Source organism: Hermetia illucens, chromosome 1 (genome assembly GCF_905115235.1).
Source record: "Hermetia illucens chromosome 1, iHerIll2.2.curated.20191125, whole genome shotgun sequence".
Taxonomy (NCBI): domain Eukaryota; kingdom Metazoa; phylum Arthropoda; class Insecta; order Diptera; family Stratiomyidae; genus Hermetia; species Hermetia illucens.
In genome coordinates, this window is record NC_051849.1 from 46,301,505 (window position 1) to 46,352,233 (window position 50,729).

At 43.6% G+C, this 50,729-nt stretch overlaps 1 protein-coding gene across 1 annotated transcript; it reads left to right on the forward strand.

Moving 5' to 3' along the window:
- The first annotated feature begins 8,942 nt into the window (after positions 1–8,942).
- LOC119646868 (polyhomeotic-proximal chromatin protein-like) lies at positions 8,943–36,899 on the forward strand. Its single transcript, XM_038047492.1, has 7 exons — positions 8,943–9,361; positions 10,885–12,530; positions 19,116–19,461; positions 19,525–19,621; positions 19,716–20,922; positions 35,699–35,938; positions 36,055–36,899. The coding sequence occupies exons 1-7, from the start codon at positions 9,327–9,329 to the stop codon at positions 36,594–36,596; spliced, it is 4,113 nt and encodes a 1,370-aa protein (XP_037903420.1). The 5' UTR covers positions 8,943–9,326; the 3' UTR covers positions 36,597–36,899.
- The last annotated feature ends 13,830 nt before the right edge of the window (positions 36,900–50,729 follow it).

Sequence of the window (50,729 nt, forward strand, 5' to 3'; positions counted from 1 at the left end):
CTCCTGGCTGAAGTGGTGGCCGGTTAGAATCCCAAGTAACTGAGTTTCCTAAAAATATCTTGAATACAGTACGACAGGTAACGAACATTCACTTTTCAAGATTGATTTGAACATCGAAGTCAAGGGTAAGCGACCAAAAGGCCGGCCGAAACAACGGTGGCTTAATACGTTGGATGGTGATTTGAAACCCTCGTGACTATATTAGATTAGGCCTTTGATAAAATGAAATGGCGCAACCGATCACGACGAGCCGACTCCGCTTGTGAACGGGACAAAGACTAAAGAAAAAGAAAAAAAGAAGTACGATAGCTATCCTCTGGTGAACCTGGTCCACTTGAATGGTCAATTAAAACGTTACAAGCTAGTACATCGCCAAATCTTAGATCACGAGCGTGAGTGTTACGAATGACAAGTGGAATATGCTGTAGATGTTTTTTTCCTTTCTTCATTTTCAAACTGGCTTGGAACCATAATAATCGTTGGCGCAACAATCCAATTGGATCAGGGCCTTGAAGTGTGCTAGAGCACTTCATTCAAGACCGTAACGGTACACTACAAGGTTACAGTATCCTATAGGAGGCAATGTGGTTAAGCATTGCGCTCGCCCGAGATTACTACCCTGATTTGAATTAACATGATATCTGATGGCAACCCCAACATCGCTATCGTAGCTGGTATGTGATGCCTTCGTATATTTAGGTAGGCCACTTTGGTGAGGTTTTTCGGAATTGTATATAGGGACCCTGGCCCTTTAGATACCACGGCTAAACCGATCCGTACGAAATTTGGTGGACATATGAGAACTATGAAATCCGACGGATATAGTGAGCGAATGACATAAATTTGCGTGCAGTTTAAAGGGGAGCCCCCTTCTCCTTCCACTCTCCCTGCGGGACTCCCATTTGCGGCTCGATTAGTATTTATTCTGCGCTCATGTTAATATTCGTGTTTCTCTCGCGTTCATTCTTTCGGATGCCTTCTTCTTGCCTAAGTTTTTTTCCGATGGCTGCAATCACCTTTTCGACTTCGCTCTATATCCACTTTGCTTTCACCATAAGTTCCATTATATTTTCGGGTGTAAAGTGCTCCCTCGTTGTAGCTTCTAATGTAGCCCTTGGGGCTTCGAAACTGAGGCAATGAAAAAAGACGCGCTCTGCGTCCTCTGCAATATTTGGGGACTTTGGGCAATATGGCGAAACGTCACCCCCAAATCGATGCAGATATGCTCGATAGCCTCCGTGTCGCTACTTCGCCATGGAGTCGCTCGGTCCATTTCCGGATATCCCATATGATTTTGTAAGTCCAGCGGCCTTTTTCTGACTCGTCTTACTTCTCTTGCCATTACGCGACAGTTTCGGTTCGTGCGAACTGTCGCCAACGGGCAGGAGATTCTCCGGTGACATACGTTCGATCGTAAAATCGTTGTATTTCTTTCGCCAGAATCTCAAACGGGACCATTTCTGCTATTACGCAAGCTGCTTCATTGGATATTGTTCAGTAAGCGCAACATGTTCGGAGTACACTTATGCCATACGCAGCTCCAATCTTTCTCTTATTTGCTATATTTTTCAGTGCATCTGCCCATACTTGGCTGCATACAGTAGGATCGAACTGACAACTTTCGAAATAAGGAGTCGATGGCTCGGCCTTGGGCCACCTATATTTGGTAACATTCTCGCAACCAGCGCTCCGATGTTATATGCCTTGGCTGCTTCACCCTCCACATGCAATCTGAAGTTTAACCTCTGGTCAATCATTACGCCTAGGTACTTAAGCCCAGGCTTGGAATGAATTGTTTGCGTTCCAACTTTCATCTTCATGGAAGTGCACTTTCTCCGCTTAGTAATAAGTACTACTTCCGTCTTATGCTCTGCGAGCTGTAGACCGGCATTCTCCAACCAGGATTTAATCTCATAGGCTGCTAAGCTCGACTTCTTCGAGAAGGCGTACAATAACCGTCACACCAATATCGTCCGCGAAAGCAATGGAGGCCACAACAGTAGGAAGGTCTAGGGGCAGTACTGCGTTATGCGTTGTGGAACTCCGCATGTCGTTTGTTATAATTTCATTCCTTCATCTGATTCGCAGTACAGAATCCTATCGATTAAGAACTTGGCAACGATACGCACCAGGTACTTCGCCACGCCTAAGTTCATTAGGGACTCAAGTATTTTACTCCATCTAGCGGAATTAAAGGCGTTCTTCACATCAAGTGTAGTCACTGCACAACATTTGCCCTCGTCAAGTACGGTCTTAGCTGTGTTAGCTACTAGGACAACTCCGTTGTAGACCTCCTCTTTCGAAAACCGAACTGATTTTCGGAGAGATCGCTATCTTTTTCGGCAATTGGAAGTAATCTGTTATCGATTACTTGTTCGAAAAGTTTGCCAGTATTATTTAGAAGTCATATCGGCCTGTAGAACGAAGCTTCTCTCAAAGGTTTGTTTGGCTTGGGGACTAGTATTAATTTCTGCTCCTTCCATTGTGTAGGAAATGCTCCTTCTTTAAGGCATGTGATGAACGTCTCGGCAAACATATTTGGAGCTATTTTCACTGCTGCCTTCAAAGCTTTATTGGGGATGCTATTCAAGCCAGGTGCTTTATTTCCAACAATTTTATCCGCAGCTTCGAGGACCTCCTTTTAACTTACCATGGCTTCGGTGTTGTCTATCTCGACAGTGAGAAGGTTACTCACATTCTGTGGGAAAAGATCCGTTACTATTTATTAAGCAGAGTAGGGCAAGAAATCGGTAAGGAGCGTTTGCCTTTGACTTTTGATATTATTGTTTTATAGGCGCCACCCCAGGGGTTCGTGTCAGCTTTCCTACACAGTCGCTTAAAGTGTTCGTTGTCCGTCTGTCTGTCCGTGACATGCATTTTTTTCAGGGACTGTAGCAGTGATTGGCAATAAATTTTGTGGAAAGGTGGAAACTGTTAACGGTCGCGCATGCAGTAAGTTACATCCTTCTACGTCGAATTTAATGGGGGGTCGGTGTAAATTTTTTTCACCAAATATAGTCATGTGGGGTATCAAATGAAAGGTCTTGGTTAGTACTTCCCGAAGCCGATCCCAGTTTTGACGTTTTCTGAAAAGGTGGGGAGTGCGGGGGATCGAAAGTGATCATTTCTTTAACAGACCCATTCTCAGAAACTACCTAACCGAAAAATCTGAAAAAAAAGCGGCCGTCACTATATGGTGCCCAGGCTTCGAAATACCCTTCATACCGATATCTGTTCGAATAAAGTTGATAATAGCATATTACTATAATTTTTAGTAATTGGTTGCAAAACCCCCCTTAAATTCCTCCTACAATCACGAATATAGTCTACAGTATGAACCATGATCCTGCCAAGTTTGGTGGAAATCGCACTATCATTAACAAAGTTATAATAGGTCAAAGTTGCCATTTCTGTGCAAATTTAAGACTTTGAATATTAATATCACGCCGAAGTGGATATTCTCACATAATATATGCATACATTACGTGCTAGGTTCTAATGAGACAAATGCACATTCAAATCGCTTTATAAAAGAAATACAAAAAACCTTTTCAAAATCATCATACCTGAAGCGTTCAGCTTCCGGTTTCTCGACATGTTTGTATCTGTTGTAAGTTAACTTCACATTCGCTAATAATATTAAATTCCGAGTGTGCAGCGTATGAGGTTAACTATTATCAATACAGTGCTTTCCATCAAATGCTTTATTTAAATCGCTTTTCAAAACATGGAGGCCAATTGAATTTTTAACTTTGTGACACGGAACTGTCGGGCACATATCGCTCTTTAGATCTTCTTCTTTTTCTTCAGCCTTTGTCTCGTTCACAAGCGGGGTCGACTCGTCGTGATCGGTTCGGCATTTTATTTTATCTAATGCCTGATCTGGATGCAATCGCGAGGCTTTTCAAACCCCATCTAGCGTATTAAGCCACCGTTGTTTCGATCGGTCTTTTGGTCGCTTACCACAATCGATTCAACCCAATATCGATTGTAGATATTCTCATTTCGGATGTGATCAAAACGTATCATGCCACTAGTCCAAGGCAATATCTTCGTCTCCGTTACCGCAAGACGCCTTTCATTGTCTTTTATAGTCGGCTAACACTCAGAACAATAGAGAGGACAGACGACATTGCGATAAATTTTAGATTTCAGACGTTCGCTGATACGTCGATCACAAAGAACACCAGTTGTGGAACGCCACTTCATCCAGGTTGCGTTAACGCATGAAGAAATTTCATTATGCAGTTCTCCATTGGCTGATAGCATTGACCCGAGATATTTAAATCGCTCAGTTCTGGGCAGGTCGCTGTCGCTAACAGAACTGAGTGATTTAAATATCTGGAGTCAATGCTATTAGTCAATGGATAACTGCGTTATACTTCTCACATAGGGAAACACAAAACCTTTTACACCTGAAGCATCAAGCTTCCAGACTTGTTTAATATTCTTTTGGGAAAGAAGTGGCTTCTTCCTCGGAGTATAGGCGCCGTATCCCTCCCTATGGAAAAAATTTCGGACGGTTTGGAGATGAATTGTCATTATACCTTTGTTCTCCAAATTTTGTGCCCTAGATACTGCAGTTGTCTTCGAATTGCTACTTATGTCCCGCAAAAAAGGCCACCACCTGTTTTGTGATAAACGGGTCCACTTTCTTTAAATATTTTTATGACGTAAAACACATTGGGCTTTGGCTTTTCAAATAGATAGAAATTTTACGTATATTGGACAGCAGCGGGGTGCAGGTGGTGGCGTATGCCGACAACTTGGTGATATTAGTATGAGGGATGTTTCTGTTCATTATGAGCGACATCATGGAAGGAGCGTTGCGAGAGGTGTGTCTGAAGGCTGCAAGATGTGGACTCAGGATAAACCCAACAAAAACGCAACTGATACCTGAATTCCATCTACCACGGCTGAATGGACAAAGATTGGTTCTTTCCTTTAATGTGAAGTATCTGGGTGTAATCCTAGATCCAAAGCAAAATTGAACATAGAATTTAGGGTCAAGAAGGCCTGCATAGCCTTCTATGCCTGCAAGAGAACTTTTGCAAAGAAATGGGGTCTCCGGCCGAGGATGGTTTTCTGAATGTACACTGCTGTAGTGCGTCCAATCCTAACATACGGCTCTATTGTATGGTGGCAGGATTTGAGAAAAGAATACAATAGGATGAAGCTTAATAGGATTCAAAGAACCGCGTGTGCAACTGCTACTGGAGCTCTGCTAGTCCTGCCCGGCACATGCTCTCAATGTACTCCTGCATCTCCTCCCCTTAGAACTCCACAGTAAATGCGTGCAGCGTGCAGTGCCGTCAGATTACGTGAGTCCGGATGCTGGGCAGCGAAGTCCTATGACAACAGCAATATCCTAGACGAAGTACCTCGGGAAATCTGGGCATTTCCCACGGACTATGCCATACGCAAGCTGAACTTCACGAGAAACTTTGCTGTCGACTTTCTAACCAGGGCAAAGTGGAAGAACGGCGGCGTATTGCAAGGTTATGATTTTATATTCTTTACCGACGGATCAAAGATGGCCTGTGGAGTCGGCTCCATTGTCTGTTCCGAATACACGCAGTATATCGAAATAGTATCGTCTCCCAGGTTTCTCAGTGTATTCCAGGCGGAAGTACTGGCGATATTGGAAGTCTGTCGATGGTTGGAGCGAAATTCGCGTCCCAAGCGTAACATAGCCATTCTGACCGACAGCTAAGCGGCCATCAAGGCCGTGTAAACAGCGACGACATCTTCCAGACTGGTGGAGCAGTGCAGAGACGCGCTAAACCGTCTGGGCAGCACGCTCAAAGTCACCTCCTTTGGGTTCCCGGGCATAGAGGGGAATGAGCGGGCTGACGGATTGTCCAGGCGAGACTCTGCTCTTGACAGCTCTTCGGTGAATACAGTCGGTGTTCCGCTGGCGACTGTCGGGGGCCGAGTTTACTCGCACTACCTAGCAGCCGCGGGCCTAAGTTGGAGAAGGCTTGCGAGCTGTGCCAAGTCAAGGAGAATTTGGCCCACTTATAACATAGCTCGATCACGAGAGCTCCTGTGCCATACGCGTGCAAAAGCAATCAAGATTATGGCAATCTATAGGGGACCATTCCGGCAGACTCGGCATACCCTACAATTCGCATTGCCAAAGTTGCGGAGAAGGAAGGGAAACCCTCATGCACTTTGTCTGCGATTGCCCAGCTCTAACTAGAGTCAGGCTACGGGCACTTGATAAATCATCCTTTGGGGACCTCACAGAAATTTTTACCTGCAGGATGGGAGAGCTGCTTTCCTTCGTGAATGCTACGGGCTGGCTCTGAAGATGCGAGCCGGCTAGACTCTTTCTCCCTGCTCCCATAACATCATTCACGGCCTTAGGAGTTTGTGGCATCAAAACGGGGTACCACAGCGCAAATTGCGCTCTTCGAAGAGGCCACTGATACCTATCTACCTACCTACCGATATTTCGGGAACGACTTGTTCCCGTCGTCAGTGCTAACAACATGCAAAATAAAAATCAACACTAACGAATAGAAAAAACAAGTTTTTATTATTTTAGATAATTTAATCACTAGAAATATCGCGGAATTACACTCAGATTCCTCAGTTAGAAAATATTTTGCAAACATTCGAAGTTTTCATACTTTCCTCACTGATTTTTTTGGCAATTCTGTGGCGATCATTATTTTTTCAGATTGAAGCTATCCAGCCCTCCTTGCCTCACAATCAAACTTAGGAGCAGTTATGGCGGAGTTCCAGTATCGTTCCCTTATATTATTCATATTTTGGCGCTTGAATTTTACGTCATTTGATAATTTCTTTGGCCGGAGAGTTGCGTAACCAAATCTCGGGTGACTGTGAACAATCACGTCCACAGTTGTTCATGCCGGAAATTCGTTTTTTCTTTTTTTTTGGATCAATCATTGAGTCCAGCGCCATTCGTAATTTTTTTCTCAAAGTGACATTTGAGTGCTAACTTACTTTTGGGATTTTTTCCTAACCTAACTTTTTATCAATATCTGTTTGGAGCGATTCACGACATTAAGCACTCGCGACTCCATTGTTGTTCCAGCTGTGCTACCTTTCTACCCTCAATTGATAATGGCTTCGCCATTATTAAAACACTCACCGCATTTATGCCGATCGAAACGGTTCCAATGTGAACTTCCTCCATTTTGTAATCCACTGTACGGGAACGAATTGCAACAGTAGCACGGCACCACCTCTTTGCTCAGTTCATTTCCACAGATTCCCTCCCTTGAAGAGTTTTTCATTTTGAAAGATACGCAAACTCCTGGTGCGCCGCCTCGTGGATCCGGAAATTAGAGGGAAGGAGTTCTGCCGGCGCAATTCCTCTTTGAATATTTCCATGGATATTCTGTCCCGCCCTGGATGACGTAGGGCTTGTCTGAGGACGGGTGTGCTTGGAGGGGGGATTTCAGATCCCCTTCCACTCGGTTCCGAGGGCGCGTCGTTTGCGTCTCGGCGACACGCCTCGTCGATCGAGTGCGGCTGTGGACCGCCTCCGGTGCCTGGTGGGAGGGACGTGGCTATTGGCTGCCCCCACCCAGTCGGTTGACTCTTGAACAGGGAGCAAGTCTTGTTTTTCGCTTTGCGTACTGATTACGGCCGGTCGGAGTGGGGATTTAATGATTGCCAGCAATTATGTCCGGTTCGCTCAGGTAAGCAATTTGTGAAATGCCAATGCGTACGGGAGAGGTGCATGTGTGTGTGGGCATTATTCAGTGTGGGATAAGCTGCGAGCGGCCAGAATTCGAGTTTTATGATGAAAATTTGGGCGACATATTGAAAAACGACTCCTGATCGGATGGAAAGGCTTACGTATGCGCAGGTAATTAATAATTTGGAATATTTTGAGTTGTCAGTCGAAATTAGAGAATTTTCGGCTTATTTGACAATTAGAGCTGGTTGAATTGAGGCTGAGAATCGCTAAAATTTTCCACTAAGCAAGGGATAAATGCGTTTTCAAGGAACAAGCTAGAATAAGATGAAGAGGCGAATCCAAAGCTGCCTGCAATGCTACGAGTGAAGAATTCACATGGTATCATCCTGGAATTGAATATTTTTCTTTAAATGGTATTGACAGGTCGTCAGTTTCTAGGATCGGGCATTCCCCGGGATATTTCAGATCCTGCCAAGTGTGTTTCCCCATAATCCTATCAAATTCCCTTCTCTACGCACTCGAGGAACAAAGGACAGGATCATAAACGTCCATCAAGCTCGGATACGTTCCTTATCCGCCGCCGCTCGCCCTTTGGCCGCCCGCCATGCACCCAGGAACGTTTAAAAAAATACAAAATGAAACTCCGTTCGATTTTGTACCTTTCCGGACGCTTGCGCGAAAAAAGGAGGCAACCAACAAGCACCGAGTCAACAGCCGTGCCAAAATGGAACGGCGCATCAAAGAGCGGAGGAACGTTAAGAACCATTTTATGTTTTTGTTCCCGAGGGGACTATGCGCCCTAAAATTTCGAATTTACGACGGTCGTTATTACGCGCAAACCGAGCAGAGGGGATAGCCGGTTGCGGGCTTGGGTCGAGGGGTGGGCCCGGTGTGCGGGACGAGCGCAGAGACGCCGTCGCGAACTGGTGCCAGATGTTCAGGCCATTCCGGGCCGCACAAAAAAAGCAACGCTCGAACATGGCCGCAACCACTGGCTGCCGGGCCTGGCCCGTGCGAGCGAGCGGGACGGAGCATGCGGCCAATCCAGTCTGAGCTCACGCTTCCCCCACACGGGCCGACATCAATTTAGTTTCTTTCCTACTTTTCCGTGGGACGCAAACCAGTTTTTTTATTGCCTCTGGTGGGATTTGGTGTGGAATTGACTGGCCTGGGATCAGCGCGGCGCTGTGTGGGTAAGTCGAGTTGCATTTTCTGTGAATGCTGTGAGACGGGTGTGCGGCCTTGTGTGAGCGTGCGGCTGTGTTTGGACGGGATATCGCCGTGTGTGAGTGTGCTGTCGGTCGCTGAAAGGTTTGCTTGCTTCATCGCAGACTTGGCTGCGAAAATCGTTTCGCATTCATTCGAAGCTTCAGTCGATTCGAGAATTTTGGCAATTAGTGCAGTGGAAATTAGAGAAGTGTGTTGATTTGATCGGTGGCAGGACTACAGTGCTCACGGGCGCGAGTGAACAGTTTGCAAGGACGCGAAAAATTTCTGGGAAAATTGCGCCCCGGTGGCTCCAGAGTCGCACTCTCCATCGCTCCCCAGTTGGCCTGCCTTGGGGCTCCTTTTCGCGGTTTGCCTGTGAGATTGAGTTGCGTTTATATGGATCAATTCAGTATTCTTCAGTTCTCCTTTTGTTTTGATTACTATGGAACGACGGACTTTTAGGTTTTTAACGAAAAGGTACCTTTTCAGTTGTTTTATTTATTTTCTCATTAGTTTCGCAATCGCTTTGCAGTACTCGCCACTCAGGCTTTGTGGCTTGCACGTCTAGTGGCTGGCGGTCGGCAGATTCTGCCAATTTGCGCTGATTTCACGCCGCACTGAGTTCAAAGGGTTTTCCCGCCTTTCGCGTGAGTAGTTTTGTACAGTGGTCCGGGAAATCGGGAATCCGTAGGGCTCCGGGCCGCCAGCAATTCGGTGAGCATTTCAGCATTTCTTTTTTGTTTTGCTCCGGAGTGCAGGGAAACCGGTTTGCGGGCGACAGCTCTGCAAGCAGAACCTGAAATCGAAGACGTGCGGCCCCTCACCCCGCACGGAGCCGTGCATGCACACCAATGCATGCCTCGTCCCATGCCACCGCTATGCAGGCCGAGTGCATGGGGCGCGCTGAACGTGAAATGCGGTGAGGCATGGTGAAAGTGTGTAGTAACGGCTGTCGGCCGCCTGTCAAGCCGAATTTGCTTTCATTTTCCCCGATGCTCCGGGTTCACATGCGATTTCATCATAGATGCCGACCCGCGGCCTGGTGTGCGTGGCATTGGCTGTCGTCTTCACTCGCGTGCGGCAGGCGAGGGCCAGAGTAATCAATACACTTCTGTGTAGAGCCAGCACTGGCTATAATATGGTTTCCATAGAAATGTCGGCTAGCCTAAGCCGTCCGTCACTGTCACGCCGCACTGTGCTCTCTCGCTTGCGGCGCGAGGAATGGAGGGCGACTGCAGCGCCATATTGGATTCGAGCCGCCTGGCATTATCAGAGAATGGGAGCCAGTGAAGAGGCCGTGTGTGTGCGTGTGCCCCCCTCATTTGGAATGATTGCCTTATCGCCTTCACGCCTTGCCTCGCCTGGCCCATCTCCTGGTTTTTGACAACGTCTTGCAAAATGGCGATGTGGCTTGGCTGCCACCGTCTCTACTGATTATGCGTGGGGTCACCAACACAACCCCAGCAGCCTCGGCATTAATCTCTTTCCACAGATTTCATAACTTCAAATATTAATGGGCCACAAACCCGTCATAGTGTCGAGGAAAAGTGATGTAAATTGACGTTGAAAAAATGTCGGGAATCGCATTCTCTCCACACCAGTCTGCATATCAAATTCAACATAAATCTGTGAAAATCGTGCGAGTGTGACGAAGCCAGAAGATTTATTGTGTAGCGATATTTGCACGGGGGAGTGTGGAGTGAACGGGTTAAAGTGATAAAAGGCCGCGGCGCCCCGTTCTGAGCTACGTCGAGAACGACACGACGGAGACGAAAAAAAACTATTTTGTGTGCTCCGTGACTGGGGGCGGTGTTTGTTTATATTAAACGTCGTCTGATTAGAACAAATTCAAGTACGACCCCGTTTTTGCATACACACTATCTCACTCTTTCATAATTTGTTAAAAACGCCCGCCTGCGAATTTATACTATTTGCAATTAACCATTAACCCGCGTTGTGCATGTGTAATTAACTTTTGTTTCTTTTACTCGTCATTTTAGGCCGGAACACTTGAATAGCATTCAGCGAAGAGAAGAGGAGAAATCATCGGAGTTCGGAGGGGCTGTCACGGCAGTCAGTATTCACAACAATAACAACGGCAACAGCAACAACAAAGCAGTTTCCTCGTCGTCAACGTCATTTACCACGAGTTTCCCGTTGAAAGACAATTCGAATATTCAATACGTCCGGGTCTCGACGTCTGGCTGTCAGGGTGAAACGATTTACGAAACGTCTACGGCCCCGCTCAAGTTCACCACTTCGCAAGCATCGTCAGAATGTCAATTGGTGAATGCACCCCACTCCCAATCGCAGTCCCAATTGTCAGCTAATCAGACGACCAATTCAAGATTAAGTGAATCGCAAAAGCAAGTGTTAAATACGGAGTCTTCGGCAGGTGTGACGGTGTCCACTTCGGTTACTACGTCGTCTGCGTCATCGGGAGGATCCTCGGGATCGCATCTTAAGTGCTTGGAAACACTGGCCCAGAAAGCTGGTATCACGTTCGACGAAAAGTACGAAGTTGCCAGTACTCTCCTCACGCTGGAGAAGGCACAGAGTCCGGCACAGGTGGCCGCGGCAGCGCAAGCCCCTGTTCCTATTCAATTTTCGCAGGAGCAGCTCCAACAACTTCATCAACTGCAGCTGCAACAAGCCTTTACAACAAATGCCATTCAGGTCAAACAAGAGTTCCCCAGCCAGACTCAAATGGCTCAGGCTGCTGCCGGCGGGATTGGGGGCGAAATCAAGCAGCAGCTGGTTGACCACGGCCAGGGTCAAGTGCAGCAAATGCAGGTTATCGACGGGACTGCGCCCCAGAGTCCCCATCATACTCCCAACAGTACAGCAATGGCCCAGCCGCAGCATTCAACAACGACAATAAGTACTATGTCGCCGCTTCAACCGGATTGGAGCCACGGTCGACTTCAAGTCGTCTCGAACCCGAGCTACTTGAACCAAATCTATCCCCAACTGCTGATGTCGATGCCTGGCTCAATAGGACAACAACCGATACAAGTTATAACAACGGGAAAACCATTCCAAGGCGGCCAAATAGCCAACCAGGTCCTCGCTCACAGCAAACCAATGCTAACCAGTGCTACAGGCAATATAAATGGTGCTTACACAATCCCAGCAATACCTTCAAGTCAACCTCAGACGCTATTCTTTAGTCCACTAAATGTGCTTAGTTCTCAGCCGCAACAACAGCAACCGAACCTGATCCCAACCATGGCAGCTCCAGCGGCCAGTCAAAAAACTCAAACGCATCAAGACGTCCAGAAAAATCTGCAAGGGCAGAAGGTACTTCAAAAAGTCGGTCAGGCCAACACTATGACTACGAATCCGGCTAGCAGTCCGCAATCGACACAGCAATGTATGCAGGTTTCACAAGCAACGATACCAGCTGCACAGCTTATTAGTCCTTTGCAACAAGCTGGCTCGCAACAGATGCAATTTGCCCCGGCGCCGTGGTTTTCGAGTGCACAATTTTGGCCGAATAGTATACAATCTCAAACACTGCTGGCTCAGCAACCACTGATTTTACGAGGTACTCATCCGGATGGATCACAAGGAATGCTGATTTCACAAGCACCCGCCGGTACAAATCAAACTATGCAAGCAGCTGCTGCACAACAACAGCATAATCGTGAGTACTTTTCTGATTAAACTTTATATTTTTTCGATTTAAGCCTCATTTATTATTATTATTATGAGTGCATATGCAGGGTGCGGAGTTCTCATCCACTAAAGCCATCCCCTCTTCTCGCCCATATTCCCGCGGGATCACCGAGAAATATTACTTCATGTGGATGGCTTTGATTTACACCAGGAAGACTAAGTCATACGTCCGTCGCGCTTTCGTGGCCCGATCCAATTTCTGTACCTTTTCATGTATCGCAGTTATTGTTGCGTTTACGACCCTTCAATTTGTTTCTGACCTCAGCATCTTCCTCTTTCAATCGCGAATCTTTTTCAATGAAACATAACAAGCTCCAAGTCCTCGGGTATAGCGGTGCATTTCGTACAATCTGGGAGATTCGTTCAATTCGAAGCGATGCAAGTACTTCTTGTATCCGTGTTATCGTGTTGCGGAAGGAACTCTGTTAGGTGGTAATCCAATTTTCCGTGTTTTCGCTCGACTTTCAATTTACGAAATAAGTGTATGGGTCCAGCAGCCTTTTTCGGAATTATTCCACCGCTCCTACTTTGCGGCTTTTCGCAAGCCCACGGTCACGTCGGATGGATTCGTCTCTGGAAGAGGCAGTGTGCCTCATTCGCTAGAAGATCCAAGAGAATCATTCCCGCCTCGTCCAATACTGTCCTATATGCGCTGCACCCCCTTAGCACGATTGGCTGCTATGCTGTACTCATCTTTCTCTGGTTCACCGTGTTGTCTAGTGCTCCCGCCCAGACAGGAGCCGCGTATAGTGACTTGGCACTTCACCTTCCTTGCGATAAGCGGCCGGCGGCTAGAGTTTGGCCCTTCAATATTAGGTATCATCCTTGCCAGAGTCGAACTAGCCTTTGTTGCTTTTTCTCGCACTTCGGCTTTCCATACATGGAAAGGGGTGATGTTATTTTTTTCCACCGAATATATTCATATGGGGTATCAAAGGTCTCGATAAGTACTTTCCCAAAATGATATTAGTTTTGACATGCATTATGCGCGGGTAAGGAGTCAAAATATGCACACTAAAGTGAGACAGCACTCATTTTCGGAAACTATCCAATCCAAAAATTTGCAAAAAATCAGGATGGTGTACTTATATGAAATGTGGGCCTCAAAATATGTCCCATTCCGATATCTGCTCAAATAAACTTAATTTTTAGAAATTGAGTGAAAACCGCCCTTAAGTTCAACCTAGGAATACTACCATGGAAATCCGGCTTTTAGTGTCAAAGTTATAGCAGTTCAAACTTATAAATTTACTGCCTGTCTTGAACCATGCAAATAAGATGTTGACATCATAATTAACGAGTATAATTGAGATTCGAGTGAAATATTAAAATACTTCTCTCCAGCCGTTTTTTGTTGTAGGTTAACTCCTTCACATTGGTTAATAATATGCACTCCTAGTGTGAAACATATAAGGTTGACTACATATTACCAATACAGCGCTTTTCAGATCAAATTATTTGTGTAAATGGCTTTTTTTTAAAAAAAAATAAACGGGCAATGGAATTTTTGATTATGCATCCACGGAACTGTCATGCAATCATCGTTTTTCACATAGGGAAACACAAAACCTTTTATACTTAAGCGTATAGCTTGCGGTTTTGCGACTTTTTTTTTTTTTTTTAATAATTTATAGATTTAGTAAGAAGTATGGCCTTCATTGTTGGTTATCACTTCTTCAAGTCGTCTTGAGCACACACGCGATCTAATTTCTTTCATTCCTCGTAAATTGCCTGCTTGAGTTCGTACATATCCATTGGATATTGATATCCACGGTTTAAAACATAATGACAAAGGGACCACAGCTTCCCAATGGGATTCAGAACGGAACAATCGAGAGTTGGGATTCCTCAGCGACGAACGAAATTTCATGAAATATTCTGAATTCATTTTTGTAATAACGAAGCAGATGTATAGCCGAAACCTTCCCAAGCCACCGAAATTCTGTCGTTAGCGCACTATTCTCGGATCACTCTTGGGAAGCCAATACTTACTTCTCATTGGTTAACAGAACCGTTCTCCATTTCACGTCCCAAAATCTATACCTACGATCTGCTTTAATTTTTCCTTGTTCTTCCTGCGACAGAGATTTACTCTGCGGCATTTTGAAATAACTAAAAAATTAACCTTTTTAAGGGGGTCATCCCGTGTGTCGGATCCGCGGAATCGAATTTTTTATCCAGTCCTTCATAAAAAATTTCTAAAAAAAGCCAAAAAACAGCCTTCACACGGGATGACCCCCATAAATTAATCCTTTAAAAAACGACAAATTTCACTTATGAAAAATTAAACCCCGCCTTTATATTTATTTCGTACCACAAACGATTAAAATGAGTGTTTTTTACGCATGTGAATTTGCATACAGAAATATTGTAGAATATTGTGTAACTCAATTTATTTCTTATTATTGGAATTCAAAATTATTGATTTCATATTCAAAAGCATGAAATAAGTATGCCTTTATAATTATTTCGCTGGATGTATCACCACCAGATCGTCTGTAAAGCCAATCAACGTCGCCTCCTTTGGCACACGAAGCATTCTCAAAATCGCCCGCATTCCACTAGATTCTGAGAAAAATTAGAAATTTTGAAAAACATGTTTTCGAGATAAATGCGTTCAATGTTTCGGAATATGTTTGCCACCATTCGGAATTTAAGATCTTCGTTAAGTTTAAATGGTGTTTTGTAACGACAAGTCTAGAGAATAAAACAAAAATAAGGATCAACAAATCGAATGATAACTGGCGGAGCATTCTCACAAAGCATACGGAAAAACGTGGCGTCATAAATAAAATTCGTCATGAAAACTGTGCTGTTTTATGTCTTCTTGTTCATTAGTTTCTATATGAAATTTACCGACTTGCTTCACAAAAACACTATTTCTAGTTTCGGCTTGAAATTTCTAGGAATCGTGTGTCGTTTGGTTTACCCAAGCAGTGTTTCTAAAATCTCTAACTTTAGAAGTCTCCTCATCATAATGGTCGCACAAGGTCGGTGGTTTTCGAGGGTAGATTTTAAAATGTGAATTACATTGCTGCATATTGAATTTAAGTTAAGTGGTTAGAGCGCGAGGCTGTCGTACGGAAGGTCGCGGTTCAAGTCTCGCTGGTGGTAGTGGGATTTGTATCGTGATTTGACGTCGGACACCAGTCGACTCAGCTGTGAATGAGTACCTGAGTCAAATCAGGGTAATAATCTCGGTCGAGCGCAATGCTGACCACATTGCCTCCTAGTGTACCGTTACGGTTTTGAATGAAGCGCTCTAACACACTTCAAGGCCCTGATCCAACATGGATTGTTGCGCCAACGATTATTATTATTATTATATTGAGCTTAAGGGGCGGGGGGTAAAAGATGGGTGCAACATTTTTTTTCCACCAAATATCAAGTCAAAAATCTGAAAAAAACAAGGGGCTGCCACTATATGGTGCCTAGTCTCCGAAATACCCTTCATGCCGATTTGCAGCAATGTAGGCTATAATATAGAGCATGATCCTGCCAAGTTTGGTGGAAATTGCACTCTTACTAACAAAGTTATTATAGGTCAAAGTTGTCGCTTCTTTGCAAATTCAAGGCTTTGATTGTCAATATCACTTGAAAGTGAAGAGCAATTTAGCTCTACCACCATCCGAAAAGTGATGTTCGAAATGTGGCGGTTATTTCAATACCGTTTCCTCTCTGTCGGTGTTCATCAAAGAAGTGCTCTCTCATCGCTTTTTGTTCTTGTTATGAACACTGTCACACGGGGCATCCAACATCCAGCGTCCTAGACATTGCTCTATGCTGATGAGGTTTTTCTGGCGTCTCATAGCAAACCTTCAAGCAACTTGTTCAAAAATTCAATGTTCGCCTCATGCCACACTATCTCAGATAGAATTTGAATAAAATAGGATTTTTGACGACCGATCCTAATGAAGCAGACACTATTAATGTTACGCTGAACTAGTATCGTAGCACGCCATGATTACATCTGAAATGAGGATATCCATCATGCATCAATCGTGGAAAAATTTCGAGAGAGGTGTCTCCGATGGGATGATCGTAATTCACTCGCCAAAATTGGTCTGAATATCGAACTCGATGGCAGAATACCAAAAGGCCGGCCGAAGTAACGGTGGCTTCATACGCTGGACGGTGATTTGAAAGTCTCGCGACTGCATCCAGACCAACCGTTGACAGCAAAATGGCGCAACCGATCCAGACGAGTCGACCCCGCTTCTGAATGAGGCAAAGACTGAAGAAGAAGAAGAAGAATCAAAGACGTTACATTAACTGGTGAAAAAATTGAACGTATCGCTCTTATTCAAACCTTGCTTGTTTGGATGGGACGTTATCCAAAACAAAGGCAAATTACGAAAGATTTTTTGACTTTAAATATGCTTAAATCTCAGCCAGGTAGAATTTATTCATGTAAAGTGGGTAGTACCAGGGGTAGAGGTAGGTAGAGGTTGGCATAAGTGACCTCTCCGCTGGGCAGGAGTAAAATTTCGGGGGTTTAAGTGACAGTCTGGGCAGATTACGAACGATAACTTGTTCACCCTACATTTAAAGATTTCCCCGAGGTAGCCAAAGAACGGTTTGCCTAGTGTTCGTTGCCAGTTTCTTGTTAGAACTATGCAATCGCAAAGGAAATGCATTAGGGTCTCGTCTTCCTCACCTCACTTCTCCAGTTCATATTATAGGATATGCCTAGTTTGCATAAATATTCCCTTATTGACCACTACGCTGTACAGATCGCTGTGATCCCATAAACATTTACACGTGTCTGACCCGGTTGAATAAGCGTACAACTGATAAGAAGTGCGAGTAGACTCCGACCCTCCGTGGATAGTCAAATCCGGTATCCCGTCTGGTCCGCTCGTTCCCTTTTATACTATACTCATGTGTTCGGGAATCCAAATGAGACTGACTTGGATTGAGCCGCTCAAACTAGTCGGTTCGTTTTTATATCGAGTTACGAACTTGGATAATGTTTGTATGATGGACTATCGTTCAATAGAATTATGTTTCGCTTTTTAACCGTTGACAAGCTTCCTGTATCACTAGTATTTCCACCTCAAAGACGTTGGCATCCTTTGGAAGACTACAACCTACATAGACATGCTATGTTGTGTATATCCGAGAAAATCCCTCTTCTAACTCCTGAGCGAATCCAGTAGCGACGTTCATCCTGAAGTTCAGCCTAAATAAAACGTTCGCTCAAAATTCTGCTTTCGATTTGAATCTTGGTTAATTATATTAAATCAATGTCCCTTGTTCAGGCTTTTATTGTGATGAGACGGCCAATCCTTCAGCTGCCTATATTCCTGCTTAGCTGGCACAATGATATACAAACATATGTCACAGGGCACTTTGATAAAGTTGCAGAGGTACAAGCAAGCCTGGCCGCTTATTAGTCGTTAATTTGCCAAAGTGAGGGATACATAGCTCTGCCCTCGTGATTGACCATAGTCAACTCGGGATGGTTAGCTTGTTACCCTTAAGTGCTATGTTCAATACAGTTCGATTCGACGTGTTTCCGCTCTGCGAGCAGTAAAAGTGATACTTGAAATTACATAAATGTTTTCCCATACATACTGCAAAAATAGTATCGAAGATTTGGTAAAAGGCTTCTGCCAGTTTTTTCGCGTTGCTTTCTCTATTTTGTCTCGTTAACGGCAAGTCGCTTACGCTCATATGTATTATTTTACTGAAAAAGCGGCGTCAGTTCATTATATTTTTCCCTCCTTGTAGTAAGGTGGACAGCGTCTATATCGTTGGGTCTGAAGGACAGTGCTCCCAGAGCTAGTCAGGAGAAGTTTTTGGGACAGTACTCTTTTTACCGCGGTAGCCTAAAACGAAGTCAAAGGTAGGAAAAGGTTATTTTCCTGGACCGTACCCGACATTGTGCGCCAGTTGAAACGAAGGCTGGAGTTGATACTTGTTAACCATGAGCTGTACCCCAACGTTGGCAAACTAGTCAGAAATGAAGTTGTTGGAGAAATGACAAAAGTCAAACCTGCTGCTAGCAAACAATTAGTAAATATATATTGAGGGTGATTAGATGTTGATGGACAGATATGACCACTTTTTGACGTTCACGGATGTTGCAAAAATTTAACATTTCTTTTTAATACTTGCGTCCCTAAAAAGCGGTATATATTTTTTCTCCCTTTCTACTCTGCAGTAAAGCATAATAATCCACAAACTCCTGATACCTCAAATTATTGGTGAACCTATGCTTGAATTTAATGTTGCAAACTTATTTATGTCGAATGCAAAGACGTTAATTGAGGACTTACGTCACTCCCGCATACCGTGATGTAAGGATGTAACCCACTCATAGAGTCGATTTTGAGAAAAACTTGAATAACGCAAGCGGCAAGAATGGCAATTATAATTCAAGAGTAGAAAAGAAACAAAAGTTGTAAAAAATTTGGACCGTATTGGATTAAACTAAAGCCTTTCTAAATTTCAACGTTAAAATTTCCTCCAATTTTAAAAATGTTTTCCTTACAAGGCATGTTGCAACACAATTAAGAATTTACAAATTTATTTTTCATTATTCTTTCAGAAACTGTATCACTACCTGTATCGCAAACTATAACAAAACCACGACAACAAATGGATGCTTTGGCACCCAAACAGCCAGTTCGGGCGCCACCAATTCTACCTCAAAACGGTCCACCTTTACGGCCTGCCAGTTCGGTATCTACGCAAACCGCACAAAATCAAACTTTGATGAATCATCAAAAACAGAGTAAGATGCGGAATAAACAGCAACCTGTGCGTCCAGCATTACCGGGCATTAAAGCTGATGCTTCCAATCAAACGAAAACGGCTTTGGCTGCTATTCAACAACAACAGCCGCAGCAACAGAAACAAACAATGCATCTAGTGGAAACACCAATTGGAAGCAAGTAAGTGTGGATAATCAATTCTGTTATTTGTCCAGTAATAACAATGAGCAATATTTCTCTTAGAATGGTTGTGATGCAGCAAAGTCAAGGGGACAAACAACAAACAGTTCAAATTCAACAAATGAAGCAACAACATCAACAACAAGCTATCATTCAACAGGTAAGAAGCACATGAATAATGCATTCGAAGTCTATCTCTTCGCAGAAAGTGTATTTGTAGCAGTTATATGACTTTCATTATGTATTATTTCTAGCAACAACAGCAAATTCTCATGCCTCAAACCGCTGCCAACCAACAAATACTCCAGCAGCAAATTGCTCAACATATTCAATTACAACAAAATCAGCAGCTTCAGCAACATCAAACCACCCTTCAGACAGCTCAGCAAACACAATTTATAACACAGCAACAACAGCAGCAACAAATCCAAAATCAGCTTATCCAGCAACAACAACAGCAAGCTCAAACACAAGTCTTACAGCATCAGCAGCAAGGACAGCCTGGTATAATTCATCAAATCGTTGTACAGCAACAGCCCCAAGTTAGTCAGCAACAGGTTGCTCAACAACAACAGCAAATGGCTCAACAACAAGCTGTACAACAGCAGCAACAGCAACTTCAGCAGCAGCAAGCCCAAGCGCATGCGGCTCAACAACAGGCTCAGCAACAAGCCCAGCAGCAAGCCCAACAACAAGCTCAACAGCAGGCTCAACAACAGGCGCAGCAGCAAGCGCAACAGCAACAGCAGCAACAACAGCAACAGCAGCAGCAGCAGCAACAATTACAGCAACAGCAAACGCCACAAGTCGTTGTGACAAACGTTCCTGTTTCTGTATCTGCGAATATACAACATATCAACTTCCAAGCAAAACAGACAGTGAACTTGCCTCAAAATATGGAAAGACAAACTGCCGTATCCATTGTACAATCCTCGCCATCCACCCAGAGTAATTCCACCCTAACTACGCAGTCGGCGCATATGAATGGGTTAGCCACGTCTACGAGTATGGTTGGAACTACCTTGGCATCTCCTCAGCCTTCTGTTACATTGCAATCTCCTCAAAACCCTCTGCTGGCCATGTCTACTCTCACAACCACCGCTCTTCCAACTTCAATCAACAGTGGGAGTCCTGTGAGTACTCCTGTCAAAACGCAAGAACAGAAAGTTTCAGAAGCAACGCAATCTCCTACACCAGCTCTTCCGACCAGTTCTACCCCCACCGCTAGTACGGAGCTTAGCTCGTCAACTTCAATTGTAAATAGTACAGCGACGGATACTAGCGAAATTCCTTTGGCTGCTACAACGGTATCTACAAATGTGGTTGCAGCGCCTGTTAAAAATGACACTGAAACAACAACGTCATTGACGGCAGCGACAACTACAACAAATGGCGATTTAACGAAATCAGATGCGCCTGAGCCAATGGACACAACTCCTGCGCCAGATGGTGAAAGTAACGGTGAGTAGATTGGATTTTTAATGTTAAATAATTGGGAGTAAAATAACGGATGATATTGTAAGCGGTGGAATATTTTATTTTGATGGCAAGTTGCGCCTATAATTTTATTTGATGTTAGCGGATCGAATGAGGTTTCAAAGGTAGTAAATATGCTTATAGTCATACCGTACAGTGTCTAACCTTGATAAACAGAGACTGCACAGGTGCTCAAATAAATTAATTAGGATTGAATGGTCATTGATTGATTGCCGATTAATCCTTAAATCAATGCAGAAGTTAAGTTTTTGGTATATTTTGTCAGTTTGTTCAAAGAAAAACCGATACAAATTCGAACGAAAATATGTACCACTCATCACAAGCCTAGATAGTGTCTTTTGTGTTGCGTGGTATCTAGCAGACTTGGTAGTAAGCATTCGTATATTTTCGACTTCAATCCACTCGTAAAGTTGTTTTTTTTCGTACTAACTGCTGAATGTGGGACCACTCATTGCTAGTAATGCGAAGTTTAATTTGTTAAACATTCCAGACTAAGGTTTTGTTTTGACGATATGACTTCTCTGTTTGGAGTTGATTTAATTCTACAATCCACAGTTTCGCATCGGAGGAGTAAGGTCCGTTGCTAGTAACCAGAAAATTATATTGTCTCAATTGGAACTGGGTCTTCTTCTTACCTAAGCAATCAAATAATTAATTAAATACTGCCCCGTGATAGTGCTCTATTTTTTTTAAAGGGTTCATGAAGATTACTTTCCTCGAATCCCAAAAATGTGATTTTGTCCGAGCAAGTACCTCCCGGAGACGGCGCGATAGTTGGCAGGGTAGATCGTCAGCCACTCAGTCTCGCTGCTCCGATTTTGAATCTCAGTCATCGTGGGCGTCTGTGTTCGTCCTGAGTGTGTCTCACTGCTGTGAGTTTATCATTTGAATAATAATAATCGCTGGAGCGACAATCTAATTGAATCCGGGCCTTGAAGTGTATTAGAGCACTTCATTCAAGACTGTAACGGTACACTACAGTCCACTGTAAGAGGAAATATGGTCAGCATTGCGCTCCCCCGTGATTATTAGCCTGATTGTCTCAGGTATTCATTCACAGCTGAGTCGACTGGTATCAGACGTCAAAATCACGATACAAATCCTACTGACACCAGTGAGATGAGATGAATCGCGACCTTCCGTACGACAGCCTTGTGTTCTAGCCACTCAGCTATCCGGACAGTAAGCTTATTATTTGCACATCGTTAAGTGGATGGTAACGAAACTGAAGCACAGTCTGACTGTGTGGATGTCCTATATTCCATTAAGTAGTGAAAAGGAAACATAGAAGTTTCAGAAGAACCATTCTTTTCATTTTCGCCCAGTCTCTTGCATATAATAATAGATGCAGGTTTCATTAAGCATGATCACTTGATGCAGAAATTTCTGGAGATTTTTCCATCTGATACGCCGCTGTCCTTCGTAAGCACATCAATATAAATGATCACTGGCCCAATAATTTAATTCTTAACTTCTCATGAAAAATGTTGATTGTCGTTTTGTGCGGTACGCCTTGTGAATATCTGGATAATATCAACGATTGCGGCCAATTGAACAAATGATATAAAGCCCATTGAGCACCCTGAGTGGCCGGAGTCGACCAAAGGGCAAAACTATCCCAAAAACTTGACTAAATTCTGAGAGAGAAACTTTGAAGTCCTATAACTCAAGTCTTGTGCATGTGAATTCATCCATTGTCTATCTGAGCTCTCCGGAACACAGCCCGTGTTCGAAAACAGAAGTAGTCGAAAACATCGGGCCGAACCACCAAATTCCAATACTAAATACAGGAAAATCGAAAGGCACAAATCGCTTTGACAACTGCAGTCGACGAACCCGAAGACAATTTTTGCAATTCTTAGTAACTCGTACACAAAGGCCGTTCGCAACGACGAAGACGACGGAGTGAGGTGCCCTGCACGAACTTTTCTCTACTTCGGGTTTTTGTATGAAACTTTTATTTACGGCACTTTACAAACCCCTAACAATTATTCTGCAGTTGCAGCAATGATTCGTCGTTGTAAGAAAATTCACGATGAAAACTGCAAAAAAAAAGAAAGAACACACTCGGAGCAGTCTCTCTAAATCGCTTGGCAAAAAGGAAAATTCCACACTCGACCCAAATGTCTTTTTTATAAGCAATGTTTTTTTTAAGAAGAATTCGTTACTTGAATTTTCATAAAAATGGTGTACAACTTGGTATTTATTTGCCAGATAAACTGCACACAAAGAGAGCTAGATGAAGTACGGCCAATTCGCACTAACGACGCAATTCAGCACCACAGGTCCTAGTCGGTTTTCTTGAGTCAACCGGTTCGCTTTCCCACTCCACTCTTCAAGTGTCGGTTTAGCCAACTAGCTGGCCGAGGAGCGAGATCAAACTTTATTATTCCAGGATTGCCAGCATGAAAAGGGGGAACTATAGACCCAGTAGTTAGGCTGTTAGTAGACTCCCATGGTACTATTCTATTCCAAACAAACTGCTCACCGTGGTTTGAATGCAGGGCTTGAAGTCGAGATTGTGAATCTGACGCCCCGCTAGTGTGGCGGAGGGAGCAATTTGCGTGGCGAACGCACACACGATATAGCTTTAAAGCTTCTAATCACAATGTCAGAATGTTCATTGTCTTTAACTAACATATTTACGTCCCCGCCGCTTCAATAAAATTCCAATATATTTTCGCATTAATATGTTGCGTTTATTTTGCCTCCACGATCTATAAACAACCTCCCACCATGGAACAGAACATCATCGATGGTGTATTCTGGTTACCGTTCTCAGGTCTAATTTTCGTACGATCTTTTATTCGAGTATACACAATCGTCCTGCTTATTGATTTACTGTTTGATAGGATATAGTGTCGTACAAAAATTATATTTGTTCTTTTGTATCAAACTTTTTTTCTGCATCAGTAAGACGTGAGCCTTTTGAAAGTTGCGCAGCTTTGTTGCAGATAATGTGGAATTTTTTGCAATTTAGTTCTCCGAATTTGTTGGTGGGCATCAGTGTTTCGATTCCGTTGCCTAGGTTCGAATCTCGGTAGTCATGGATCTCATGCTGGTTTTTGTTCTGTCTCGTTGCTCTAGGCTTGTCAATTGCACAGCTTTTGCCATTTTTCATAACTTTTTGCAATGTTTCGGTCGATATGACTGTGATCTCTCCGCCTAAATTTGTTTTCTAAGGGTCTAGGGTGTTTGGTAAGCATATCTCATTCACAAATACCTCTCGAAAGAAAGTCTGGGGCAGCCAGGTCAGGCGATTGTGGTCGCTAGCCGTAATTATCGTTTTTAGACTCTAAATGATTTGGGAATATTTCGTTGAATAAGTCAATAGTAGAGCAAAATGTTTGGTCTACATCGCCATGCTGTTAAAGCCGGTAGTCTTCACAGAAATTACATTGCCAGTGTGATCTTCAAAGAACAACGACCCAGCGTAATGTAGCAGATATTCCGCATCAAACTAGCACTCGTTCATCGTAGAAAGGATTCAACAAGTGTCATTTCGAAAAAGTAGCTTTTGATGTTTGATTTGTTGAATATCTTTGGAAACGAGTTTTATCACTTACAATTGATTAATCCGTTATCTCTGGACCATATAAAAGTAAGTATTCTTCTCTGTAACCCAATGAATGGAAGAAATCCGTATTTTAAAAAGAAGGGAAACACAAAAGAGACCGTACGGCTGTGACCAGCAGCGAGCGACGAACATGAATTTTTTCATTTGAAATTTTTTTGGTGTTGAAAAATGCAAATAAAAGAAAAATTGATCTTAAATCTGCCCATCGCGACGAAGCAACATTTTTGAGTTGTTTGAGGTCTTGTGCGATGGAGATGTTGGTATATTTGATCTGCTTTACTCTTTATAATCGGACACGGCATATAATTAAGAACACTAATTGCAATTTGAGTATAAAGTATGAATTGTGTTTGCATTTGGCATTTCTTGATGAGGGTAAGTCAAAATAGGTTAGTTGATATCAGGAGGCTCAATTGGTGCCATTAGAAAAATTCGATTGATATCTAGTTTCTAAAACGTCATAACATTGGATACTGCCATGAAACCTGTCAAAGTTATGGTTGATTCACGTTGCTTTATCGAGTTTAGCATAGACTGTACCATCATTGCTATGTCATACGCCTAAACTCGAACCCCCTGGCCCCTTTCGCAAGGAGAAAACTGAGTAATTATTGTAGATGATTTTGCGTAATATTGAATCTAATCTTGTGAGATATTGCCCCGTCGATGTTGCCTTACCTTTTATGAGTCGCTGCCGTCATGAGCTAACTAGTGTCAAGGATGTGTGGACATGGGATTTTTGGTATAATAAATCACAACACGAGAATTTAAATAAACGGACGCGCTTTATTCGAACTTATCGCTCTCGTTTCTCTCACTCGACTGACTTCACGGCAGGGTTGTACTTTCGGTGTCAGGGCTTGACAGCTCGGCCTCTCCTGACATTGAAATCGACCCGATTTCAGGTTCATCGTTTTCATCGGACTCCTCGTAGCAGTCAATCTCCGGACTCAAGTAACACCACGGCTTGAGCTTGTCACTCGTGTAGACAGAACTATAGCGTCGTCGACCTCGAATATCGGCAAGGTCCTCTATTACGTACCGGTCGTGTCGTAAAACCTTCGAAATTATATAGGGACCTTTATATTTTGGCTCCAACTTGTGCGATTCGCCTGTTGCGGTCGGAACGTTTTCCACAACCACAAGATCTCCTTCTTCGTACGTCGTAGGTGATTTGTGTTTCGCGTCGAATCTTAGCTTCCAACGTGTTTTTTCATTCATGATTCGTTCTGCAGCCTTCTGACGAATTTCGATTGATGTTAAGGTCGTCTCGGTATCGGTATCGTTGTTTAAGGCCTGGATCATTCGATTAGCAATTACATCTCGCAGTTCAAAATCGAAGACGATTCGATTCGGTGTAAATCCGGTTGTTGAATGTTTCTGGGAGTTTAAAGACCACTGGATCATGGGTAGTAAAGTGTCCCATTCGTGTCGGTTTTCCGTTGAGCAGCGCAGATGGGAGAGTATAGTTTGATTAACTCTCTCTACCTGCCCATTTGCCCGAGGCGTACGGACTGGAACCTTGATGTGAAGAATATCGTTACGATCGCAGTATTGTTCGAATTCTTTTGCTGTAAAGGCGCTGCCTCGATCACTGATAATTCGCTTCGGTAGTCCAAAATAAGCAGAAACGTCAATCAGGAGTGCTATAACGGATTTAGCGTTGGTGGTTCGGACTGCTCGCAGAATCGTATATTTACTAAAGGGATCACTAATAGCAATAATGTGATAGTTTCCCTTTCGACTACGTGGAAACGGTCCCAGATGATCAATGTGTAGACATCGGAAAGGGATCGGCTCGATCTCTTCGAAGTACATTTTTCCCTCACGTTTTCCGGTTGGTATCTTGTTGAAACAACATTCAACACACGACGCTAAATACGACTTCACATAGCGACGCATCATTGGAAACCAAAAATAATCTCGAAGTCTCGCCAGTGTTTTCTCGCAACCAGGGTGTCCAACATCATCGTGGTGACTGCGCACTACTCGCCAGCGCACAGGATTGGGTACGACAAATTTTAGGTCACTGCCCAAGCGTCGCATCAATCTCCCGTTTTTCAGTTTATAGTCAGTTTTAAGCTGTGATTCTTGTGTGGACTGTGTTTTTCCGGAAAGTACATCGATAATTCCCTTCAAAACTGGATCTTGACGTTGCATTGATGCTAACCAATCGTTTTCGTTTATCTCGACCACCATAATAAGATCGGCAACGGTATTGGGATGGGCAGATGGCTCGGCTGGCTTACGGCTTAATGCGTCTACGTGATGCATTCGGCTTCCGGAACGATGTGTGACTTCAAAATCATACTCCTGAAGTTTTAACCACCATCTGGCCACTCGATGATTTAATGGCGTCGTCGTTTTTGTACTCGATATCGCATTACAGTCTGTGATAACTCGAAACCTTTTCCCCAGCAAATAGAATCGAAAGCGTTCCAGTGATTCCACTATTGCTAACACCTCCAGTTCGTTGCTATGGTATTTCTGTTCTGCGTCTGAACACTGTCTGCTATAGTAAAATACGGCTCGCCATGTAAGTTGGTCTTCTGACTGCATGAGTATTCCGGCCAAACCAATCATGCTTGCGTCAGTGTGAACTTCGTGGAAGGACGTCGGTTTATATAGCGCCAACACTGGTTCTTCACTCAGATGCTTCTTCAGCAAATTAAAGGCGATTTCACACTCTTCGGTCCATTTGAATTCTCGAATTTGGTTTCTCAATAGAGACGTTAACGGCTTTGCTATTAGCGCATAATTTTGCACAAACTTTCGGAAGAAACCGGTAAGACCGAGAAAACTTCGAACTTCGGTAATTGAGGTCGGAGTCGGGAAATTCACAACGGCATTGATTTTACAAGTACCGGGCATGATACCATTTTCGGAGACGGTATGTCCTAAAAATTCTATTTTTCGAGCGAAGAATGTACACTTCGATGGTCGTAGGGTTAAGCCTTCGTTTTTCAGGACAGTCAATAATTCTCTCAGAAGATCCATTCCTTCAGCAATATCTCGGCAACCAATTATAACCTCGTCGATGTAGTTGATCACACGTTTCGATTTCATTTGTCTGATGATTCCGCTTATAACACTCTGAAACTCCATTGGAGCATTAACCAAACCGAACGGCATAACCTTAAACTCATATTGGCCGTTATGAGTTATGAAAGCTGTATATTGCTTTGAGCTTTCAGTGAGTTCTATTTGATAGTAGCCAGAAAATAGATCCAATGTTATGAAGTAGGTACTGTCAGCAATTTGAGACATGATCTCATCGACAGTTGGCATAGGATACGGGCGTTTTCTTGTTGCTTCATTAATCGCTCGATAGTCGACGCACAATCTGTCTTCACCATTCTGTTTTTTCACCAATACGATGGGTGAAGAGTAAGTCGAGTTGCTGTGACGAATAATTTCATTATCTAGAAGCTCCTGTACGATACGGTCCACCACTTGACGTTTCGCTAACGGGATACGGTATGCGCGGCTTTGGATTGGTTTATCGTGTATCAGTTGAATATCCATCTGCTTCGTTTGACACCTTCCCATTTCAGGTATTGTTTCGGCAAAGCACTGTCGAAATTCCGTAATCATTTCGTTAAACTGTCGTTTTTCGTTGCTTGACAATTCTGTTTCAGGTTTAATATTTAACGGCTTAATAGTTTCGAAACGGCATCCATCGGAATCGATAATCATTCGACGGTTTTTACTCAGTAATACGTCAGAACCTAGTAGTAGCGCGTTAGGAATTAGATTGTCATTCACAACGTAAATAACAGCGTTGACAACGCACTCGTCTATGGTAATCACCGCATTTATTTTTTTATCACAAACGAACGAACCACCCGCAAATCCCTTAAGAATGATGGGGTCACACGGTATTGAGTTTCTTGCAACTGATTCGCGCACTAGAGTTCTGTCACTGCCCGGGTCAATAAAGGCATCGACGACCATATCGTCTAATAGAATGTTTTTCGTGATGCGACCGGTTTCCCGAGACACTTGATCTGGCACTCCGTCCGATACCACTTGATTAATATTGCGACTCGCGGGCAAGACACTTTTACAAAATTCAGTTGTATGTCCTGTCTTTGAACACTTTGCACATCGTTCAAGTCGCTGCGGCTGAGGGCAATTCACCGAAATATGTCCCGGCTTAAAACAATTATAACAAACACGGTTCGCGTTTTTCACTGGGGTAGCTGTCAGTTTTTTAATCGGTTCGAAATGTCCGTCGTTTTCCGGTTTTCGTTGCGATGCCTCTGGCAATCTTTGACGGTTCGCTAAAAATCGGTTTACCGCGTCTAACAATTCGTTCGTTGTTTGAAAATTTAATGGAGCGATGGCATTTTGAAGAGGGCCATGATTCAGCCCACGTCGGATATACTGGATGATAGCGGCATCCGATGTTTGTCCTTTTCTTCCCTCGGCGTAAACTCGGTAGAAAAAGTCGATGACTGGTTCTGTCGGTTTTCGTATATACGAACTCATACGAAAATGAATGTCGGCTTCGTTCTCCACATGGGGAAATTCGCTCTCTAATGCTTCGGCAAAATCTTTTAAGTTTTCGAATATTAATCCACAAGAGTCGAACCACAATTTCGCCGGACCGTTGAGTTTCGTTTGTACTGCAAATACCACAGCGGCTTCGTTCCAGTTGTATGCTGTGGCTAGCTGTCGGACTCGTTGAATAAACGCTTTGGCGGTTAATGACGAAGTTTTTGTCGGTTCAAAATCAGGAAGAAGTTCAACGATATCTCTGATTGAATGAGAATGATTGAAATGATCGTCGGAGACGATTTTCTTAGGGATATCCGAGTTGTGCTTCTCCGATTTGCTATCAATTTTCTTTGAAAGGCTCTCGACTGTGGCTGGAAGCGAGCTCACGACATCTCGGAGCAATTTGAGCTCATTGCTTTCGTCTTCGATATCGAATTCGTCGGTGCCAGCGCCTTCAATAAGTCGTGTTACTAACTCGGCTTTTGTTCCTTTTGTCGATAAATCTCTCTCCCGTAGCAGTTCTCTCAATGTTCCTACTTTCAGAGATTCCGCTTTTATCAAAGGCATTCTGTTTAGAATGATGAACGGCACAATAAAAAAAAGGGTTTTTAAAACACAAGCGAACAAGGCGGCATTTCGTTTGTTTCCGTGAGTACGACGAAGAGACACACGGCGGTTTCGCGATGGTTGTTTCGAAAGCTAAACGAATATACAACGGCTTAGCAATATCTGTCGTTTGCTAAGCAGCGGCGTCGGCGTACGGTGGATTGTGACGATATTCGAATCGCCAAGTTTGTTTCGGTGAATAGAACGACAAACGGCAAAGATAGTCGGTGGCTGAGCGAATGTTATCGATGACTAAACAATGGCGGCGGCGGTTGATCACGTCGAAAACGAAAATGTTACTCTTTTTTTTTTTTTTACTTTTCAATTTTACGATTACGATATTACGGCGATTGTGTATTTAACCAAAAGATCCCACTTCTGATCTGTCAAGGATGTGTGGACATGGGATTTTTGGTATAATAAATCACAACACGAGAATTTAAATAAACGGACGCGCTTTATTCGAACTTATCGCTCTCGTTCCTCTCACTCGACTGACTTCACGGCAGGGTTGTACTTTCGGTGTCAGGGCTTGACACTAGGAATATCCATTGCCGTTTGAAGGCCTCCATATTAGGCTTCAATTTGCCAAATTAAATTACCAATCTGATACCGTCAATGGTTGATCTCCTTATGCTGCGGATCTGGTAGGCCGTTTCCCGGGAACCGAGAACAATCTAGTGCAGATTATCCGTTCTTACATTGCTGAGTGGGTCTGTGGGAGGTTTACAAACTTTAGGCGCTGGCAGTGACTCTTACCTCTTCATAGTGGCCATATATCTAGAGCCGGAGCTATGGTCTGAGTTTGGCATCCTTTGAATCATCCCGTGAAAGCTTTGTATGCATTCTCACATGGGTTACAAGTGTTTACGTGTCTCTCTGCAGGTAGGCCGATCGAAGGTATATCTATTCAATATTCCATTAGTAGTTGGGTTTTTTTTCTGGGGAATATGTATATACTTGGCATTGATGCGTGCTACGTTTTCGCAATGCATTGTGTTATGTGCAAAGTTTCTATTGTGTGGATGCCTATTAAGTTCATACCATAATGAAAATTTATGCATCCATTGCTTTGACTTTCGACTGTAGGTTTACAAGTTTCTTACTCTGTGGCTGTAGGAATAATTCGACCATGGTTGTCCGGGATTCGTAGTGGGTGTAGCTCCCACTAACTTGTCCGGACATGTTATTCGTCAGTGCATCGTTGACAAATTAATTCAGATACCCAGACTAGATATTTTTGTTGGTCAGTATAATGTCCCACTGCGAAAAGGCTAATAAACTTTGCTCTTGGCGTTTCTTTCTCCATTTGCCACCAGTAATAACTTTGGGCTTCATCCTCTTGCGTTGAATACGCTTCAAATTCTGACAAATTCTGTCGTTCAAGCCTATAACCGTTGGGAATTTTATTATCTTCTCTATTTTCAAGTGATTCAACCTGGTATCTGGTATTAACTATTCTCCCATATGGCTAAACCTAGTTTTAACGGACGCCGTACACTGTCCCAGAACATGCGTGGCAGTTTCGTCACTCTTTTCACAGAATCAACAGACAGTGTCCGTCGAAATCCCTAGTTTCCCCTGGCCAGTTCGTTCATGTGGCCTAGAACCTAGAGTATCCAATCGAACCGTGATGTCTTTAAGGCATATCCATTAGACTTTCGAATTCACTTGGTTGGTCCTAAGCACCTTAATAGCCGCTTAGCTGTTGGTTAGAATAGCAATATTTCGCCCCTTATAGTTCTTTAAGAACTTTGAAGTAGCCACATCTATCTATGGCGTATATTTTCGCTTGGAATATGCTAGCATGCTTATCCATTCGTTCAAGGTACGCTTTTCTTGGACCAAAGACCCCGGCGCTCGCTCCCTCTGCTGTGAGGGTGCGGTTTAAGTTGAAGGTCAGTGCCGCGTCCTCCCAGTCTGCTCTGTTACTCCAACATGTTTCAAACTTCTTACTGAAATGAAACTTCGTTGTCATTTTATCCTTTGGTATCAGTGACACCCCTTAGACAGAATATCAATTTTTCTTCGATTTAGGCAACTCCCCGCCTCGTTGGTACCCCGGACATTTTGAAAATCACCCTCCTTGTCCGCATCTGTATATGCAAATGCGATGCCGTTGGGCATGTTCCCATTACACCATTGATATACACGCAAGTCAGTCTTTGAAGTTTGTGTAATACTCTCGTTATTGTTCTAAGTTCAATTGTCTGCCCAGATTTAGCACCATAGGTAATCATTGGCCTCACTATCGCAGTGTAACATTTTCCGTGAACATTTTTTTCGCCTGCTATGGATATGCAAGTCACAAGTGCCCTTGTAGCTTCCCGAAATATATTTTCCACATGTCTTCGAGAATAGTTTTTTGGCCCAGTATGATTCTCAAATATTTGACCTCTGATTCTCATTTCACCTCCATGCCATGTAGTCTAGTGACTCTCATGTGATCAAGTTTGCGCTTCCTAGTGAAGGGTACTATATTGGCGCTGGTTGGATTTATGCGCAGCCCCGCGTTCCTACACCAGTTACTAGTGATTCGGAGTTCTCTCTGGATTCTGTCATGTCATAAATATGAATGGCAAAGATTAAACAATGTCATCAGTGTAACCCTGAATTTGTATTCCAATATTTGATAGTTCTCCTAGGAGTTCATCAACTACCATACTTTACATTACATTTACCCCGCCCTGTGGACAACCTTGAGTAGTGTTCATGACAATAGAGTTTATACCTGTCGGCAGAAGGCCAGGGTGTTTCCTGCTCCTTTGTGAATCAGAGGGTATCTTGCATTTCTTTGTGCGATGCCTTGTCGAACGCTCCTTCGATATCGAAAACTGCACCTAGCGCTACTTCTTTTGCTTCTATGGCATCTCGTAATGCATCCGTGAACCGATACAAGGCAGCTTCGCTTGAGTGTCCTATCCGGTAAGCGTGCACATGGATGTAGAGGATTATCAATTAGAATTGTAATTCTCATATAGTTGCCTATGACCTTCTACACTGTTTCGAGTACAAACTATGTTAGGCAGATTGATCTGGAAAATTTAGGGTGAAAAGCATCCTTTTTTTTATCCGCTATCAGAATAAAAACCACTTTTTTCTGCCTCCATGTCCTTTATATATATCCCACCACCCACACCAACCTTAGGAGAGATCCTAAAATGATTTCTAGGCCACTCTGAAGTAATGCCATCTACTCCGGGTGATTTCAGTGGTTTAAAGGATCCCATTACCCACCTTACTCTAGCTTCCGAGCAAACTTCTTTTGTTAGTTTCCAGTTCATCCTTTTTCCCCTTTTGTCCGTTGTTCGAGCGACAGGGAGAATGTTGTTGGGTTCCGCCGTGTGGTGGGACTCCGGGAAATGCGTTTTGCGAAGCATTCTATCCTCGTCATTCTCGGATAGTCCCATTTTTCTTATTACAGACAAGGCATCGTTTTTTTCAATCTCTTCACACAATTCCCTGGAGCTGTTTTGCTTAACTGATCCCAATTTTTGACCAAGCCGTTCATTAGAGTGTTCCATAGAGTTATGTCGATACTTCCCGAGATCTCATGGTGAGCGTTGGCATCGCAGCTGAGGAGATGTGATAGCGCCTTAACTTCACGGGACTTCGCTAGTATAACGAATAATTCCGGTGGGATCCACATCTCGCTTCCTGGCAAATATACTGATGCTAGGATTGCCTCTCGGATTCTCTAGTTAAATTTGGACAGCCACGAGATCTCCAGTCAACTCTGGAAGACATATACATTTTAAGTTTCGTCGGAGAATGATGCAAGTTTTTAGTTTTTCACAAAGGAATTGCAAGTTACCTGCATGATTCCTCTTAGCAAACCACAGATCTGCCTCTGATATACCCAGGGTAAACCAGCACTACTGAACCAATGTTATCCTTAGAACTTTCCCTTCCAATTACTTTAGATGCAGCTTTTGCATAGTAGAGGTCTACCTAGGCTTTCTTACTGCTGGCCATTGACTCCATTAGTGCTTGGAGTTCATCTCCAATCTCGGAGTATCATCCTCCTCCGACATGGCACTCTGTTGCATTTGGCTAGGCGACTTGACCCATAGCAGGTCTGGGTGTAGGCAGTCCAGTTTCGCCTTTTCTGTGGGCAGCAAGTTCACTTCTTTACTAGGTCCTGCCCTTTCAGCCGCTATGATTTCCGCGGGGATCTCGGTAAGCTTTCCACTCGATGGATCCTTCGAAGTATCTTTCCTTCGTTTCTCCCTGTGCACATGCCAAGAGACCCATACATTATTAGTTTCTATAGGGTTCAACTTTCGAGGGCCCTTGCCATGATTAAATTTTCATTTATATGAATTTTCTCATCGAATTCACCACGTTTTTCAGTTATGGGTCACTTCCATCTAATCCCTCTTTCCTTCGTACAGTATGAAATTTTGTTGGAGAAGGAGGGAAGGCTAAAATCTTTGGTAATGTTCTCCTTATCCTTACATTTTTTGCTTCAATCGAATCGTCAGTGGCGTTTGCTTTTGAAAAGAACTCGTACATTGGCGTTCGAAGCACCTCTTAATGGAGTAAATTATCTGCCTACTGTAAGAGCGAAGAGGTTGTTCTGCTCGGCCACCATATGCCTTTCCTAGACTCAGAATGAATTGCTTCTCCAAAGAAGGCTAGGCCTTTCTCTTCCTTTGTTTTTTTTTTGTTTTTGACTAGGATCTAGCTATTGTGGTCGCTTCCCTTTGGCTTTATCTTGTTTGCCCATATGTACTTGCGGCATTGCATCTTTCTTATTTTACGCGCTTGCTTGACTCCCCAGAGGATCCTTCTTCTTTTTCTGCGAGCTTATTTGCCCGTAAGTAGGAATCAGTGCGGTTAGAAGTTACTTAATTCGGGCTGCTTCCAAAATTAAGTCAACAATTGTGGGATGCACCATAGTCCCTGATATTACTTTTAACTAATTGGATGGTGGGGTATTAGGTGGAGGATAAACCAAGATATCAAGAATTAAATCTAACTTCTTTCCTATGTGCATTCCATTTTTTAATCACTTTGTGAGCATTGAAAAGAAGGAGAATTTTAGCAAATTTCTTTTATGGTACAGAGAGGTAACTGCTTTATGTCCCTTCTGAAAGTTTTTTGAGGAATTGAATGAAAGAAATATTTAACATCTATTAACGCTCACTCGTAAAATGGATAGTGAGCTTGTGTTGATGGTCGGGATCTGAATTCAAATAGTCCTTCTGAACATCGGATTATTCAGGTAATAAGTCTATTGAGTGGTTTATCGAGTGTAGCGAATCATTTTATATTATGTTCATTTGATAAGTTTAGATCATAGGTTAGGATGGTTTATTGAGTTGAGAAAGGGAAAATTGTTCACTTTATTCGTTTACATGTACAAAAGTTCCACATAAGATATCATGTACGTAAGTGGAAAGCTTGGGCACGTTTATTTTCACGACCAATATTAACCTGTTCAAAGTTGCATAATCTTTCACAAAACAAGCAAACGCATCACTCGCTTCTCACGAGTGCAGTTCATGATACGTCATTCGGCGATAATTGTTTGCTTAAAGTCTGCGTCACACTATGCCAGTATCGATCCACCAACAATTTTAAGACTTACATTATTCATTCATGACTTTGTTGATGTTTTTTATGTAGACTAACTCGGGGTGAGTCACGCGTTTCGCTATTCTACTCAATTGCTCTTGCTAGACAGTTGCAGTCTTATTCGTTTGTTAGTTGTATGATGTTTTATTGGATCTTTTGAGGTTTCGCGCCGCAAATGCGATGTTGAGAGTGCAGAGACAAGTTCAGCAGAGAAAAGCGGATGTAGGCGTCATGATCTTTCTATTTGCTTGTAAACGCATGGAAGGTAATGCCTGACATGTGGTATCCAGTTGATATCAAACTTTCAAATTATAATTTCTCCAGAAATTTCATGAAGCGGAAGTGCAATAGCGAGTAAGAGCCGTAGAAGTTCTGATAACGAAATGACTAAGAAACGGAAAACCCATTTTTACTCTCAGTTGTGAAATTGTTTAACAATTATGAGATTAATATGAAACTTTTCTATTTCCTTTCCAGTAAAAGATTCCGAAAAAGCCAGTGTGGAAAGCGGCAAAGAGAAACAGAACGAGGAAATTAGCTTGAAAAAACCTCAGAGCACAAATGTACCTAAAGCTGAGAAGGATTTGCCCAAGGCGATGATTAAACCGAACGTCTTGACGCATGTTATAGAGGGATTTGTCATACAGGAATCGAATGAGCCGTTTGCAGTGACGAGACAAAGATATGCGGAGAAGGACAGCTTGGGAGAACCACCCAGTAAGTTTCCTTTTCATGATTTCTTTATTTCCGTCGTTGGCCCATTGATGATTTCTCTAAATGTTTATGAGTAATTTGATGTAAAACCATATCTAATAACCATCTCTCTCCAACAGAGAAAAAATCAAATATCGAAGAATCATCTACACCAGCGGTAATCCCACCAGATTCAGTGGCCTGCGAGCACTGCGGAAAGTACGAGCATCGATCAAAACTCAAGAAGAAGCGTTTCTGCTCACTAACATGTGCTCGGGCCCCGAAGAATTCTCCTGCCGAATCAAACACCGACAATTCAACGACTCAACCAGACGAATCTGTTCCAATGAAAACCGTAAATGCTGTTACTTCGGAAGCTACGCCATCTCTGGAGAAGGTTGCAACCACAACGGAAACGGCACAAAAACCGGAAAGTGGATCTGATCTTCCTCTGATGATTCAATGGACGGTGTCCGATGTTTGTGAATTCATTAAGAATATTCCTGGATGCAGTGATTATGCTGAAGAATTTGCTGCCCAGGAAATCGACGGTCAAGCGCTGTTGCTGTTGAATGATAACCACCTTGTGACGACGATGGGGGTGAGGTTAGGACCTGCTTTGAAGATTGTCGCGAAAGTGCAGTCGATGAAAGAAGGCGTTGAGGAAAGAGAGCAGCAGTAGAAATTGTAATTTTAATGAAATTTTAGAAATGAAGATGAATGAAGGATGATTGTAAATAGTATTAAGTGCATAAGGTGTTTATGGGGGAGATGTAAGGGTCAATATTTATTTCTTGTAAATATAATTAAGTCTTAAGTAGTTCGTAATCGCGTTGATACGAATAACCGATGCAATTCTTTTAAGATAGACTGTATAAATGGATAAGTAAATAGGTTTTTAATCCTATTGTAAATAGCGGTCGATTTAAGAACTATTTTAAGTGGTTTTATAAAAGTAAATACATTGAACTGATTATTTGATATATATTCGTCTTTATTTTACAACGCTCCCTGCGTTGTTCCCTGAAAAATGCAACCACTCTCTCAAGACGCCACATTTCTTTGAATTACCGAGTCAGTGGTTCATAGTTTACCTTCTCCGCGTAAGTAACATCAATCCAGGATTAGGTCGGCTTGTCGGTTACGCCTGAACAGTCCGCCAGCACGTGGGTGGGATCCGGCTGGCCCTGTCAGTCTGGACTGTTCAGCTACCCGGCGGACAATTGAAAAACCATTCACCCACCGGGTGGGCCGGAAAGGAGATAGGGTAAACCGGTATGTGTGTGCGTTAATATGCTTGTCGGACGGTCGCCGCACAGGCCGTTTAGGCAAAAATAGGCACAAAAATATCTCAAATGTTCGTCTCAATAACTTTCATAGTCAGAGTTGAGCGTATGGTGCCTTCCGGCTTGCTGGGGCGTGAATGATGTTTTCAGTTCAACAGGCCTGTCCTACCGTAGATGGCCGCCTTAATATACGCGGGGCGATCCATAAGCAGAACTTATGAGCAAAACGGGTATGCTCCCTTGATCAGCCTATGCATTATGTCGTCCGTGTAGCGCATCGGCGCCATCACAGTGCAGCGGGAAAGAGATTGCCCAATATCCCTAACAGGGGACGATAGTTTCTGAACTGATCGTTTTTAATTCACTATTTCATTGCGAGATTTCGACCATGCTCTATCAAGCTGCTCTTTGCTTTAAAAACAGGCGATAATGTGTTTCCACACTTATTTTTTTCTTTCTCGTGAGCGTGGATATGATAAAAGTTTGTCCTTGAATGCGTTCAGAATTTCAACTAACGACTCAAGTATGGTGAAGAATATAGCGTGGAACAATGTTATACAGGATGTCGCAAAAGTCAACGATAATACTTAAAGGGCTAGAGATAGAGTAACTCACAACGTTCTAGGAAAACATTAAATGCCCTTAGTAAAAAGTGGATGGGGTTCGTTAAAATCGTTCTCTTGGATCGGATTTTCGAGTATTCATCATCATCATCATCAACGGCGCAACAACCGGTATCCGGTCTAGGCCTGCCTTAATAAGGAACTCCAGACATCCCTGTTTGCGCCGAGGTCCACCAATTCGATATCCCTAAAAGCTGTTTGGCGTTCTGACCTACGCCATCGCTCCATCTTAGGCAGGGTCTGCCTCGTCTTCTTTTTCTACCATAGATATTGCCTTTATAGACTTTCCGAATCGTCCATCCTGATGTAGGGGGCCAAAAATTCTTCGGAAGATTCGGCTGGATCATCCTCATCCATACAGATTAAGTGACCCGCCCACCGCAACCTGTTGAGCCGGATTTTATTCACTATCAGACAGTCATGGTATCACTCATAGATTTCGTCGTTATGTAGGCGGAATCGTCCATCCTTATGTAGGGGGCCAAAAATTCTTCGGAGGATTTTTCTCTCGAACGTGGCCAAGTGTTCGCAGTTTTGCTAGGAACCCAAGGCTCCGAGGGATACATGACGACTGTCAAGATCATAGTCTTGTACAGTAAGAGCCTTAACTATGGTCAAACCATATGTCACATGTCCACGGTCACTATATTCGAGAGAAACAGTTTTTGTAAGTTGAAATAGGCTCTATTGGCAACCAACAACCGTGCGCGGATTTCATCGTCATAGCTGTTATCGGTTGTGATTTTCGACCCTAGATAGGAGAAATTTCCAACGATCTCAAAGTTATAGTATCCTATCTTCATTGTTTTCGTTTGACCAGTGCGATTCGATGTTGTTCGTTCTTTCGTTTCTGGCGCTGACGTTGCCACCATGTACTTCGTCTTGCCTTCATTAATGTTCAGCCCAAGATCTCGCGCCTCCTGCTCGATTTGGATGAAGGTAGACTGTATATTTTGGGTTGTTCTTCCTATCATGTCAATATCGTCAGCATAGGCCAGTAGTTGGGTGGACTTCTAGAGGATGGTGCCTCTCGCATCTATATCTGCATCGCGAATCGCTTTCTCCAGGACCATGTTAAATAGGACGCGTGATAGGGCATCTCCTTGTCGTAGACCGTTGTTGATGTTGAATGGTCTTGAGAGTGATCCTGCTGCTTTTATTTGGCCTCGCACTTTGGTCAGGGTCAGTCTAGTCAGTCTTATCAATTTGTTTGAAATTCCGAATTCTCTCATGGCCGTGTACCGTTTTACCATGGGTATGCTGTCATGGGCGGCTTTAAAGTCGATGAAAAGATGGTGTCAACTGATGGTCATATACCAACAGTTTTTCCATCGCTTGCCGCACAGAGAAAATCTGATTTGTTGCTGATTTGCCTGGAGCCTCTATCCGACGTAGATAGAGGTGAATATCTTATAGATGGTACTCAGCTGAGTGATACCTTTATAATTGTTGCACTACGTGATATCTCGCTTTTTATGTATGAGACAGATAATGCTTCTTTGCTAGTCGTCAGGTATTGATTCGGTGTCCCATATTTTGAGCATCAGTTGCTGAAACGCTTGGTGTAATTGGTTGCCTCCATATTTAACCAATTCGGTTGTAATTCCATTGGCGACTTATGGTTTTTATGTCGATGAATTGCACGGACTGTTTCTTCTATGCTCGATGGTGACAGCATTTGTCCGTCGTCTTCAGTTGACGGGACCTCCAACTCGCCGATATTTTGGTTGTTGAGCAGTTCATCAAAATACTCAACCTATCGCTCCAATATTCGCATTCTGTCGGAAATCGGATTTCCCTCTTTGTCTCGACAGAATGAGCATCGAGGTGTATAAGACTTCATCCTGCTGACTTTTTGGTAAAACTTCCGCGCCTGGTACGGTTGCTCCCTGTACTTTTCGAGTTCTCAGACTTGTTGGTCCTCCCTCCTCTCAACTTCCTTTTTCGGTCTGTGAAGTCGCTTCTCAGCTCAACGGAATTCATGGTAGGTCTCTGCGCGTGCCCGCGTTCTTTGAGAATACGACATTACCCGGTATGCAGCATTCTGCCGTTCCGTTGCTAGCTTACATACATCGTCGAACCAGCCCTTCCGACTTTTCTTGTGGGTGGAGCCAGTATGTTTGTGGCCGTATCAATGATAACGTTCTTCAGGTGATTGAGAAGATCATTTGTTGATGTTTCATGTCCAGGACATCTGTTATCTGCCGTTATTGTGGCATCCATTTCCCCCTTATATGTATTACGGAGTATGGCTTCAGTATTCACTCTCATCTGATTGTCAGAGGGGATTCTGGGTGGTGTTGTAATTCGAGCTCGAAGCACTATACCAACGAAATAGTGATAGTGAGAGGTGACGGCGTTCGATCAATTTAGTTGAAAGTGATCCCGTTTGGAGAGGCCCACGTATGTTTGTGGACCGCTTTCCGCGCAAACCAGGTACTTCCAACAACCATTTCGTGCGATACTGTTAATTGAATAATCCACAATCCGTTATCATTGGTATCCGTATGTAAACTATGGGAGCCGACGTATCGCTTGAATATGGGGTCCGTCCCTATTTGGCTGTTGAAATCCCCATATCATATTTGGAACATGCTTCTAGGGTTCTCTCAACTGCCTCGTAGAAGGTATCCTTTTCCGAATCTGCAGTCTCCTCTGTAGGAGCGTAAGCGTTTATGAGGCTTGTATTTTTAAATTTGCCTCGAAGACGCAGATTGCCTAGCCTTGCGCTTATATTTTCAAAGTCGACAACAGAAGGTTTCATTTTTTGGCTGATTAAGAAACCAACTTCGGGGACATGGTTTACTGGATGGCCACTATAATATATGGTGTTGCGACTCTTCTCCAGGGAACCAGGCAACGCTGTTACATTAGCTTTAAAGTGGGACAGGCTATCCGCTAGCTGCTGAGCAGCATTCGGTCTGAACAGCAAGCGCATGTCCCATGAGAAAATACGCAAATCGCGTATTGTCGTTCCCTGGTTCGTCATTTAAATTCCATCCTGTGCGAGGCTCCTGTTGCGGCTTCGTAACTTCGGTTTTCCGTGTAGGGTTGTCAGTCCTACCCAACCCCCAAACTGGAGGACCAGTTGGAACATTTCGTCCCGTTTTTAGGCGCGGGAGACTCGCCTTCATCCATCTCCGGTTGCAGTTTTTCATTAAGAAAGAACACCTGGCAATCAGGTAGGGAGATAGGGTTTGGTAGTAGAGCTGTTGGTGTTGGTTCACCGCGCGTTTCCCAGGTTTTATGCTCCATCGTGGGTACCAATCCACTTTTCGCCATCGGACCTATACTACCCTATGGCTGCCATGATGCGTGTGCTAGTATTTCTTTTGTTTTTATATCATTTTTAAGATTTTGTGTAAAACGAGATTAAAATTAAAACAATATTAAAATTGGTTCAATGTTTGTTTATCTGCCTCTCTGTCTTGTTTTTTGTAAGGAGGTGACCCTGGTCTGGACATGTGAGATGGAACCACCATAAGGTATTACATCACGGGGCGAAGTTAGCTTTAGCTATTTCTCCTTCCTTCTATGCGCGACGTCCTTAATCGCATCTTCATCATCTCCTTCGCTTTTCGCTGGTTATTTGTATTAATGCAATCATGGAGTTGATCCTATCCCAATCCTCCTGCGTGTCGCCCACACTATTTACCGCGTTTCTGTATTACCCCACTAGTCAGGATAAAGTTGTCGTTGAATGCAAGGCCTTAATTAATGAATGGCTATGTTACGCTTGTGGCTCGGATCATGCTCCAGACATCGACAGGCTTCCATTATCGCTAGTACATCTGTTTAGAATGGCGAGTCCACTTGCGGGCACAGAAGGCTATACGGGATTTTTTAACCCTTAGCTTTATGTTCAATCACCAATTTAGCTTTGGATCCAGGATTACACCTAGATGTTTTACATTGAAGTAAAGAACTAATTTTTGCTCAGCCGCGGAGGTGGAATCGGGTACCGTTTTTTGGTGGTGAATAGCATCAGTCCCGTTTTGCTTGGATTTATGACCCACAGGTACACCTTCCGCAACGCTTCTTCCATGAAGTCACACATAATGGAAAGAAATATACCTGACACCAATATCACCACGTGACGGCACAATGGTTGAGGGGGTAAAGCGTGAGAATCCCAATCTCGCTGCTTTGGGTTCGAATCCTAGTTGTCATGGGTGTTTGTGTTCGTCTTGTATTGGTCTCGCTGCTGTGAGCTTATCGCTTGCACAGCGTTAAGTGTGATGGTAGTGAAACTGAAGCGCGATCTGACTGTGTGGATACCCTATGCTCCACCAAGGAGTGAACACGAAACACTAATGTCTCCAAGTCGTCGGCATACGCCACTATCTCCGTCCCGTTCCTTTTCAATATCCGTAATATTTCGTCCATCCCTAACAACCAGAGCACCGGAGGGATGAAGCCACCGTGGGGCGTGATTCTGTTCACAGCTCTAATCATGTGGCTATCTCCCAGATCAGACTGGATTATTATCCAATGCGTAAGAGACCCCTCTTCTTTTTCTTTAGCCTTTGTCCCGATCAAAAGCGGGGTTGGCTCGTCGTAATCGGTTTCGCCATTTGGCTCTATCAAATGCCTGATCTGGATGCCATCTCGAGGCTTTTAAATCCCCATCCAGCGTATCAAGCCACCGTTGTTTCGGCCTGCCTTTTGGTCGTTTCCCACCAACTTCGATATTCAGACAGTTCTCGGCAAGTGAATTCTCGTTAGCGCGAATTACTTGACCATATCATCGAGGGCGCCTCTCTCGCAATTTTCCACGATCGGTACAACCATATCGATCGCGGATATCCTTATTTCGGATGTGATCAAAACGTGTCACACCACTAGTCCAACGCAAAATCTTCGTCTCCATTATCGCGTATGATATTCCTCCAATTCCTCCCCCTCGGACACCACCTTGTCGTGGTGGGGGAGCCTGTAGTAGTTTACTACTACACTAAGGGTGTCCAAAAATATGAATATGGAAACGATGGATTTAAACTCTCCAAGTGGTAAGAAGTCACAGACTTCGAATCCACCCGCGACCGTGAACAATCATGTCGCGGCCGAGGCACGGATTTTGGAGGCCTCACCACATTCATACTCGCCTACAGATCAATCTGAAGAAGGCATGCTTTCCGACTCAGTGGAAAGTTTGCACTTGGTGCCTACGGCGAAGTTAGCCAGAAAGGAAAGTACGGAAACTTCCAAATTGGGAGAAACTGGAAATCCAACTACGGCTGAATTCTGCCTGTCAGAACCTTCTCCTTCATCCTTACTAGGAAGAGCGGAAGAACGGGAAGCTGGTGACGTGGACGCTACTGGTTTAACGCCGGTGTGTGGAAATGGTCCGGACACCGTGAACATGGAAAGGCCCGAAGCCGACGGCAGAAGAGAGCACTGCGAAGGAAGATGAAGCACCTTGAGAATTAGGACATGGACGTGGATGTACCACTAGACGCGGTAACGCCCAGAGAAATCGGACACAAGGAAGCGGAATCTCCGGCGGAAGGTGGGGATAAACTGGAAACCCCGGTAAGATCCACGCTGGACGCACCAGACTCTTCTGTCAGCGACAATAGACTAAGTTTATGTCGAAAAACATAAAGATTGGTCAAATCAATCTGCAGCATGCCAAAGCTCCCTCCTACCTGTTGGCAGCGAAAATGACAAAGCTGCAGGATTTCCCTTATATCTTTCTGGTGCAAGAACCGTGGGTTCGATTTAACAGAATCTGTGGCATTGGATCAGTAAAGGGGGCTAGGATCTTCTACGACGAAAGATCCATAAGACCGAGAGCTTGCGTCCTGATGTCAAGACGGTTAGAGGCAACTATGCTGAGACAATATTGTTCCCAGGACTTAGCTACGGTCATCATACAATACCAAATAAATGGAGGAAAAACATCATAGTTGCCTTCGCTTATTTACCCTATGATTCTTTGTATCCTCCACCGACGCAAGAACTTAGGGATCTGGTGGCGTATGCAGAATCAAGTGGTCTCGAACTCTTAATAGGTTGCGATGCGAATGCTCAACATATTTGTTGGGGCAGTAGCAAATGCAATCCAAGAGGAGAGAAGCTATTTGATTTCATCACTTCAGCTAGTCTTATGACTGCAAACGTAGGGTGCGTCCCTACGTTCGTGGGACCGAGAAGAAGCGAAGTAATTGACCTAACAATCTGTACCCCAAAATTGTTAGAGTTGAGTACACACTGGCGAGTGCTAGACGAGGTCTCACTGTCAGATCACCGATATCTAGAATTCAATCTGACTATTGCGGGCGAACAGTCTGCAGTACAAAGACGGAACCCTAGGAAAACGGATTGGGCAAAGTTCTATGAACTTCTTGGCAATAAAATATAGTTCCCTAGGCGACTAAGGACTCCTTTGGTGCTGGAAGATGAATTGAAAACTCTGAACGGCACACTTTTAGAGTGCTATGAAGAGGCTTGTCCTATTTCCCGAGGCCAAAGCGGTAAAACGGTTCCTTGGTGGAACCGAGAACTGCAAAAACTCAGGAAATCAACCAGGCGACTTCTAAATCGTGCTTGCAAAAGTAACAAGGACGAAGACTGGTTGAATTTCAGGAACTCACAACGTGAATATAAGAGGCTCGTGAGGTGCTCGAAACGAGACTCCTTTAGAGCGTACTGTGAGGAACTGGAAGGCGAAAGGGAGACTTCAAGGCTGTGCAGAGTCCTCAAAAGGGATGAGTCGGCCAAGTTGGATTCTCTTAGAAAACCCGACGGTACTTTCACGAGCTCCAGACTGGACTCAGTACAGACCCTCCTGGAAGTACACCAACCGGGAGAACGAGTGAGAGAAGTGGTAAGGGGAGAGTTGACGGTTCTTGCAACCCCTTCAACACGCAAGCGTTGCAAGGGGAACTGGAACACTGCGAAAGCGGTTGTTACCCATGAAAAGGTGAGAGCAGCCATACTGTCCTTTGAACATTTCAAAGCACCTGGCATGGATGGCATCTATCCGGCAATGCTAAAGGAGGGTATGGAGCATTTAGAGCGACCTCTAAGAAATATTTTTCGAGGATGTCTTGCTCTGGGCTACGTGCCTTCTTCTTGGGAACAGGTTAAGGTAGTTTTCATACCGAAACCTGGGAAAGATGACTTTTCTAATCCAAAGAATTTCAGACAGATCAGCTTGACTTCATTCTTGCTGAAAGGTTTGGAGTGACTGGTGGAGCGTCACATTCGTGGAAACGCACTTAGGTCACACCCACTTAGTGAAAACCAACATGCTTACCAACGTGGAAAGTTCTGTGAGTCTGCTCTTCATTCTTTGGTCACAAAGATAGAGGATGCAACTTTGAATGATGAGTACGCGATGGGGGTGTTCGTGGACATTGAAGGGGCTTTTGACTGTGCGCTTTTTCAAAAACTTTGTGATGCCGCCAGAGCGCATGGTGTTGATGATGCTTTAATTAAGTGGATCCATGCTATGCTAACGCAAAGATTGTTGTGCGTTGAGGTAGGGGTCGATCGCTACCTGACTACAGAAGCGACGAAGGGCTGCCCCCAAGGAGGTGTGCTTTCGCCGCTTCTGTGGAGTATGCTGATCGACTCACTGCTATGCGAACTGCAAAATTTGCCAATACACGCTCAAGCTTATGCTGTTGCTTGGAACGGTGTGTAGGAATATACAGCGTGCCGTTGATTTGATAGACAGCTGGTGCCTTAGACATGGTTTGTCAGTTAATCCAAATAAAACCACAATGGTTTTATTCACAAAAAGGAGAAAACGGAATGGACTTTGTCTCCCTGAGATAAGGGGTACTACCCTTCAACTCTCCAAAGAAGTGAAATATCTGGGGGTCACTCTAGATAAAAAACTTCTTTGGAACAAACATGTAGAGGTAAAGATGAAACGAGCTCTCACAGCTTATGGGCTGTGCAGACGGACCTTTGCCTCGACATGGGGACTCAGGCCTCATATGGTAATGTGGATATATGTTGCCATCATTAGGCCGATGTTCGTATATGCATCCGTAGTGTGGTGGGTTAAGCTGAGACAAAAAGGTTTTCACCGTAAACTAGACGCACTGCAAAGAACTGTTTGTCTGGGTATCACTGGTGCCATGAGCACGACATCCGGCGCAGCTCTGAATGCACTACTCAATTTGCAGCCCCTGGATATATTTATTCAAAGCACTGCAATGAGAGCAGCTCATAGGCTAATTCGATTAGATCTATGGGAAAACAATGGATGTGGGGGGCACAGAGCATTGGAAGAGTTACTGGGAGGACTAAATCCAGTTCATACAATGCCTTCCGATTCTCGTGTCCCCATACATCTGTTTGGTAGAAGATATGTAGTTACCCTGAACCGTAGAGAGGACTGGGAAGACTCAGAGGAATGCGTGGCGGGATATACGGAAGTCTTCTACACCGATGGCTCAAAAACAGAAGAGGGTTCTGGAGCCGGAGTCTACCTCTCGAATAAAAACGAGAAGTGGGCTTTTCCTTTGGGATAATATGCAACGGTTTTTCAAGCCGAAGTTTATGCGATCCTAAGGGTGGCAAACTGGGTGATTGTCGAGCGGTTGAAGGGCAGGCGCATCGCAATCTGCAGTGACAGTCAAGCTGCACTGAGCGCATTGAGCAGTCCTTTGATCACCTCGAAAATCGTTCAGGAATGCAGAAACCGTTGGAACTCTATGTCTAGATTCAATACGGTGGAACTACTCTGGGTACCTGGTCACTGTGGCATAGAGGGAAATGAAATCTCGGACGCTTTAGCGAAAGAGGGGTCAATCTCCCCTATGCCGGGACCGGAGCCAGCAATTGGGGTATCAGTAGCATTGGCTAAATCTGTTTTCAAAAACTGGGAACAAGTTTCCCATAACGACAGGTGGCAGAGTTTAAATGCTGCTCGACACACCAAACTTTTCCTGCCAGAACCCAACATACGTACCGCAAAGTTTATCCTGTCGAAAAGCAGGAGGACTTGCAGGTGTATTGTGGGCATTCTGACAGACTATAATTCACTAGCTGGGCATATGTTCAGAATAGGAATTACCGAAGATGATACGTGTCCCTCCTGTAATGAGGAAGTGAAATCCACTGAGCATTTCCTATGTGAATGCCCCGCCTATGGACGCATCAGGCATTAGATCTTTGGTGCCGATGTCCTCCAATTGCGACGGGTAGCATCACATCCACTAACGGAAATCCTGCGATACGTTAACGAATCCGGAATATTCCGTTAGACGGGGGAGGCGAGTACAATGGGCCAACACGGCCTGAGTGCTCAGAAGCTGTAGCTTCTCCTCCACCATACACACACACACACCTCCAATCCCATATTGGTAAAGGTTTCCCTGATGGCATTGGCACTAACTTTTTTGATCGCTCCCTTTATATCCAGGAAGGCAGTTAGAGTATACTGCTTGTATTGCAGTGACCACTCAACCAATTAATTCGTGCAGAGCGGTTTCAGTGGATTTGACTTCGAGGCAGGCGTGTTGGGATTTAGAGAAAAGTAGAGCATGTCCAGGACGCGCTCTAGGGTCTTCAACACGAAAAAGGTGAAGTTGATTGTTCGAAAGTCCTTCGCGGACGCATGACCGCGCTTGACCGCTTTCAGTATGAAAACCACTCGTCCGCATCTCCAAGACTGTGGCACACATTCCAAAGCGATACAGTTGCGGTACATCTCGACAAGCCACGGCACAACCCTTTCTTCTCGCTTCTGTAGGATGACTGGCATTACGTCAAATGGGCCCGCAGGTTTATATGCGAAAACGCTGTTTATAGCCCAACCGATTTTATGCTTGGAAAGTACCGATTTCATAGTCTCGTATGACTCTGGCTGCGTATCCTTCAAGCACGATTCTGACTTACAGTCCTCCTTGCTGCAGGGAAGTGAGTCTGAACCAGCAGTTTCAGGGTTTCGCCAGAAGATTCTGCCTTCCGACTTTTTAAGAAAAGTCGGGTTCCTATGTTATGTTCCTTGGACAGAATATTACTGAGCCTTCCAATTGTGATCTGAGAAGGATCTCTGGTCAGATACTTCCCAATTCTCCACCCCTTAGGCAACTTATTGCCGGTTAGTAGGATGGTAACAAGGACCTCCCATGCCGCCTATGAACAAAGTTACAATAGCTCAAAGTTGTCTCTCCTGTCTAAGCTTACTGCAATTGAAAACACTAAATATTGATATCACACTAAAGTGAGTAGTCTGACATGCTAAATGTATATACATGAAGAGCTACATATATAATAGTAAATGGGATAGTTCTGTACTCAAAGATGCAAGAAATTCGCAAAACTTGTTTTATTTCATACAGTGAACCTGCATCATGATTTTCCATTTTTTCTTCATTTTCCTTTATTGATTCCTTCCATGTCCCTCTGTGAATCATTCTCTCTACAATCTACAGCCAAACCCCCAAGATCTGGCAATACCATTCGTGCGACTATTGCCACCCAATTAGAACTTTTCATTAGAGCCAGCCATAGTAGCTTTTAAACATTTGTTAGCGATTCAGTTGGGGGTTGAATCGCCGGCATCGAATTGAACTTTCTTGCTCGGGGGGTTATGTATGGAGCTTTGGTTAGTGAAAGCATCCAGTACTTTGGCAAGTGCATATTTGATGGGGAAAGAGTGGCTTCATGAACTTGGTAAATTGAAATGCGGCGAGGAGCACTGCCGCAGGGTGGAAAAGAGTTGTCGTGACTGCTTAAGTAAAGACTTATACGAATATAGACCACGGGAGCTATGATTTTCCATAACTGCTTCATTACGTTTTTCGCTCATTTAAAATTCATGGAATTTATTGGAAAATCAATAAATTGTTGTTCAAAATTAACCTGGAGCATTGTAAATGAACCTTTTCCTTTAGAGTCTATTTCACTCATATTATTTGCGACTTTTAGAGGGATTATAGAGAAATTTGTCTTGGGGTTGGGGAGTGTTCTGAATACACTCTCTGGTTATAAAAGAGTATCACTTTCATTTTAATGGAAGAATCCCTCCTTCGAAGTTTAATGAGGCATTCTTTCGGTTGATTAGATAAAAGCGAAATAGTTTTGCTATAGACTTCTATGAGTGAGGGATGTTGGAATTTGGAGGTAGTCAAGAAGATCATTGGGCTGGAAATGGTAAGTTTGACGAATATACAACTCTCAAAAGTAGCCTATTTCGGTTCCATTTCGGTATCGAATAAGGATAATATTAGTATTTTAAACTTTATTCCGGGCTAGGGTTTGTACCTATCTAGATTTACCGGGGGAGTAACTTTAGGCATTATTAGATCCTTAAATTATTAACCTTATAAGATAAGTATTCTTTTGGTATAATCCTTGAATGGTTGCGCCATTTCCCTCTGTCGAAGACCTGATCACGATTCAGTTGCAAGGTTTTCAAATCACCATCCAACGTATTAAGCCACTGTTGCTTGGACTGGCCTTTTGTCTTTTTTTCACATCGCCACTAGTCCAACGAAACATTTTCCACTCCATTACCGCGAGGCTCCGTTTATTGCCTTTATAGTCCGCTAACACTCAGGACCATATAGGGCGACAGGGCGGACAACACCGCAGTAAATTAAATAGGGAGTTATAGTATAGTTAATTCAGGTTACGCTAATGCGTGAAACGAATTCATTTACCATTGGTTGATAGCATTGAGGCGCGATATTTATATCGCTCGGTTCTGGGCAGGTGACTGCCACTGACAGTGATAGTGCCTGTTTCATTAGAATCGTTAATCAAAAATTCGGTTTTATTCAGATTCAATCTGAGACCAAGTTGCATGAGGTGATCATTTCATTTTTAGACAATTTGCTCGAGATCAGCTTTTTTTTGAGACGTCAGAAAATATCATCTGCATAAGGCAGTTTATAAGGCGAGTTACAGAGATCATAACAATAACAAAGATGATTGTTCCTAATGTCGCCAGTGTTTGTGAAAGTGAAGGATGAACAGTTCAGTTGAAATCGAGAATATTTCATATTCTCGTCTTCCATTCGTCGCAACTCGTCGATCGGTAAGCAAAGTACCTTCTTGTTATTAATGCAATAGAACTGTTCGATATCCTGTGTGCGTTCGTATCAGCTTTTGGCAGGTCAATACAGATCTCTCTCGCCGTCATGGATGTCCAATTTATCGTAAAGATCTTTGTAGTGGGCTGCTCGGGTTACAGCGATAGATTTCTTTGATCCCCAGCTGGAATTCTTGTAAATCTGCCAATTAGCCAGCTTTTTATTGCCGAGGAACTAATGGTAGAGGCGTTTCTTTTGTACATAATGGTGACTCCGAGGGTTGCATAGCATCGTGTCTCTAATTTGGTTCAACGATTCTTCCATATTCGAAATGGTTGATAATTGCGTAAACAAGATGATTTATTTTATTTCACGAAATCTTCACGTTGTTTTTTGGTGGCTTGATTTGCACATAAACATGAAGGTTGTCCGGAATGACGATATAGTTATCATTAGGCACGTTATACAGTAACGAAAAAAAACGTGCTCCATCTTTTGAGAGATGTGTTTCATTCTAGAACGAATGTATTTTTAATCTTTTTATTATATGTTTATATTTGATTTTGTAGCATATTTGATATAGAATATGATGTGTAATTTCAATGTTTGAATAAGTTTTCATAAAGTGACCACTTTCATTCTTGCCGTTTTTGTCGAAATTTTGGTTGAAAAAAAAATATTAATAAAAATGAAAAAAATTAACAAATATGGGAATTAATAGTTCAATAAATTGTCGCAATTCATTTCGTAATAATAACTGCACGATAGCACTTAAGAATCAAGAGAGAGAAGAGTCAACAAGGCAAAAATTAGGTTTATTGGAAGTCTCCTACATTATTACTCATTGGCACTCCATTCAACGTACTCTTTCACGAATCATAATTTGGCCTAACATTCTTTTCCCGTT

Bases quoted from the DNA above. Each gene is read 5' to 3' on its own strand.
- LOC119646868 (XM_038047492.1), top strand. From the start codon at position 9,327: ATGGAACGACGGACTTTTAGGTTTTTAACGAAAAG. The intron at 9,362-10,884 runs GTACCTTTTCAG...TCGTCATTTTAG, and splicing joins TTTAGGTTTTTAACGAAAAG to GCCGGAACACTTGAATAGCA. The intron at 19,462-19,524 runs GTAAGTGTGGAT...TATTTCTCTTAG, and splicing joins GAAACACCAATTGGAAGCAA to AATGGTTGTGATGCAGCAAA.